The sequence below is a fragment of the Canis lupus genome, chromosome 31, assembly GCF_011100685.1.
Source record: "Canis lupus familiaris isolate Mischka breed German Shepherd chromosome 31, alternate assembly UU_Cfam_GSD_1.0, whole genome shotgun sequence".
In the NCBI taxonomy this organism is placed as follows: domain Eukaryota; kingdom Metazoa; phylum Chordata; class Mammalia; order Carnivora; family Canidae; genus Canis; species Canis lupus.
Window position 1 is genome coordinate 28266018 of NC_049252.1, and position 71037 is coordinate 28337054.

The 71037-nt window shown below is 48.9% G+C and overlaps 1 protein-coding gene and 2 long non-coding RNA genes across 5 annotated transcripts; 2 read left to right on the forward strand and 1 right to left on the reverse strand.

Annotated features, from left to right (window-relative positions):
* Nucleotides 1-23649: 23649 nt before the first annotated feature.
* Nucleotides 23650-27276, reverse strand: LOC102156636. 3 transcript variants are annotated; one of them, XR_005382294.1, is made up of 4 exons: nt 27114-27276; nt 26144-26405; nt 24668-24788; nt 23650-24015 (listed from the first exon to the last, which is right to left on the reverse strand). It is a non-coding gene; the product is annotated as an uncharacterized LOC102156636 (long non-coding RNA). The 3 variants fall into 3 exon arrangements; XR_005382295.1 differs by lacking the exon at nt 23650-24015 and adding an exon at nt 24022-24509; XR_005382293.1 differs by lacking the exon at nt 24668-24788 and having other exon boundaries at nt 27114-27262.
* Nucleotides 27143-32822, forward strand: LOC111093515. The gene is made up of 4 exons (XR_005382292.1): nt 27143-27539; nt 28523-28752; nt 31555-31729; nt 32475-32822. It is a non-coding gene; the product is annotated as an uncharacterized LOC111093515 (long non-coding RNA).
* A 4962-nt stretch (nt 32823-37784) lies between these two features.
* Nucleotides 37785-40166, forward strand: OLIG1 (oligodendrocyte transcription factor 1). Its single transcript, XM_038581147.1, has 2 exons — nt 37785-39021; nt 39295-40166. The coding sequence occupies exon 1, from the start codon at nt 37891-37893 to the stop codon at nt 38725-38727; it is 837 nt and encodes a 278-aa protein (XP_038437075.1). The 5' UTR covers nt 37785-37890; the 3' UTR covers nt 38728-39021; nt 39295-40166.
* The last annotated feature ends 30871 nt before the right edge of the window (nt 40167-71037 follow it).

Genomic DNA, 71037 nt, shown 5'->3' on the forward strand with positions numbered 1-71037 from the left:
CCCCCCCCCAAGATCCTCCGAGCTCCCGCCCCCTCCAGCCCCCTTAGGTGACGCTCCTGGTGCTCCCTCTTCATGTCTGGACCCTTCTGCCCCCCCCCCCCGCCCCGTGTCCCCCATCTGGGCGGCAGGCGGTGCCGAAAGGCTTTATGATTAGGGCGCGCGAGGTGGCGCGGGCGAGGAAGGGCCGCAGCAGGTGAGCCGAGGCGGCCCCCGTGCGTCGCGCCCAGACAGCTGCTGCTGCACCCCTGGCTCCGTTGTGCAGTCCACACCGCGTGTGGTTATTCGGAAAGGAGTCGCAACCTGAAATGCCCGCGGGGGGCCAGGCCCACACCTGCGCGGCGGCCGGGCTGCGGGACGACCCGAGGAAGCGCCTGGGCGAGCTGGGGGCGCGCGCCCTCCTCCCGGGGGGCTCCGGACCCCACTTTAGAGCTGGCCGAGGACCCCAGAGACAAGCAAGTGGGCCGAAATCGCCCACGGGCTCCGTGTGTAACCCCCGGACGTGGCGCGGTTAACCAGGACCTCCCAGCCGGGCGCTGGCTTTGCAGGCTGCGTCTTGACCTGGGGTCCCCCCCGCCGCGCCCCGTGCGCCCGCGGCCCCTCCGCCCCTTCTCGGATCTCCCGGATCTGGCGGATGTGGCGCAAACCACACGGGTAGGCGCGCACCCCGCCTCCGCAGGCCCGCCCCGCCCGCCCGCTGCCCCAGCGCCGTCCACACCCGCGGGGTTGAAGTCACTGCTTTGGATCGCGCGCGGCTTTCGTTTGGGAGCTTTTCTTCCCAGGCGGCCGCACGCCTCTGAGTGCCTGGTTGTGGGAGGAGTTGGGGTCCCCCCCCCCAGAGGGAGCCAAGCAGATCCCACGTGGGGGCCAGACAGCGTGGCGGGGGAGTCCCCGGGCGCACGAACACGGCCACCGGCGGGGCGCACACACCCGCGGCCGTGCACCCGAGTCCGAGCGCGCAGGCTCCTGCACGCGAGTTCGCTGTCTCCCGGGCGTCCTAGAGCCGCGAGCCCGGAGCTCTGAAGCAGCGGCCTCAGAGGCTGGAAGCCCGCGGCCCCCTGAGCTCCGGATGCTGGGTGAACGAGGTCCTGGGCCAGGGCAGCTCTGTTTACCTCTTCCCTCCTTGACTGGCCCGAGAACTGAAATCTGTCCCAGTCGGGGTTCTAGGTCTCCCAGGCCCGGCCCACCGACCTTCCCTCCAACACCACCCGGGCCCTCTGAGTCCTGGGGCCTCAAGGCTCAACTCCTGGAGCCCAGCGCAAGAGCCACGCAGAAATGCGCCCAGGGGCCACAGTCAGGACCTCGAGCCATTCACTCATCCTCAAATCTTCTTGGCGGTGGAAGCTGTCTTGCAGGGCAGGGCTGGAGTGGCCTCTCAGAAGCTGTGTGCATGCTCTCCTGGCGGGTTTCCTCCCTGGAGAATCGAGTCAGGTTGAATGATCACCAAAGCTCTGTGGCAGGTCAGGGTCCGACTCAGATGCCAGAGCCCTCTGGGTCACCTGGTCCACCTTCACCTGCTGGCAGAGGCCCTGGGAAGCTCTGGCCCACAGGGACAGCGTCAGGGGTGACAACAACTATTTTTGGTGCTCTGCGTGTGCCCATGGAATCTGTAGCCTCTGCTTCAGCAGAGTGTAGACAATTCTGGAAATGTCTACCGTCCTTGATTGTGAGGCTCCTCCGAGGTAGAAACTAGTTTGGAGGCCTTGTCTCTAGATGTGCCTGCTAGATGGGAGCCTCTGAATAATGCGAGTCAACAGAGGATGCAGGGAAGGAAGAGATTTCTAGAGTGTAGATCTGAGACCGGAGTGCAAACCACTTGAGAATCAAGCACTGCTAGAGGACTTTGAGACCTAGAGACTGATGGGCATCTTCGTTTTGACCCAGGGCATTTGTGTTCAGACTTAGGCCCCAACACCCCAGGGAGCCACGTTACAAGACCTCCTAAAGCCTCTGTCTCTTCTTACAGAAATTGAATAATGCCTACTAGTCTGGGGACAACTGTGTCACCTCCTCCCTGGCCCCAGACAAGAATGGATGTTGAAAAGGAGAACCTGGGCCTAGGCCTGGCATACAGGGCATGACCAATGAGGCGGAAGTGTGCAGGGCTGCTGGGGTGTCACCTCATGGAAGCTTCTGGGAGATCTTCAGAGGTAAAATTCCTGTTAGTCTTGGTCATATGACCTGTCCTGAAGCATAGTGGGTAAGAGGGTGGCGCTGTAAGCCTCAGGACCCCAGCGAAGGCCTAGAGTTTCTTTGAGCTCTATAGACAGAATCCGATTCTAAATCCCCCCAGTGCAGGGCAAGGCCCCCACAGGTCCCAACAGGGCCTGGCACTCAGTTGGTCCTCACTGAATAGTCTTAGCGTTGCACAGTGGAGAAGGACCTACACTCCCTGGAGAAACCAGAATCGGGTTCTTTTAAGGGCAGAAGCCAGGATCAGAGAGGAATTCACTGAAGGGAAGGTTGCCTGTGAAGCAGAGGCACCAGCCTCACTGTCTGTCCCTTCCCTTCCTCTTCCTCAGAGCCTGGTCCCTCCCTGTGCCCTGCAGGGGTCAGCTGGAAGGCTCAGGATTCTCGCTGTTCCAGAGTCACAGCCAGGAGCCACAGGGAGAACAGTGCTGGGGCCTCTTGGGAGTTGGGCCAGGGGCTCCCCATCACTCAGCTCTTCAGACCAATGCTGCTATGAGGACACAAGGGTAACAGTGGCTCGGTCAGGATGCCCACATTTTTGGTTTCACCCACCAGCTTCTCCTACTCATTCGCCTCTTTCTGTTTGCCTTCATCGAGGTGGAATTTCTATAAAATTAACCATAAAATTAACCATTTTATTATTTTTTTTAAGATTTTGTTTATTTATTTGCGAGAGAGTGTGTGCATGAGCTGGGGGAGGAGGAGAGGGCAAGAGACCAGCAGACTGACCCCTGAGCAGGGAGCCTGATGCGGGCCTTGATCCCAGAACCCCAAGATCATGACCTGAGCTGAAGTCAGACACTAAACAACCAACAGAGCCAGCCAGGCGCCTCAAAAATAACCATTTTTAAAGTGAACAACTCAGTGGCATTCACAGTGTGGCACAACCCCCACCCCCATCTAGCTCCAGAAATTTTTGTCACTCTGACGTAAAATGCTTGACTCCATCAAGGAGTCACTGGCCTCTCTGCCCCATCCTACCCCAAGCAACCACAGGTCTGCCTTTTGTCTCTATAGATTGACCTATTCTGGATATTTCGTATAAATGGAATCACACACTTTGTGACCTTTTTTATCTGGTTTCTTCCACTTAGCACGTTTCGGGGTTCATCCATGCTATGGCACACGTCAGTATTTCATCCCGTCTTCAGGCTGAGTGATACCCCTCTGTGTGTATGGACCACATTTTGTGTATCTATTCCTCTGTTCACAGTTTCACTTAGTTCTGAGTAACACCTCAGGTCCTTGCTGCAAGGTCTCATGGTGCAAAGAGGTGTGGGCTAGGAGTTTCGTAAGCTCGGTCTCTGAGCAGGCTGGGTGTTCTAAGGCAAGTGGATTGACCTTTCTGGGCCCCAGTCTACTCATCTATAAAGTGAAAAGTTTGGCAAGGACCATTTCACGTTACAATCCTCTGTGACTTTTTGCAACTGTGAAGTGCTCCCTGGCACTCATAGAAAGGATCCCAATGCCTTTTCTGCCAGCCACAATCCTGTGTCAAGGACCCCATTACAACAGGCCCTGAGGTTTGCACTGTGCCCCCCCGTGGATTGGGCCCCCTTTCCATCTGTACCTTTGGATCTTAAAGAGGCCAAATCTTTTTTTTTTTTTAGAACACTATTCTTTTTTTTTTTAAGATTTTATTTATATATTCATAAGAGACACAGAGAGAGAGGCAGAGATCACAGGATCACACCCTGAGCCAAAGGCAGATGCTCAACCACTGAGCCACCCAAGCGTCCCAAGAGGCCAAATCTTCGTGAGAAGCATAGCTGCGGTGGGTTGTGTCTTGTGAGTTATTCCCTTCTTGACTGAGTATCCAGCCAGACTCTCAGCAATTGTGATTTAGAGATGAAATGGCCAACTTGGAGCACACGGAGGTTTTCATCATACCTGCTTAGGAAGTGGACACCAAGCTAAGTGAAAAGGATTCAACATCAGGGAAGTATACGATTTGATATCCCAACTGACTTTTATTCCATGTACATTCACGGTCCTGTTACCCCATCTCCTGCTTTGGGCAGGTTGGAAACATACAGAGAAACAGATTTAAGAAATATGCCCTTTCTTAGCATCTAAGAGCTTTGAGACCTACCCCGATTGTTGGGGAGTAGTCAGCTGCTCCTCTCCCAGTGAATTGAGCTTGGAGGTGGAGGCACTTTAATGTGGGGAAGGTATCATTATCTCAAGGATGTTTTACATTTATTTTCGGAATATGGAAGCTCACTGGGGCCCCTGGGTGGCTCAGTGGTTGAGTGTCTGCCTTCGGCTCAGGTCATGATCCTGGGGTCTGGGGATCGAGTCCCGCATCGGGCTCCCCACAGGGAGCCTGCTTCTCCCTCTGCCTGTGTCTCTGCCTCTCTCTGTCTCTCATGAATAAATAAATGGAATATGGAAGCTCAGTAAATTGAAATAATGGTTTTACCTTCTTCCTTTTTAATACTCGAACCGTACCCTGGCATTTCCAATCCCCTTACTCTGCTCACTTGCCTTTCCCCCATACGATAATTTTTATTTACTAAATTCATTGTTTATTGTCTGTCTTTGTCTGTGGAATAGAAGCTCCACGAGGCAGAGATCTTTGCTCATGCTGATGCCTGATGTAGAACTCTGCCCAGCACAAAGTAAGTACTCAGTAAATATTTGTTGGAATGGAATGGATGCACACAGATGATGTTTTGCCGCCAAACCATTTCCTAACTAGAAGGGAAGAGACATGAAGCGTCACTGGGATTCCCACAGAAGAAAACACCAGCAGAATCTGATCCTGTCAAGGTGCATTGTTGGACTCTATTTGCCTTCCCCAAAATGCTGTTCTAAAAACAGCCAAGTCTTGGAGGTTGGTCTTCTATTGGTCCTCGGGTGGGCATCAAAAAAGGGATTTTCTGAAATAATTCATCAGTTAGGATTAACAAACGTACTAAAACTGTAACATTCTCTACTGCTTCCTTGAGTTCTTTGGGCTAGTTCTGAGCAGAGCTAGGGTCCAGATCTTGAGGCTTAAGGCCAACTCTTAAATTAAATAGATACAGGGACACCTGGGTGGCTCAGTGGTTGAGCATCTGCCTTCGGCTCAGGGCCTGATCCAGTCCCGCATTGGGATCCCCACAGGGAGCCTGCCTCTCCCTCTGCTTATGTCTCTGCCTCTCTCTGTGTCTCTCATGAATAAATAAAATTTTTTAAAAAACTTTAAAAATTGTTTAAAAAATTAAACAGATTCATAGTTGGACAATTTGTTCTAATCCTTTGGGAAGCAAACCCCTTGGGTTAAAAAAAAAAAAAAAAGGCCAATACTCCAATTGCTGAGTCATTCCAATGGGAGCATATCTAGAAGAGGAAAAGTATTTCCTGGCAAATTTGCAGCTCCCACAAACCATCCCCATCACTGTCACAAGAAAATGTTGGAGCTGGGGGGAGGGTGGCTGCAACTTTTCAAATCAGACAGCCAGCATAAACCTTAACATTAAATATCCTAAGGAAAAAAAAAAAAACCCTCAGTGGTTGTATTTATCCCGAATGCAAAAGTGTCCCCTTTGTTGAGGTCTGAGCCAAGAGAACAATGTCGAGTCTGCTGGCGGGCCATGTGCTAATGTGCTCATGCATTACAGGCCGCAACAGATGGCTGTGAGAACACTCAGCCGCGCCTGCCTGGGTCAGGACGCAGAGCCCAGTGCTTCCCAGTTCGGCCCAGTTATCAAAACACTGCTTCTCTATGGAGAGATGATGGCTGTCCAGGGGGGAGGTGGGCCCTGCCCCTTGGGCACATACGGGGTGTGATATGAGAGCAGAGGTGTGAAGGAATAATTATTGGGGCTTTTGGTTGTTTGTACCGTGCCACAGAATTGAGAAGTGATTTTCATGCCTTGGAAAGTCAGAAACGGGGAGACACCCGCTGGATTGTTCCCGGGAGTTAGCTCAAGTGCGTGGCTCACAATTTTAATCTTTGCATTTTAAGTTTCCCAGACCCTCCCCTCTGAGGGTCTGTCTTCTGGCTCTTCCCCGAATCTCAGTGAATCACTGCGGAGAGAAAGTAGCTCCGTGCCCCACCCCCCCAAAGCAAAACAAAACACAAAGAAAACAAAACCCAGCTTTTGGCAACTATAAAGTAAGGCTCTGGAGAAATTCCTCTGGAAGCCTGTAGCTAAGTGGAATGCACCTGGTCTCCTTGAACATCCATCCCTGCTTCTCTACAAATGAGAAGAAACACCCCCCCACACCCCAGAGAGCCACCCCTTTGCTCTTCCCACCCCCTCTTTGAAACAGAGGTGTGGCCAGGTGGGGCTGGGCCAGCAGCTTGGGTCCTGGGAGAGGGGACGGGGTGTCAGCTACTGTCTGTATCTTTCCCCACCCACAGAGCTCCCCAGGCAAACCCGTGGACTCCCCTTGCTCCTGTCCCCAGAGCTGGGTGCTGGGACTCACTTGGAGCAAGACTCCTGGGATGACAGTAGTACACGGAGGGCAGCGCCTCAGGGATGTCACCCCAGATCCACACCCCAGAGAGGCCTGCAAACCCCTCTAATCTGACTCTGCAACAGACAAGGAGGCGTCCCCCCCAGCACCTTGGTCTTCAGAATCCATCTAAGCTTCGTGGTATTCAAGGGGAGCCCTGGGAAGCTGGTGTGGATCCCACTGTCTCCCCACCAGCTGTATGTGCTGCTCAGCATCCCTCCTGTTAATGCCGCTGTTTGGGGTCAGTGTGATGTCTCCACTGCCTGGGAGGGGATACTCTGAGCTGTTCACTCAGGTCAGTCTATACCAGATTGTTGATACCACCAAGGAGGATCCTGAGAGTCCTGAACAAGGAAATTCTATGTTGGGAGAATTTGAGGGGAGGCCTGGAAGTGAGGGAACATGAGGCTCACAGGGCCAGTGCCATGAGGGTCAGAAGTAGGCTTTGGGGAGGGGCACTGAAGTCTGTAATATTTAGGATACAGGTTAGGTATGGTAGGCTGAAATCCATTTTCTAAAGGAAAGGGAATGAATTTCCACATGAGTGGTGAGGAAAACTTTTAAAAATGTAGATATTGGGGTGCCTGGTGGCTTAGTTGGTTAAGCATCTGCCTTTGGCTCGGGTCTTGATCGCAATGTCCCGGGATTGAGCCCCTCATCATCGAGCTCTGTGCTCGGCAAGGAGTCTACTTCTCTCTCTCCCCCACTAATGCTCTCTCTCTCTCTTAAATAAATAAATAAATAAATAAATAAATAAAAATAAAAAATGTAGATTTTGATAGCCCTTTCAGGTTGGTAGGACCTTTTGCATTTTACATTCATTACCTCATTTAAAATGCACGTTATCCACTTCACAGGTGAGCCCTCGGGCTTCCTGTGCTCACACAATATTAAGGAGCAGAGCCCAGAGGTCTGTAAGTGACTCTCTTCACCCCACTAGGGGGACTGGACAAGCTCCCATCCCTACAGAGCAACTCATCTGCAAACTAACATGTTATAAGGACCCTGTTCATGCCCAGCCTTTGAGAAGCTACCCCCTCGGCCTTGGTGCCTCTGGTCCCTGCACTAGAGGAGCCGTGCAGACTCAACCAGACAGCCTATTTGGAGCTCATTATGGAACACGTGTTTTTCTTTCAGCTTACCCACATGGCCTGTCACCCACTGAAAGTCCACATGGCCCTTTGCTTCTGGTATGTTAGAAAGAAAAAAAAAGAAAGAAGCCCATAACCCACATCAGGCACACTGAATCCAGTGGAATCCAATCTCCCTAAACCCATGACAGTGGAAGCTAGGCGCAGAGCTTGAATTATGATGACTAGATGTGCCAAGCACCCCAAAATTTCTATTTGCCTGAATCACTGATGACCTAGAACTCTTCTAGTTCCGCCTAATAATTTTTTCTCAAGTGATCTCTATGTCCAACATGGGGGCAATGAAGTCATGATCCCAAGACCAAGAGTGACACGGTCTACCAACTGAGCCAGCCAGGTGCCCCTGCCTAATAAAAATTTAAAATGTGCTCCCTCTTTCCTGATTCACACTCTTTGTCTCTCTGCCCTCGCTCATTCCTCTTTTTAGATTTACCTTTATAAGTTTTGTTTTGCCTAAAAATTAATTTCCCATCAGTCATTTCTCAATGCTTCTTGAATTTCCAGATCAGGGCTTTCCTGGTGTATTAAAATACATTCTGTTGATGGCCCGCTGCTCCATTGTGCCCTGTTCCTGTCCCGATGGAACATCCAGACAAGCAGTAGGAAGGTGCTAGATTCCAGCAGCTCTGTCTAGAACTTTCTGAAACTATGGAAATGTTCTATAGCTATGTTGTCCAGTACAGTAGCTGCCAGCCACATGTGGCCATTGAGCACTCAAAATGGATTTTAAATTGTACTTAATTTTATTTAATTTTAATTCACTTTAACTTAAATAGCCACACTGTGGCTCGTGGCTACTGTCCTGGAAAGTATAGCTCTAGAAAGTAGCCACAGAATGTTCTAGTAGTTAGGCTTCACTCAGTACATCATCTCACATATTTCCACTACTAGACTCACATAATCTGGCCGGGCCCAAACTGCAGAGAGTTTCCTCAAAGTCAGAAGTATGCCTTTTACCTAAAACATTATTTTCATTGATTCTGTTAGCAAAGAAAACCACCATTCAGTGCCACTCAAGATGATCAGACTCTGGAAAGATTGCAGAGCTGGCAACGTTGGCCAATCTGTTATAGACATTCAAGACCTCCATCTGGTATTGCCATGCTTCATCCTTTACTTCCTCCCAAGCCCACCTACCACACCCACGATTCTATTGGTTTTCTCCATCCTCTTCATAAAACTCACTTCTCTCTTCATTTTTAGCCTTCCACCTAAATCTCTAGAGAACTATCTTATGAATAGTCAAGAAAAGCTCATATAATGTTTCCTTTGCCGATGACCCATCGAGTTGCCCATATTTCTTCCCTCACTCAAACGTGAGAAGACCTGAATTCCAAAGTCTTTCTTTAGAAGGAATACCTACCATCAACAAAAACTTGTCCATGGTCTTTGATGACCATCTGGAAGGTTCTTTAATTTTCCCAAGATCTATTGCAGATAAACACATTCTTTGTATAGGGAAGACACACTTCATACAATCTCAACTGGAAAAGCGCAATTGGGTAACAAAATGGTTGGCTACTCTATTCAGGGTCTCTCCATGGACTGCTATTACACTTTGGGCTGGATAATTATTTGTCATGGGTAGCTGTCTTGTCCATTGTAGAATGTTCATTAGTATTGGTGGCCTCTACTCACTAGATGCCAATAGTACTCTACACTGAGTTGGACAACTAAAAATGCCTCCAGACATTGCCAAATGTCCCCTGGGGCACAAAACTGTGCCCTCAGTTGGGAACTCATGCTCTTTTTCCATTTAGTACTCTCACTGAGAGCTCAGCAAATCAGAGGAGGAAAAAGCTACCCAAGGCTTTTGATCTGAATCTTTCATTATGCTAAACTTCTTTCTTCTTTAGAAGTTCCATTAGTGACAGACTTTGCCCTTGAACTATGAGAAATGAGAAGATTGAAAGATTGACTTTGCTTAGATACTCTGGAACACTTTTTGGAGCCAAGAAAGGTAGATCCGAAAATGTAAGGAGCTTGATTTGTTTGGTTTCCTACATGGAACCGTTTAAAATTAAGAGACTGCCCACAATGATGTGACTCACCAAGGAGAGACTGAATTTAGTGAAACATCAGTAAGAAAAGTTCACGGAAAAAAAAAAGTTCACGGGACACCTGGGTGGCTCAGCGGTTGAGCGTCTGCCTTTGGCTCAGGTCATGATCCCAGAGTCCCTGGATCGAGTCCTGCATGGGGCTCCCCATAGGGAGCCTGCTTCTCCCTCTGCCTATGTCTCTGCCTCTCTCTCTCTCTCTCTCTCTCTCTCTCTCTCTCTGTCTCACATGAATAAATAAATAAAATTAAATTGAAAAAAAGAAAAGTTCACATTGATTAGGTTCTAACCATGCGCTAGGCATCATTCAGGTGCACTGATTCAAGGACTATTTGTACACCTATTTTACTCATGAGGAAACAGAAGCCCAGAGATCATATAGTCAGTGAGATGCAGAGGTGGAATTTCAGATCCCAGGCTTATAGAAATGATGCTCTATTGGCATGTTAAGAAGTCCACATATTCCTGCTAAATTTTCTGTTCTGCAGAAAATACTGATTAAGTTGACTTTTCACTTTGGCATAATTTTATTTTTTTAAAGATTATTTATTTATTTATTTGAGAGAGAAAGAGAGAACAGAGGGAGAGGGAGAAGCAGACTCCCCAATGAGCAGAAAGACCAATGCAGGTCTCCATTCCAGGACTCTGAGATCATGACCTGAGCCAAAGGCAGATGCTTAACCGACTGAGCCACCAAGTCGCCCCTGGAATAATTTTAGATGCACAGAAAAGCTGCCATGATGGTGCAGAGAGTTCCTATCTGCCCTTCACTCCACTTCCTTGGACATTAATGTCTTACATTCCCTTGGAGCATTCGGCATAACTAAGAAATTAACGCTGTTACACTGATTTTAACTGAGCCACAGATTCTGTTGGAGTTTCATCTGTTTTTCCACTAATGCCCTTTGTCTCTTCCAAAGAGTAGAGGGCATCCAACTGAGGATACCACATCGCACTTAGTTGATGATTATTTTTAATAGTATCGACCACAGACTTGCTCAAAGCAGTTATAGGCACTGCTCCCATGGAACACATTATACAAAAATTCCACTGTTGTGAAAGGTGGACGCTGAGAAAGCTAATCACCACTGGATTAATATTTGGTGGAAGGAGATTCATGAGATTAGGGGGGAAATCAGATGAGCACGGTACACTGGGAGGAAGTATTAAAATCCCTGAGAGTGGAAAAGGCCTGACACATCCTAAGGGACACATAATTAAAGCACAGCAGATGACAGCTCCCCTGAAAAAGGATACAAAGAGAAAGCAGTGCCACAAAGGCTGCTCGGAGCAGGGATGGATCCATTTTACCAAGTGACAAGAGACCCACCTTAAAATCTCCTTAGGAGGATGTACTCTATTTTGCACTGTGACCTATGCTATGGAGTTACTGAGAGTTCAAGGGAGAAGTGAGAATGAAAACAGTGAAGGAGTCTCTGCAGAGGCGCATCTGTGCAGATTGAAGAGTCGTGCCTCATGCTATTTCAGAGCTGCCAACAAACTGAAAAAGCCTCACTTCTGAATTGGAGAGAGCTCAGTTGCTTTTAATCCGCACCATAAACATCCAGAATGCACCTTATCAGAGTCAATGGATAGAAAACTTTTACTTAAACCTAACTCAATCACTTGAAAATTCAGCACAGTTCTTTACAAAGCAAGGGTCAGAGGCACGTAGAGTCCGAAACATGCGAGGTGACATACAGCATATTTCTCTCTCTAAAATTTCTCAGGCAGGCATTTCTCCTGCCCCATAATATCAACGTAATAACTGGTGCTTACTGTGATTTTTTTTAAAAGGACAATAAAACAATAACAAGGGAGAAGACAGAGATGAGGAGACTGGAAAACAAGGAAACATGATACAGTAGGAGCAGGCGTTCTCCATCTGGCATATGGCACTACTCCCCCCCCCCCCCACACCCCCCCAACTCCATCCCCGCCTTTCTCCATATGTATGTTCCTAATTTAGAGTGTTAATTCCTTTCCTTTTTTTTTTTTTCCCTGGGATGGGTGTATATAATTAACAATGGGTAAGAAAAGCATGACTGTTACCCAGGAGAGTGGATCTTGCAGAGTCTTTTCCAAATCAAAGCCAAAAGGTCCCCAAAACACCTACAATTTGAGAAATCTAGTGAGTCACGGAATGAACCTCACCCTGACCTTCAGGCTAATGAAATCACAAGGAAGAGGGGCACAGGAGATTTGCATGAAGGTGACTAAAATTAATAAAGTCTCCCATGACCCCTGGAATGGGTGGAAGCGCAGATGCTAACTTAGCTGCACTGACACAAACCAAGTGATGATTAGCTGTCCTACAACGGCTGGCTGACCCGGCCACCACCAGCTCCGAGCAGCCCAACTTAAGTCAGCAATCACAGTGTTGGGGCAGGAGGCAGACAAGGGTCCCCCTCAAAGGTTCGTGCCCTTCTGGGAAGGTCAGCTCAAGAGACAGCAGGGTGCATGATGACACCAAATAATGCTGTTCTACACACATGAGCCAACTGATGTGTTACGGATGTTCTGGGAGACGGAAAGAGAAAGAACAGGCCAGGAGTCCAGAAGGTGAGGGAGATGTCGGGAAGGGTGGGAATGTGAACTAGCCTGCAAGTTAGATTTGAGCATGGAATTGGGGGATGGTATGAGTGCACTCTTGGGTTTGCTCTGCTCACAGATCTCTGGCATCTTTGTGACTATAAAAAGAGCAAAGTCAACTCATGGTACAGAGTAGGACCTGCACCCTACTGTCATCCCTTGCAAACCTGGCTGTGCATCAAAACTATCTTGGTGGTTGGTTGGTTGGCTCTTGACATCCATACTAGGGCCTGACCCCCACCTAACAAGTTGGCATGTCCAGGGGCTGGTTTCCAGGAATGTGTATGTTTGTGATCGCCAGGTGATTCTGATCTAGTGGGTTACTCCAGTGACCCCATCCCAAAGACGAAGAAACTGAGGCCCAGGACAGGACACGTTTTGCCCTTGGGCACATATTGTGGATTCATTTAGCAGGTGCATTTCCAGTGGTTCTTCCAACCCTTTTTCACCGGTGGTGCACTCTGAAACCCCACTGCAGTGGCAAGCAGGTGTGACCCTAATACCTCTCCTTGGCTGGGTCCTGTCTCCTTCACTGTATCCTGGGGGATGTAAGGATGCAATGAGGCTTCCTTGCCTTGTGAGTCACTTCATTGATAACAACCTATTCATCTAAAGGGGAAAGCAACAGCTTCTGTTCTACCACTGGAACTGGACCATTTGTCCTTAGTGAAGCAGAGAATGGTAAAACAAAACATCAATTTTTTTTGATACAATATGACAGTTTCTGCTTTTAGAGTATTTCATCCATTTGTATGTAATATAATGTCTTTGTTTTTTATTTTTATTTTAAGTGAGATACATGATTAATTAATTTTATTTATTTTTTTTAATTGAGTTCAATTTGCCAACATATAGCCTAACACCCAGTGCTCATCCCGCCAAGTGCCCCCCTCAGTGCCCACCACCCATTTGCTGATGTTAGAGTTTTGCCTTTTCCTGTATCGCGTTTGGCCTCAGCCTCAGAGGACACTGCAGACACACTGTCTCTGAGTAAGTGAGGGGTGCTTTCTTGCTACTTAGCCCAAACCTCATTCCTTCTAGGCTGCCATCCTAGGGGTCCCTTGCAAATGCTTTTAGGCTCTATTCCTATTTTTGGAAAGGACACATATAAACATGCAAATCCTGCTCTATTTCAGTCCAAACAGCCAAACAGTCTCATGTTCCAGATGTTCTAGTGCCTCTCCCTGCTTTTCTCATAATGCCCAATCTCCAGAGTTCTTTCCAGATGCTTTTGGATCCCCAAGCCAGGCCACTGTTGATTTCTGCTCTCCCTGCAACACTTCCTCCCAAGAGGTTTTGCAGCTCCTGCTAGCCCCGCCCGAACCTGTTACCCAACCTCCTTCCTCATCAGGCACCCCTACAGGCAGCCTTCAGATCGACCTTCGGCTGCTTTTAAACAGTGCTGGCCTTCTCACCAGCCGGCTCACCCTCATCTCGGTTCCTCTCCAGGCCGTCCCACCTGATCCATTTCCAAAGAGTTGCTTGCCTTTCATTCCAAAGGTGAATCCTCCCAGATGAGGGTCCTCTGGTCACCTGGCCCTGTGTTCTCCCCTCTGTCCCTGCCCATTGCCCTGACACCCCATAAGATTTGCTTGGACAAAGATCTCTGGTGAGAGACTGAGGCCACTGGCGTAGGTGAGGTTTAGAAATCACACACATTTATCTCCTTTATCCTTCCTCCTCCTCGTTCATATGGAAAATCCATTCCATCACTCATTCACTCATCAAATATTTATGACTCATTTTTTTAAAAAGACTTCTTGCTTTATTTGAAAGAAAGCCTGCATGTGCAGGAGCAGCGGGAGGAGCAGACGGGGAGAATCTCAAGCAGACTGCCCACTCAGTGCTGAGCTAGTGGGGGGCTCGATCTCACCACCCTGAGATCATGACCTGAGCCGAAATCGAGTCAGACACTTAACCCACTGAACCACCCAGGCATCCCTGAAGCATCTCTCATACGCACCGAACTAAGCCCTGGGCTAGCTGCAAGTTCGTGAATTTTAAGGTTCAGTATGACATGATTAGGAGATGATTTGGAAATCAAGTTCAGAGTTGCCTGAAAAAACAAATCAAAGAATCCAAGTGACCAACAGATCCTTTTTTTTTTTTTTTTTAATAGCCAATGATTAGGAGACAATAAAATCATGTCACAAACTTTGGGGCCCAGGGAATTGGCTTAGTCATAAACAAGGTCCCACTCTTTTAAGGATATTAATTAGTGCTGGGTTTTTCCTCTCCTTTGGGTGTCTGCAGTGCGAGGCCTGCAGGGTCACGGGGACAAGCATAAAAACCCAACAGATGTGGAAAAGTTCTAGCGATCTGTTGTACAATATGAATAGAGTTAACACACCTGAACTCTATACTGAAACGTGGTTAAGAGAGTAAAATTTGTGTTTTTTACCACAATTTTAAAAAAACATGTGACAGGTTTCTTCCAACAGCCCTCCCCTGCAATTTTCCCATGGACATTGGCTCGTGGGTGGAGCCAAGAAGGGGTCATTTCCCAGCATAAAGGAACCCACAAAGAGTGGGGGTGGGCAGGGGTCCAAGGCAGGGGAGCAGGGACCTTGAGGCAGCCTCATCTGTGTGCGTGTCATAGGGACACAGCCAACAAGAGCCAGACAAGCCACAAGCCACCCCACCCGCTCAGCCCAGCAAGAGTCGGTTGCAGCCAGGGCTCTCAACATCTGGATGAATACTAATCAAGACTTTGATTTAAAAAAAAAGAAAAAGACTTTGATTTTGTGCATCGTAGTGCAGAAGGCAGGACTTCTCCGTCTTTGCTTCTCTTCCCCCAAATTCTGATTGGTCCGTCAAAGGTGTAGTTCTTATGAGGATCAAGTTCTCTGAACTGATAGAATCTGGAGTGGAAAGAAAAAGCCTGTCACACCTGGAGAAAGAAAAGTACACAGACATCTCCGTGGGCAGTTTTGCAGTACTCTTCACATTCAACTGATGAGGATGAGCAAAATTAATTGGGGCTTCATTTTCCATTTCTTCTCAGCAGACGACCTTCTGTGGGCTCATGGGCTGTATAAAAAATTAGGACTTAATATCTCCTCTTGTCTCCTACTTCTCTTTTCCTTTCTTCTTCTTTTTTTAAAGATTTTATTTATTCATTCATTCATTCATTCATTCATTCATGAGAGATACAGAGAGAGGCAGAGACATAGGCAGAGGGAGAAGCAGGCTCCCTGTGGGGAGCCCGATGCAGGACTCGATTCCGGGACCCTGGGATCATGACCTGAGCCAAAGGGAGATGCTCAACCACTAAGCCACCCGGACATCCTTCTTTTCCCCTTCGTCTTATTGGAGACCAAAAAATGGCTCTTGCCAGAACCAGTTTCATGGGTGTGCCACGCATGTCATCAGTCCCACGGGGCCTGGGCTCAGAAGAGTCCCCCACTTGGTTTAAGGCTCTGCTGTCACTGTCTGGAAATCCTTAATGATTTTTTTTCTAGGGATCCCTGGGTGGCGCAGCGGTTTGGCGCCTGACTTTGGCCCAGGGCGCGATCCTGGAGACCCGGGATCGAATCCCACGTCAGGCTCCCGGTGCATGGAGCCTGCTTCTCCCTCTGCCTGTGTCTCTGCCTCTCTCTCTCTCTCTGTGACTATCATAAATAAATAAAAATTTTAAAAAATGATTTTTTTTCTATTTGACAGAGAGCAAGGGAGCATAAGCAGGAGTAGGGACAGAGGGACAGGGAGAAGCAGGCTCCCCACTAAGCAGGGAGCCTGATGTGGAGCTCCATCCCAGGACCCCGGGATCATGACCTGAGCCGAAGGCAGATGCTTAACTGACTGAGCCACCCAGGTGCCCTGAAATCCTTAATGATTTTTAAACAAATGGTCCCCCTGTTTTCATTTTGCACCAGGACTGGCAAATTAGGTAGCCAGTCCTGCTCTTGGTAACAAAAGACACTTTGAGGTGGGTTTCAAGTTTTCCATATTCTAGCCATGTGACCTTTCAAACTGTTCCCACTTCCCCAGCCTGATTCCTTCCTGGTCCTGACAGTGGAAGGCCTATGTCTCTGCCTCTCTCTGTGTGTCTCACGTGAATAAAAAAATAAAATCTTTAAAAAGAGAGAGAGAAAGAAATAAAGTAGTGGCGTGAGTCTTAAATAGGATACAGTACTTCTGTTTGATGTGCTAAAATGATTCAGCTTTGAAGGAAACGAATTTCCCCCACGAGTCCCATCTATAGCAAAGGAAGAGAAGGGAGGACTCACCTAAGAAAAACATAATTCAACCCTTAAAACTCTGAAAGATTGTGGCTTCCAGGTAGTCTATGCAACCATTTCTTTTAATGTTGCGCAAAGAATAGCTACTGCACCCCTAAGACCCTAACTCATTCATGCAATGCGACCGGAGAGCCAATGCTGAACACCGTCCTCAACCAGCCAACGTTTAACAGGAGGCTTCTCTCACCCCCACACCCCAAGCCCCATGCCCCTTGTGGGCTTCAAAATACTTTTGTGAAAATAGCATTTGCTCTTGATTTTTTTTTCAAGGGTAGGAGTGTGGCATCTAAATCAATTTTAATATATTTCGAATATATTCATTATCATGCACTAAAAGTGAATTCCCATTTTGTGGATCTCTGGAGGAGAGTGACAGGGCCTCGTTTGTGACAGCCCCGGGCATAAGCAATCATTGTGTCGCTTAATTAGCTATTCCCCATGCTAGTGTGAGGGACATATGTCTATTCACTGTAACAAACACCAAGAGCGGCCGGGCGCTTTCATGCTCCTGCTCCATGCAGATAAAAGCAGCACAAGTGCAAGCTCTCCCAAGGACCTGCGGCCCCAGCCGGCCCCAGCACGATCAGCTTGCATTCACCGATTGGTTCCAGTTTATTAACAGCCTATGAACTTCTCATCAGCTCCTGGACCGGTCAGGACCGTCACCTGCAACCGCCAGCCTAGAGCTGGCTTTCTCTTCGGGGAACAGGGAGGAGCCTGGGTCTGGGTCCGCTGGGCCGGATGCACCCTCATTGGGAGCACAAAGAACAATGTATCTGGGGAGTCACAAACTTCAGCAGTGGAAAAGCAGATGATCTTCTGGGCAGATCTAGACAGTTCCCCACCGGGTTCAAGCAATTTTCGGCTGCATGAGACTTGGGCAATTTTAAAGTCAACTTAAATTCTTATCATTTCCATTTTTAAATATAACTTTGAATTCATGAAAGAGGGAGGCAGGACCAAATGGGGGGGAGACCTTCCCTTTGGAAACAGCAAGAAATGAAAACTGGGTCCCCAGTGCTCTGTACCCCCTATACTCCGCCTTCGCCTCAGGAGTCTGGGCCTCTACCGCCGTCTTAGAACCAAGTCTGATACCTTTTAGCTGACCATTTCACCCTGTGTATTAGTGTGCTAGGGCTGCCATAACAAAGCACCACAAAGTGGGGAGCTTCACAGTCCTGGAGGCCAGAAGTCTGAGATGATGGTGTCGGCAGGGTTGGTGCCCTCTGAGGGCTGCGGGGGAGAGTCTGTCTGTTCCAGATCTCTCCCTTAGCCTGGTGGATGGTTGGCTTCCTCCTGTGTCTTCACTTTGTCTGCCCTTCATGTGTGTCTCTGAGTCCAACTCCCCATTTTGGTAAGGACACAGTCACAGTGCATTAGAGCCCGTCACAATGACCCCCTTTTCATTTGCCTACATCTGTAAAGACACAATCTCCAAATAAGGTCATAGTCTGAGGGAGTGGGGGTTAGGACTTCAACATATCATTTTTGGTGGGACACAGTTCAATTCATAACACATTGTTTAAGGGATAATAAGAAGCACCATTTACTCTAACCTTTCCACCCCCACCCCGGGACTGACATGATATTGGAGTTCGTGGACAGGGTGAAAATATGAAACTCTCTGATTTCCCATCAGCTGCCAAAGAGCAGAGCCATCTTGTAGGTGCCCCCCCCCCCCCGCAAGTATCACAATGACCTCTAAGATACTGTGAAATAATTCAATTTCACTTGGAGAGGGGCATGCTCTGTTTTTCATCTCCTACTATTTTACACAGGGTCTAATCTGGTGGAACCCAGAGTCTTCAAACATATGCCAATTCTATTCCAAAGAGTCAGAACTTGACCCTCCTAAGGGGAGAGCTGAACCCCTTTGAGCATGGACCCAACAAGTGTGATGGCCTGGGGCACCCACCTAGCAACTGGCAGACCAAAGTCTGGAATCCAGGGCCCCAGGGGCCAACCCAGTACTCTAACAAGGTGGTGTTGGAGAGGCGGCACGCAACTTCTAGGATGGCTCTCTGAGCAGTAAGACAGCTCCAGGCTGGCTTGTGAGGGTCACTCCTCAGTTCAGCCCCATGGAGGCTGGAGAGCTCCTACACATCCCTGGCAGGTTTCCTTCCCTCTTTTAGAAGAGGTTGTAGGAAATCCAGGAATCTCCAGTCTGGAGCTCTGAAGAAACGCATATTATCAGCCAGCATCTGGACAATGCTTCTAGTAACTGGACAGCTTTGGAATGAAGGCACCCAGGAGAGGTCCACTGTCAGCCAAGGGTTGATACTCTGATTCCAACTTAGCAGTAAGAATAAGCGCTTGGATCCTAGAATCAGGCAGATGGCAGTCCGAATCCCAGCACCACCACCTGCCAGTTGTATACCTGGCACCCGCTACTTATATCCTGACTTCTAGAAAATTCCTACCTCTCTCCTAGGTGCCATATGGATGAGCACCCATAATGCATATGCATTCCTTCATAAATAGCCAACACAGAATTGACCTTAAGAAGGGTCATTTTTATTAAGTATTCTTCCTAGGTGAATCCATGGATGGGAAGTCTGTTGCATGGTGAACGCATGAAGAAGTGGTTTTTAAACACATGAAAACAAACCAAAACTTGATTTTCATTTCATCTAAAGTTATTTCAGAGAATGAATAAACCATAAAGTAGCCATCAAGAGAGGCGTGTGGAGGATATGTTTTCTTTCTCCCAGACACCACCTTACTCTACTCCCACAGGTCATAAACTGTCAGAATCTACCAACGACAACAATTCGAGAATGTTGGTGACTCCAATGAGCTTCCTGTCTTGGATACGTCAGCCTTGGAAAGCCACTCTCCTAGGACAAAAGAAAATAGATGGACTGCCAATACATGTACTAATTTCTATTGAGAAGTTTCTGGTGAATTAAATAATTATCCTAGAAGAAACCCCCAGTGGGTAATGAGGATTCAGTTTCCATTTTTGAGAACATGAATCTTTCTGAATGCTCTGTCACCGTTCCTCATCATTGTTACATTTGTCTCCATGAAGTCAGCAGGTCAGGTCACCATCGCTCCAGTATGCAGTGGAAAAAAATCAAGGCTCATGGGGTCAAGAGATTCCCAGAGTCACATGGCAGAGCCAAGAGCAGGACAGGAGCCTCAGCCACTGCATTGGACCCATCCTCTCTACTGTTCCAGACTGTTCCAGAGTGTTCTACACTGTTCTACTCTGTTCTCTACTCTTCCACACAGTTAGTTCTACACTATTCTACACTGCCTTATCTGCGCCTTGGGGCCCAAAGCAGGGATACTGGAAAAATTGTGCCATTCAGTTTCAGGTATATTCCAAATGTCTAAGAAATTTGTAAAGCCATTTTGCCTTTACTCTTAATAAGAGTGATCGTCTTCTGGCCATGTTTAGCCTTAGTAATGGCTACAAGTCTCTCAGACACAAGAAAGGAAGCCAAGCAGCTCCCCATGTATCCTTACTTCAGGGTTATCTGAAGGGCCTCCATCCATCTACTTCCCAACTGATAGCTTCCCAAATCTTTATTTCTTTATTTGTCTCAAATATCCATAGAACTGAAATGCAAATATTTGTAGGAAAAAGAAATACAAGGAGCCTCCTTAGTCATCACCTCTGTGTGAATGAATTTATTAGAGATCCATCAAAGAGAAAGATCCGTAAGGGATCACAGGGCAGGGATCACTTCATACATAGGGAAACTGAGGCCCAGAGGGGTCCCTGGCAAGACATTGCTGGAGACAGTCTCATCACTTTGAGTTTGATGCTGTTTCCAGAAAACAAGGTCCCTCCCTGGGCATCTTTCTAGGAAAGGGGTGGGGGACCTCATGGCAGTGGGCCCCAGCTATGGCCTGGGATGTGGAAGATACTGTTAAAAAAAAAAATCAAGTCCTGCTGGTGAGTCAGGCTGGCTGGGGACAAATCTCTTCTCTGAGACTCAGTTTCCCCACTTGAGGAAGGAAGAATAAAAATACCGCCACCAACCTCATGGGGTTATTAAATGAAATGGGGCCACTTGGGTAAAAGGCTTAGAACAGGGCCTGGTTGGGTCTAACTGCTCAGCTAACATGTTCACTCGTGCCCCCCACCCACCCACATGCCCCATGACTTCTATCTTTCTAGCAACCGAAGTTGGCATTTAGGTTAAATCACCACTCGCAGATACACTGGTTTCCCTGAAATATTCCGTAGCAAAGTGAGGGAGATTTTGTTCTCTCGATGGGTCACTCTCTATCTATTCATGTCTGGGCAGAGGCTGCCATGACCCTTGGTGGTCCTGGCCATCCCACAGGTCTGGCCCTGTGCCTCTAGGGGAATCAGTGGTGCTGCTGGCTCTGAGAAGGTGGACTGTCCCATAGGCAATCAGCAGCCAGAGATGTCCCTGAAAATGGGGCAGTCCTTGGCCTCGTGATGGTCACAAAGAGCAGCCCGCAGCTGCCTCCAGCCCTCTGCACGCAAACACACCCCCAGAACAGCATGAGGTGCAGCCTCCACCCCTTCCCTTTTCTGGATTTTGGTAGAGGCCCCTGGGCTTGATGAGCCTTCTGGCAATTCCCTTCCTGCATGTGTGGAGTTAGCCCATGGAAAGAATCTGTCTTCTTGGAATGGCCACCTCTCCCTTCATTTTCTTCCTCCCTTTCAGGTGACCAACTGCCACATGACTCAAGTCTGTGAGTCCCAGCTCTGCCCCTGACTTGGTCAGATTCTAGCGGAGTGAGTGAGAAAGGCAGATGCAAAAAGTGTTAATTCATATGACCTTAATTTTGTGGAATGAGCAATGGCCCCACAGATCCCCCGCAAGTAAGGTTCCATGGCATTGATGTAAGATCATGCACGGAAGCACATCTAGAGCCTAGACTGTTGGGTACAAGACAGAGCAGACTAAACAGCGATACACATGGGGTGACAGACAAAATCAAGTTAGAGCTGTGTGTGCCGTGTTGCAAGGGGGACCGAGAAATGGCCACGTGAAACATGCAAGGTGTAGGCCAAGCTGATTGTTCCAGGTACAGCATGATCCTAGCTCCCTTAAAACAGAGACACAGACTAGAACTCCGAGCCCCAGAGCCATCTTCTCTGAGGACCCTCGCTGCCCCTCCCCCCAGGCTGAACTGGTACCCCCAGCCCCCCAGCTAGCCATCTGTCCCGAGAGCATGTCTGCTTCCCCTCCCCTGCCACCTCGTCCCTCTATGTACACTTAGAGCCATGGGCTGGCCCATGAGGGGCAGGCCCTCCACACATGCTTGGTGAGGGAGGGACTGGCCTTGGGGTCAAGCCGTGGGTGGCAAAGACCTGGGGAACAGGTGGTCCTCACAGGGATAGGCAGCTGGGCAGCAAGAGCAAAGCCTCGCCCTCCCTCGGCTCATGACCCAGAGAGGCTGGGAGCAAGAGTGGAGACCACATCATCCTCTGCTCACACGTTTGCCTGGCTGAGGGCTCCTCGGTCTTCTGTCCATCCTCACCCAGTGGCAGAGACCAGTTTGGAGCATTTAAACCAGACTTTACTGGAAGCCTGAGGATGCCAGAAGGAAAAAAGAAAATAAACGGAATATAGTTTATCATATTCTACGTGGGTTCCTGCAGAAGGTGTCTTCCTGGCTGCCCCGAGGCCACCTCTGGGGGTGAAAGTAGAAACCTCTTCCTTCGTCCAGGAGCCTCTTCCTGCCCATAGAGGTCCCTCAACATCTAAGGGAACAAGGTCCAGAGAGCAAGTGAGAGAGACCCTCTCCTGCCCAAAGCCACGTCTTGGCTCCTAGGGTCCTGTCTAAGAAGTAACACCCCCAGAAGATTAAGAATGGGAGAGTAACCCCCTCAGGGGGATCTCTTCAGGGCTGTGGCCTTATCTCATGGTTTCTTTAGACAACACAACAGAATATAACACAAGGATCCCAACACACACACACACACACACACGCACGCACACACACACGCATCAAAGCCATTCAGTAGAGGGCCTATTACAAGGGTGGGGCCCCTTTCCTTTTTGTAGGGTGCAGCCGAGAGGCTGACCTGTACCCAAGACAAAGAGGCAGCATGGCCTATAGGAGCAAGAGCCCCAGAGAGCAACAACTTCTTCCCTGAGTGTAGGTAGGGTGGCAGAAAGTTCCTGGGGGACATGGTTGAGAAGGAAGCAAGCAGACCGGGGGGGGGGGGGGGGGGGGGGGGGGCGGGGAAGCTTGGCAGAGGGAGCCCACAGAGCGGGAGAGAGCAGAGAGCTATCACCTCAAGGTTCTAGCTTATTTCTGCAGCTGGCTGCGACAAGACCCCCTCTTCGCTGCCATTCTTTTTCTTCTTCAGCTGTATCAGAACTTCACCCTCACTTGGTCACCTATTAGCACCCCTTCTCCTTTGGCATCAGAACCTTGGTTTTATTTAGGATTATAATGGGCTGAGATGTATGATTGCATTCCCCCAGCATCCCTTGCACCTATGTGATCAATATGTTCCGGTTAATAAGACCAAAGACTATGTAAAGGATGCTGATTTGGCTGGGTGGTGTGCTTCTTTGCCCTCTGTCATTTTGTTCCCCTACCACTTGGAAGCAGGTCTCATGGCTGGAGCTGCAGCACCCATCCTGGACTGTGAGGTGATCTTAAGGGTAGAAGCCAAACACTAAGATGGTAGGGCAAAAAAGCTAGAGGGATGCACAGAGCAGCCCTGGCACTGGCTATCCCCAGATTTCTTTTACAAGGGGTGGGGAATATATCTTATTTCAGCTACTATTATTTTGTGTTTTCCATTTTGTTCAGGGGAAGCTAATACTGATAAAAATCCTCTGCCCAAAGGGGGAACAAAGTTCTTCTTGTTTTATGTGGTCAGGGGTGGGTCAGGCCCAGGGAAACATTTTTCCTAAGTAGAAAATGCCGACAAGAGTTACGTGCCAACAAGGGTTGGGGTTGTTTCAATTACATATTGTGATAGAATAAACTACCTCCACACAGGGCAGCTTGAAACTACCATTTCATTATTTCTCAAAATTCTGAAGGTTAGTAATTTGTTCTCCAGCACCCAGGAGCACTGGCAGTGGACGCACATTGACAGCACCATCCAGCCACGAATGGAAAATTCTCCCTGGTACAAAAGTGAACAATAGCAGTTTGCAGCATGAAAGCAATTGCTCAAGCCTGATAACAGGCCTAGGGGGAAGTCTGAAATGAGAAATGGGAGGCTGTTTTGTGTGCTCTCAGTGGGGCCTCACACATGCCCAACAGAGGAAAGTGAAGGCTTTGACTCCCCTCACAGCAGCCTGGAATCCAATCCCACAGGATTTGCATCCAGTGATACAGGGAAGCTGGCTGCAGGCAAGGTCTGTCCGTCTGAAGCTGTGCCGTAATCTAGGAAAGACAGATGGCCGTCAATGGGAGCTTCCTCTCTCCCAAATGGGAAAACAAGAAGCAGAGAATGGGAACAGGGGCCGGTTACCATATCCACCATGGACGCTTAGTTTCTCCAAATTTGAGAAGGTATCTGTAAAAAGATGCGTGGCAGAGATGTTTGTTTTTGCAGCAAAACAGTGTGAAGGTGATGAAGGAACAAGAGGGCTGGGATTCATTCATCCGTCCATCCATCCATCCATCCATCCATCCATCTATCCATCCATCCATCCAGTCTAAAAGTATTTACTTGGAACATTGTATGTCCCAGGCACAGTTCTAGGCTCTGAGAACAAAATTTTTGTGATATAATTTTATATAGGGAAGAAAACAAAGCTCACAGGTAAAGGGGTGTGGTCATTATAAGGTTAGAGGTCAGGAGAGGCAGCTGGGCTAAGAGGACCTGCAGAAGTGTGAATCGCCTGCCGCTCAGTGGGTGCGCCAGGGAGAGGAAACTGCGAGAGCAATGGTGTGAGGCAGGGATGAGGCTGGGTGTTGCTGAAAGGTCCCCGGGGGCCTGTGTGGTCAGCACAGTAGCTGAGGGGCAGCAGCACAGGGCATGGAGGGAGGCAGGAGGGGAGTCTGAGGGGCCCACAGAGCCACAGGTACTCACACGGCCTCTCTCTCCACATGGCTCTCTAACAAAGATGTTGGGTTTCAAAAATGGCAGCCAGGTTCCAAGCACAAAAGCTCAGAGGCAGGATTGGGTGGAGCCTTTGGGTCCCTGGATTCAGCTGAGTATGTCAGAAAAAGCTTTGAGTGAGGATGGACCTGACCCCACTGACCTACTCTTTATTAAGAACTGGGGTAGTTGGGACGCCTGGGTGGCTCAGCGGTTGAGCATCTGCCTTTGGCTCAGGACATGATCCTGGAGCCCCGGGATCGAGTCCCACGTTGGCCTCCTGCATGGAGCCTGCTTCTCCTCCCTCTGCCTATGTCTCTGCCTCTCTCTCTCCTCTGAGTCTCTCATGAATAAATAAATAAAATCTTAAAAAAAAAAAAAAAAGAACTGGGGTAGTCTCCAGATGTTCACTGGAGGAAGCTTGGGTGTTGGTCATTTATCCACAAGAAAGTAAAGACTGAAGACTCAGACGGGGGGCATCCAGGTGGCTCAGTCAGTGAAGTGTCTGCCTTCAGCTCAGGTCATGATCTCAGGATCCCGAGATCAAGCCCTACATCGGGCTCCCTGCTCAGTGTGGGGTCTGCTTCTCCCTCTTCCTCTGCTTCTTCCCACCCCTCTCATGCTTGCACGCTCTCTCCCTCACTCTCTCAAATAAATGAATAAAATTTAAAACAATAAAAAATAAAAATAAAAAATAAAGGCTCAGATGGAGCCACTCCTAACATGGGGGCAGCCAAGAGGAAGAGGAGAAAAAAGCCCCCATGGCCTTCTTGGCCCCATTCCTTTCTCTCCCCTCCCCCGGCTACAGGCCTCAAGCACATGCATGGGATGGGGCGAGCTCTGGGAGGACACATCCCCTTGGCCCCAGGCACTCCTCTCCCCATGGCGAGGGACACAGCCAGAGCAGGACTGGAGTGGGGCCCCTCAAGCCTGGGCTCAGAGCAAGCTGCCTGAGTCTGAGCATTCAGAGGCAATTCAGGTTCAGACCATGACCGCAGGGAACCAGAAGCATCAAGATTTGATCATCAGGCCACAATATGGATGATGAATTAATCCCCCAAAAGATAGCACCTTGTCCTCAGCACAGAGCCTCCCACAGATGTCCAGCCATGGTGTAGCCTCGGCGTGGGGGGATGTTTCCAACATCCACACGGCATCGCAGCAGAAGGAACAGGGGAGTGACGCCAGGGGGACAAACACGGAATCCCACCCAGGGCTCCTGGTCAGGGCCAAGAATCTGTTTGCAGACAGTCCTCTTGCACTGATTTTAGAAGAGGCTGTGTTTTGAGGCCACATAGCTTGAGACCCAAAGCGGGACCCCTCATGCCTTCGCTGCCTCCACCTGTCCAAGTTCCAGTGACAGACAAGAGACAAGTGAGAATAGCCAAGGTGACAGCGGGAAGGTAGATAGACATCAAAAAAAAAAAAAAAAAAAAACGGACGGGGACACACTTTGGGCTATCTCACCCGGCTCACGATGCCTCTCTTTCTTGGCACTACAGTCGGCATCTATTATTGGGGTAGTAGGACAAAGAGAATTTCATTCACCAAAATCCAGAGAAAGTGCTGCCTTTGACCTGGTGACACACGGTGATGGGTTGCCAGGGTACACGCAGAGGAGAAAATCTTCTGAAGAGGGTGAGTCCTGCTAGCCAGAGGGCAGAGGGACGGCTTTGGGACGCAAGTTTAGGACCTGGGCTGGAACCAGGTGCAGTAATGGGCAGAGAAGCTGGAGAGATTGGAAAGGAAAGGGTAGGAGGAGAGCAAAGAATTAAAGTTGCTAGCAGATGTCGGCGAAGAGAAGTGGCTGATGGGGTCTGGACTGTTTGCTGCTGGTGCGCATGGGGCAACCCTTTGGAGCTCCGTGAGCATATCCTAAAGCCACACTACTGCGGCAGCCCAGGAATACTATAAAGGCGGAAAGGCAGCAGAGTGGAAGGGTGCCCCGGGGGGCGTCCCAGGGGGACGCTGCAACAGCAGTGAGCAGGCCCCTCTGCCTCGAATTTGTTACACCAGCTCCGAGCAAGCGTGCAACGGAGGCGTGGAGAAGCAGCCCGGCTAGCTGGAGCCACGGCCAGCGCGGGGAGCTAACGGCATCTGAGATGTGAAGGGTGAGAGGCGCTGCCTCGATTGTCCCCTTTGATAAAAAGCCCTCAGCCCTGTCTTATTGCCGAGCATGCAAAAATCCAGAAATGCAGGCAAGTCCCTGTTCTATCAAAGCCATTGAAACCTTGCCCCAAATGCCCGACAGCACTTTCAGCGGCCCCACTGTTAAAGTTGGGGAGAATCAAGTCAGTGGAGAGGGTGTCATCGCTCTTCTCGAGCCCTATTAACAATATAATACTTCCGATCTCCCCATTTGGACACAAGCAGCTGCCATGTGCCGGGAAAATAAAGGTCATAATAGGGGACAAAGGAGCATGAAATTGGCCCTGACCTTAGTCTCCAGGCAATGTGGGAAGCAGTGCCAGTTTCCACAGCTGTACCCCTTTCTCTCCTGTGGGGGTGTGTGTGGAGGGAGCTGATGGAGGCCACACACACACACACACCCGGAAATTCTAGAATATTCTCGAATATTCCGGCATTCCAGCAACCATTTGGTAAGAGTAGGTCTCATCACAGCAAGAGAACTCTGCTGACCAAGACACCATCACTCCACAGCTTCCAGGGAGGGCTTTCCCTGGTGGAAGAGACATGTTCACATCCATGAGCATGGAGGCAAGAGAAAGAAAGGACAATTTTTCCCTGATTGTCTTAGTCTGGGCTCAGCTTCCATGACACTGAGCTGGCCCTGACTCTCTCTGGGCCTTCGTGGCCCAAACCGCAACATGGGCCCTTGCTCTCTCGACTTCATGGGGCTACGGTAAGGCTAAAATGAGTTAACAGATGTGGTTTGTAAAGAAATAAGTGCAAGGGTATTCCTGGGACGCTAACATACCCTTCCCAGCTGGTTAGAACTGGCCAGGGGACGCCTGGGTGGCTCAGCGGTTGAGCATCTGCGTTCGGCTCAGGGCGTGATCCTGGAGTCCTGGGGTCAAGTCCCGCATTGGGCTCCCTCCGGGGAGCCTGCTTCTCCCCCTGCCTATGTCTCTGCTTCTCTCTGTGTGTCTCATGAATAAATAAATACAATCTTAAAAAAGAAAAAGAAAAAGAAAAAAAAGAACTGCCACCGCCGCACAGCACCTGCCTGCAAACCCGGGCCTTGGCAACATCGGCCACAGAGCTTGTCCTGCCACCTCCACAAGACCGTGTTGGGCAATCTCAGGTTGTAACATTTCTGAAAACATGTTTTCACTGATTGACAGACCAGAGGAAGGCAGGGCACCATATCTCAACTCTTCTAGGAACTGCTTCGAAAAACAAGATTGCAGAAGGAGGGTGTGTGCCATGGTGTGGCAGGGGCTGGGGGGCTTTCGCTTGTCATACCCCCCATTCCCCCAACCTTCCTGGTTTATCTCTCCATCCTGGTTCCATTCACCATTCCAGCCATCAGGGCACATTCCTTGTCCCCTTCTGCTTCCCAGACCCTCCTCCAAGAGGCTTCCGCTGTAAGCAACCTCTCCATCTTCTCAGAAGCTAAAGCAAAGCCTTGGAGTCCTAAAAACCATGGCCCTAAGACCAGCTGCGGCAGCATCAACTGGGCGCTAGATCACAATAAAGCTCCACCCAGGGTCCCAAAGAAGCACCCCGGGTGCTACCCAGGCTCACTGACCCGGGCTCTCCACTTTAACAAGACCCTGGGTGCTTCCCAGGCTCTGATTACCTGGCCCCAAGAGGCAGGCCTCCCCATATTTTGTCACCTGATACTGCCAGGCAGGTGTTCACACATGAACTTCATATCCTCAGGTGGATTACAAATCACTAGAAGGCACGGTGCCCACACTTTTGAGAGGACCAGACACAGGGCTCTGCACGCAGACATCCAGTGAACTTGGCCAGTCTGTCTAGATGTGGCCTGTGTCCTCATTCGTTCACATGTTTGCTGGGGGCCCACCCCCATTCAAGGCCCCAGGATACAGAGGAGACCACTGCTCCTGCAGAGCCTCCCCTCAAGCGTGGAAGAAATAAATAAACAGGTAAGACATGCATGTAAGTAGGTAAGTAATTGATGAGGCCATTTGAGTTGCTGGCAAGTGCCATGAAGAAAATAAAGCTGGCAGGAGTGACAGTGGCCAGTGGGGAGGTGGCCCCATTAGGATGGATGGTCTGAGAAGGTCTCCTTAGGAGTTCACATATCTACACCAAGAGCCCAGTGACAGGAAGGCATGGGCTGAGGCTTCTAGATGGAGGGAAGTGGGGAGGGCTAGGGTCCCACAGAGGGGAGGGCCTGACTCATGTTTCCCCATGGGTCCTGTCTACCCTGCCCGATCCCAGGTGACCACAGCCTCCCCCCACCACGTCTCATCTGTCCACCACCAGCTTCTCGGAGAAGGACAAATCCCAGGCCTGTGTCCACCCGTCTGTGCCTGTGTGCCTGGCCAATGTGCAGGCCTTCCTCACTGTCGGGTAGCCACAGGCATGCCCATTTGCCCATCCCTTTCTCCAGAGCCAACTTTGCTCTCGCTTTAAACATGGTTGAGACCTCATCAAATATCCATGTGCCCAAGTGACAGGGATAAGGAAACAGGGCTTCTTTTAATAACTCTCTTCTGGAATAGTCAGTCTCCTCTTCCTGGTTGGGACGAGGTGAAGCCATCCTGGCCCTCACTACACGCTGCTCAAAGTGTGGTCTTCCAACGGGCATCACCCCCATCTGGGAGCTTATTGGAAACACAGAATCTCAGGCTCTACCCAAACCTACCCAACCAGAATCTGTAGTTTTAACAAGACCCCGAGGTAATCCGGTCCAGAGCAGAGTTTCGCCTCCAAACTCCAGTGATCTCTGGAAACTACCAAACAAGCCACGTAGAACAGCTCACATTACGTGAGGCAGGCAACCATCTAACTCACGGTCTAAAGCACGCCTGTGAACAGAAGCATAATTGTGAGCTTCACAGGGCACAGGGAGGTTAAGCAGCCTGCCCAGAGGCCTGGAAGTGGGAGGCTGAGTGTGAGCACCCATGGGTCTGACTATAGGGCCTGGCCTCTGACCACCCACCACGGCATACGAGGAGTCCTCTCGGAGATTGTGCGGTTAGCTCTGGTGCTGGAACAGAGTACTACACGCTGGGGTGTATGACATGTGCTGCCTCCCAGTTCTGGAGGCCAGAAGTCCAGCTGTCGGTAGGGTTGGATCCTTCCGAGGCTGTGAGGGAGAGGCTGTCCCATCCCTCACCCCATCTTCTGGTGATCTGCTGGCAGTCTCTAGCATTTCTTGGCTTCTAGAAGCATCGCCGGGATCTCTGCCTTCATCTTCACATGTGTCTGTGTCCAAATCTCTCCGCCTTTCCTAAGGACACCAGTCATATTGCATCAGGGACCACCTGCATGACCTTGTTTTAACTCATTGTATCTGCAATGACCCTATTTCCACATGAAGTCACATTCGAGGTACAGGGATGAGGACTGAGATGTGACGTTAGGAGGACACAGTCAACCCATCACGGAGGTTGACAAAAAGACAGTACCAGCTGACTCTGTGCCTGTACTGGTTGGTGTCAGCTCACTCAGTCCTCATCATGACCCTGGAAGTTCTAGTCTCCTCGTTTTACAGATGGAAGAAACTGGGCCACTGCCAGGTAATGTGTCTTGTCCTAAGTCACGCAAGTCAGGCCCAGGTTGTATGGCCTCAAAATGTGTCCTACAGCCCTCTCAGATGGTTCATGTCACATGCCCCATGTGCAGTACTTTGTTATAGCACCAGAGTTAAAAGCACCATCTCTGGTGTGACTCCTCCATCTGATGTGGTGGGTGGTCTGGGAGGATACTGATATCACGTTTATATCATCTCTTTCTTTTAAAACAAAGATTTTATTTATTTATTCATGAGAGACAGAGACACAGGCAGAGGGAGACACAGGCTCCCCGAGGGGAGCCCGATGCGAGACTCGATCCCAGGACCCCGGGATCATGACCTGAGCTGAAGGCAGACGCTCAACCACTAAGCCACCCAGGCGCCCCTCAATTATATCACTTCGTTAGTAAATTGTTGCTGGGTTTTGGCTTGGTGTGTCCAGGACAGTGTCTCTGAAACCGAGCTATATGGTCTAGTAGAAGATCCATGGTGTTCGGCAAGCGCGAGGACCCTTCATGCAGAGAAAACATGCACTTAAAGCAAACAAAACAGGAATGCCACCTTAGTCTGAAGGAAAACCATAAACTAAGTGTCTCTGGTGGTGCCTAGCAGGCAGCAGGTGCCCAGGAAATGTTAGCCACTGTTGCTATTTCATTAAGCAGCTACTATGTGCCGGGCTCTGGGCAAGGCACCTGACTTATATTTCCTTCTAAGGCTTATAACCACCCTAGGAGATAAATACTATTATTCCCAGGGGCATCTGTGTGGCTCAGTCGGTTAAGCATCCGACGCTTGGTTTTGGCTCAGGCGGTGATCTCAGGGTCGTGAGATCGAGCCCGGCATCAGCATCGGCTCCATGCTCAGGAGTCTGCTTGAGATTCTCTCCCTCTGAACCCCTCCTGCGCTCACTCTCTCATGCACGTGTGCTCTCTCTCTCTCAAATAAAAATGGATAAATCTTTTTTAAAAATACGATTAGTCCCATTTTATTATAGACGAGGAAACAGAGGCCCCAGTGAGTAAAACTTAGCTCGAAGAGCAAAGGCAACAGGCCAGCTCTTATCCCCAGCCCAGGGCCCAGGACTCTTCTTTGTAAGACATAAAACAGGCCGAGACTCTGAGCAGAGAAGCCTCCGAATATTACAGCAGAGGAGATTTGCATGTACCACGTGGCCAGGCCTCCGCATCCAAGTTCATATTTCCAGGTCAGAGCGCCTTCTGGGGAGGAAGGCGGCGGCCTCCCAGCTCCGGTCTCCTTAAGTGCACCCTGGGAAGTCTTCACACTGCCTTTCTTTTCCCCCGGTGGTCTAATCTGGAGTCAGATCCAGCCGCTGGCTCCTACAGCCGGGGAAGGACTGCGAGCCAACAGGAAAACAACAGGTGAGCTTCTGAACAGTCCCCTTCTGTGCCCCAGGCAGGGTGTCTGCCCGGGCGACCGCAGGGCCGCAGTGACTTCCAGAACCTTCTGTCTCTGCAGGTGTTTTAGGAACTTGGCCTCAGCGCTTCAGTGACCCATATTTTATTACCTTTCAGGTTTCTATAATTCATCATTCACTCCTTTCTGAAACCCTAGAATGAAAGTATAGCAGCTCAGCGCCCCGGCCTCTCCCCCATTCTCTCCCCAAACACATCGGCCTATTTGTTCTCTTTATCCCTGCTCTTCCTGTTGCATTCTGCACATTCAATGGGGAAAGAGTGAAACCGGATGGCTGGACCCAGTGCGGGGAAATGACTTCAGAGCCACCTTTGTTTCCCCTCATTCCTTTGAGCACACTTGGCCCTGCGTCTCTATGAAAGGGCTTGTTTGAACCATTTGGAACATCTAGCGAGCGAGGGATGGCTGTAGCCAGAATCGCTCGCATCTTTTCAGGCTGCCTGAGACTCTAGATTAAACTGCCAAATTTTTGCAACAAAACTAACCATGACATTGGACATTGTGTTATAAATTAGCCACAGCCTTCCAAGCAAATTGTCTCTTTTCATTGTATCAATGGAAGCCTTTGGAACATTTGGCTTCAGCTACTGACTTTAGGGAGACGCAGAGAATATTTTTGTTCTGCCCCAAACCAACCCCTTCAGGCATCGAGTCACATGTACTAATAACGTATGTATCTTTAATTCGCAGTTACCCTTATCACGCTGACCCGGAGGACCTCTGTGCGTGACATTCCATGTCCCTGCCTCAAATTCTGCAAACGTGCTTTTAGGTGTTGATGGGACAGGCTCTCCGGTTGTTCTTAAAAAAAGATGTTACTTCTCTCCTTTACACCGCTTTCCACAAGGATGACTTGAAATTTCTTTTAAAGAAGAGTTCTTTCAGGATATGCGGGGAGAGGTATTAAAATGTGTTCTTCTAGAGCTCCAGGGACATGTAGAATTTCAGCATTTGGTCCTCACGGAAGCAGTGAGAATGTATTTCTGTTAGATCACCCTGAGTTTGAAAAAAAAAAAAACAAAAACCCAAACACCCAGTCTGTTTGAGCTCTGTCGCCAATAGCCTAATCAACCTTTTATTAGTAAAAAGGAATCTGAAAAATACTCAGATGCCCTCTGATTTTTGTTTCCTTTTTTTTTCTTTCTACATTTCTCCACGCACACAAAAAGAGTCAGAAGACAAATGTGGACTTGGAAATACTCTTAAGTAGTCAAGTTTATTAAAATCAGATCCAAATGACATTTATTAAAAAATACAATAGGGACGCCTGGGTGGCTCAGCCGTTGAGTGTCTGCCTTCGGCTCAGGTTGGGACCCTGAGGTCCGGGATCGAGTCCCGCCTCCAGCTCCTTGCAGGGAGCCTGCTTCTCCCTCTGCCAGCGTCCCTGACTCTCTCTCTGTGTCTCTCATGAATAAATAAATAAAATCTTTAAAAAAATAAGAAATAAAAATAAAATAAACCTCCCTATAATAATTATGAAACACACCCACTATTTTGATCATCGGTAGCGTTTGAACCAGAACGGAGTACACTGCATCACTGCCCGTGCGCTTCCACACCAGACGTAAAGGACAACTGTGACAATGACATAGCTTTGAAATAACATCGTAAGTCCCTGTGAACATCCTGGCAGCTCTTAACAACTCAATTACCTTGAGCTGTTCCCTTCTGAAAGTGAACAAAAATCATATTCTTTCCAATTTGCCCAGCAGGAATTTTTTCTTAACCTGAACCATGTCTAAGTGTGACTTAGATTGTGCCAAGGTGGTCCCCAGGGGAGAGGGACAGCAATGTCTCTAAGGAGCTCTGCTCCATCCAAGAACACTTACCAAAGGGCGACCCGCCTTCTCCTGCCCGTGCTCTCTATCTCCCTGCTACTCACTACTGCTCGCCTGCACCCAGAAAGATGCTGAGCACCCCTCTCCCTGCGACGCCTTCCCTGTGTTCTGTGTTCCAGGCAGGGTTGTCCTGGGATGGAACCTCATTAAAGGGCAAACCTTAGGTGCGGCTGTCACTTCTCAGAGTGAATTATAAGTTTCAACACCTCACACATCCCTTAAACTTTCCGAAGAATTTTGCCCATCTTAGAAGAAAGTAGCACTTTAAAAAGCAACCTCTATTATTTGATTATCGGTCAGGCTCTGGCCAGTTTGAACAGCACGTTTTGACAAAGACAACTTTTTCCCCATTTAGCTGACCTTCCTCAAGAGGCAGTCTCTCAAGTGCCAACAGAGGGCTCTGAGTGGTGGGCAGGCTTCACAGAGGCATGGTCTGTCTGTGATTATGGGGAGGTGGATGGGGCTACATCCCAAGCACACATTTCCCCTCACACACTGGCTGGGGCTTTGGGTCCCCACTGTCTGCCATTTCAAAGATTTGAGCTTCTTGACCCAAAGCAAGGGTGGCCAGCAGGGTTGGAGGAACGGGTGGGAGAAGCTCTAGGTTTCTATACAGGGGAAAGGAAGCCTGACACATCTCCTGGGGGTGAAAGGAGTCACTAGCACACTCACACAAGACCCTTTAGGCAAAGACAAGAGTGGTTGTTATGGGGGACACAAGTAGCTCTCCAAGTATGTCCTGAATGTGGGAGGCCACAGCAGCTGCCTCCCCTTGAGACAGCCCACGGGGCCCCTGCCAGGAGCTATAATGACTCGCTGGCCCTTGCCAGCTGTCACACTTTGCATGCCACTGGAGCTCCGGTCCAGCAGAAGGGGCCATCCAAGTCACCAGTTTCAACAAGCGCCAAATCCTGTGCCCATGCTGGGCCCGTACGGCCACCCAGAACCCTCTTGGAGGGCTCCAAGGAGAACACTTCAATGCACACTGACCAGCATGTCCTCCTGACTGTGTCCAGGGCCAGGGGAATGGAGTTCTCCTTCCCAAGACAGAAATGTGGTGAGATCAAGAGCTAAAGGGAACCCTTAGGGACATCCCTGGTAAAGAGGGGCCCTTCAAGGGGGGAGAGCAGTGTGTGTCTTTCCATCTCATGGATTCCTGGGGCGCCTCCCCCGCCTCGTGGGTGGGAAACATATGGGGGTGCCCTTTGGCCACTCTATCCTAGGCATTAGCTTCTGTCTTTCTCACTCACTTCCTCTTCCTGCTGGCAGGGTAAGGCCCCAGGGCCCCTGCCTAGCATGGGGACACAAGAGGAATGCCCCAATATGGTACCCCAGCTGTAGGACAGAGGGGGCCTCAGGGTGAAGGTGGGCACTACCAGCGTGGGCTGGTGCAGGGTTTGCCGAGGTGGGACCCCGAGAGCCCTCTCTTCTGGACTTGGCTGGAACCCATCAACTCATTGCTACTGGCTTGGCCTCGGCTGGTCCCTCCATTCCTTCCCCCAGCCGCCAACCCTCCTCATCATGGCCTCCTCTTGGCTTGCTGGAAGCCTGGTCCAGCTGGAGGGACTTCTAGAAGCCAGCCACTGATGGTACAGCTCTGCCTCTCCTGTCTGACGGCACCCCGTCAACTCCAGAAACCCACTACTCTCCAGGAGCCTCAGTTACATCATCTACAGCAGGGATTTTTAAAAATACCCAGCTCACAGGGTTCTAGTAAAAACCAGATGTCTGTAAAAATATTTTGAAAAGAAGAACTGTTTTCAAATGAGCAGCGAGCCGCTTACCTGCTTGGAACTTCTGAGGTCAATTTGCTTGGTCTCTTTCCTTCCTGTCCAGTACATTTCTGCTTGGAGACTTAGCTCCTGCCCACCTAGGCTTCCTTCCCATCTCTCTTCCTAAGCGACCTCTCCAACACTTTGTCAAGTCAAGGCCTCCTGGGGCCCAGAGGGTCCTACCTGGTTCCTCCCCTCTCTGTGCGACCGACAGGAAACTCCTGGATTACAGCAAATTGGGAGTTTGAACATCTCAAGGGGTGAGCCTGTGAGCTAGAGATTTCAGACCAATTCCTAGACATCCCCCGGACACACAGTAGGGGCAAAGCTCCATTCTGAACTTTGGAAGGATACAGGAGTGAATGGGTGGTCCCCGTCCTCAAAACAATCACGTCCAAATGCGGAGATGATCTCCACATAACACAATTGAGGCCACAGGGGCAAGCTCTCAGTGGTTTGTCAAACATGATGGGGGTGGGAGAGAGAGATGAGATTTCATCGAGGCTTCAAGAAGAAAGTAGTATTGAACAGAGGGACGGGCAGGATGTCACAGGTCAGAAGCAGAGATCAGAATGAGCCTATGGAGCCAATGTTGGTGGGAGAAAACGAGAACCAAGCAGCCTTGAAATCTGCAAGCCCAGGTTTCTAGAGCTGAGATCAGTTTCCATGGCGGACAAACGTCTCTCTTCTTATCCCAAGGAGGACCAAGATGGAAAAGCTCATTTTCTTTCTGTGACCCTTGACATCACGCTGTCCAACAGGACTTTCTGTGACAAAGGTTATGTTCTCTGTGCTGTCCAATAGATGGCTTCTAGCCACCTGGAACTCCTAAATGCTCAAACAATGCTAGTGCAACTTGGGAACTAAATTCCAACTTAATTTTATTTTAATTATTAGATTTTATTAGCCACAGGTGGACTAGTGGATGGTAGAAGTTTAGATGCCAGTGCCCTCTTCCGCATGCCCCTTTGCCATGCTATGATGACAGGCTGCAGTACTAGGCCCAGGCCCTGGGGTAGAAAACTTCTATAGCCTCCACATGATGTCATTTGGGGAAGAGGAAATACAGTCCCACCCTCAACAGATATGAGCCAGTGGGTGGATTTTTGTTTGTTTGCTTGTTTCTAATAAACGGCCAGTTTCTATGTGGTTTTTGCTTAAACCAGAGTAGAGTCACTGATAGAATGGATACATGTCCCTTTTGGGGAGGAAAGGTACCTAGGACCCCCAAAGCTCCTAAGTCCCTTAAAGACCTTTCAACCAGTGGGAGGGGAGACAGTGGCCAGGTGTAACCATTCTTTTTTTTTTTTTAAGATTTTATTTATTCCTGAGAGACACAAAGAGAGAGAGGCAGAGACACAGGCAGAGGGAGAAGCAAGCTCTATGCAGCAGGGAGCCCGACGTCGGACTCGATCCCAGGACTCCAGAATCAAGCCCTGGGTCAAAGGCAGGCGCTAAACCCCTGAGCCACCCCAGGGATCTCCCTGGTGTAACCATTCTAATACGACTAGCCCTTGAGCCTAGAAATTCAGTCCTGAAAACCTGGCAAGAAATCACATATTTAAAACAAACACAAACACAAAAACAAACAAACAAACAAAGACAAAACCCGTTACACCCATTGCAGCACTGCCATATTCATTGCAGCATTATTCACAAAAGAAGTCAAAAGGTGGAATCAACCCAGGTGTCCGACTCTGGAGAAATGGGCAAACAAAATACGGTGAACACGCACCACGGGGTGCCACTCAGCCTGTGACAAGGGCCACAACATGGATGAACCTTGAGGCCACTGTACTAAGTCAGCCAGTCACTAAAAGACGAATCAATGCCCTATGATCCCACTGGAAGGAGGTGGGTAGAGCAGTCAAACGCATGGACAGAAGAAGGGCGGTGGCCCAGCGCTGCTCAGGGGCGGGCTGGGAATCACTGGTGCGCACGGGGTTCGCATCCTGCGCGGTGAGGGGATCTGTCATTGGCTGTACGAGCGAGCGCGGGCTGTCACTTAGCACTACCTGCGTGCATTAAGACGGTTAAGACGGCAGTGCCCGGTTCCTTGCACTGGGCTACAATTTACAATACGCACACGTGTACAAAAGGTAGAGGCGGAGAGGAGCAGGCAGCCGCAGCCGAGCCAGCAGGCCTCCAGGAACAACCCCGTCTCACCCCGAGAGGCGCCGTCGCCCCCCCTCCGGGCCGGGCCGGTCCTGTGACCCTCACAATAACCTTCTTGAGCGCTGCCAGCGGCACCTCCGCGCCGGCCCGAGGCGGGGCGGCCAATGAGCGCGCGCCTGGCCCCGGCCTCGCGCCCCCATTGGCTGCGCCCGGCGGCCCGCGGCCCCGCAGGTTCCCAAGCCGGGTTTAAAGGGGTCGGCGGCGCGCCGCTGCCGGGCCATCGGCTCCCCGCGCGCAGGTCCGCGGGGAGGGGCGGCCGCCGAAGGGCCCACCCCGGGGCGTTCCTGAAGGGCGCCCTCGGCCGCCCCCGCCGCCCCCCAGATGTACTATGCGCTTTCCCAGGCGCGCGTGAACGCGGCCCCCGCGACCATGCTGCGGCCACAGCGGCCCGGAGACTTGCAGCTCGGGGCCTCCCTGTACGAGCTGGTGGGCTACCGGCAGCCGCCCTCCTCCGCCTCCGCCTCCGCCTCCGCCTCCGCCTCCTCCTCCACCTCCTCCTCCTCCTCCACGGCGGCCCCCCTCCTCCCCAAGGCGGCGCGCGAGAAGCCGGAGTTGCCCGGCGAGCCCCCGGGCACGGGAGCGGGGCCCGGCGCGCACGCGGGCGGCGGCTCCCGGGCGGACCCCAAAGAGGAGCAGCAACAGCAGCTGCGGCGCAAGATCAACAGCCGCGAGCGGAAGCGCATGCAGGACCTGAACCTGGCCATGGACGCGCTGCGCGAGGTCATCCTGCCCTACTCGGCGGCGCACTGCCAGGGCGCGCCCGGCCGCAAGCTCTCCAAGATCGCCACGCTGCTGCTCGCCCGCAACTACATCCTGCTGCTGGGCAGCTCGCTGCAGGAGCTGCGCCGCGCGCTGGGCGAGGGCGCCGGGCCCGCCGCGCCGCGCCTGCTGCTGGCCGGCCTGCCCCTGCTGGCCGCCGCGCCCGGCTCCGTGCTGCTGGCGCCTGGCGCCGTGGGGCCCCCCGACGCGCTGCGCCCCGCCAAGTACCTGTCGCTGGCGCTCGACGAGCCGCCCTGCGGCCAGTTCGCGCTCCCCGGCGGCGGCGCGGGCGGCGGCGCGGGCGGCCCGGGCCTGTGCACCTGCGCGGTCTGCAAGTTCCCGCACCTGGTCCCCGCCGGCCTGGGCCTGGCCGCCGTGCAGGCGCAGTTTTCCAAGTGAGGGGCCCCGCGCGGGCCCGGGGCGCGACCTAGGCCCGGCCTCCCGCCGCCCCGCTGCTCCGCGCCCTCCCCACCCCACTCCCGCGCCTTGCCTTCGCGGACGAGCACGGGGGCGGGGGCGGGGAGGGGGGGCCGGGATGCACTTCCAACCTTCTCGCCCAGAGGAAGGGACCGCGGGGCGCCCCCTTTCCCGCCCCCACCCCGGGGAGATCAGAGTGATGCGAGCGGATGTTCGACGGAGCGTCGAGGAGGCCGATGCGGGTTCTGAGTCGATTCCGGCTGCTTCGGGCGGCAAGTGCGCGCTGCCAACCCCGCTCTTGCCGGGCTGCGGTCTCTCCCGGGTCCCTGGAGTCGTGCGCTTCGCGGGGGTGGCGTGCACTGCAGGGCACCGCGCGGTGGCTTTGGCTTGCTTGCTCTGGGTGCGGCGGGAGGCCGGTCCCAGCGCCACGGCTCAAAGAGGCGACACCTGCCAAAGCAGGGGACCAAGCGGCTGCTCTCCTAGGGATGGGGAAGGGTGCTTTTCCTTCTCCCCAGCCGGGGAGGTCACAGGCACCCTTGTTCCCACCAGCCAAGCCCTGTCAAAGGAGGCTGCGCGACCTCAGGAAGCAGAGAAAGACCAATTAGTCGGTGCAGATGGTCCGAGGCTTAGCAGACGGACGGACCCTCCGCGGCGGCGGCGGCGGGACGGTGCGCATCGCGGTGCCGCGGGAGGAGGCGCGGGCGTGGATAACTCCAGGGTCCCCGGGTGGCCGGGCTGGGCTGTTGGGCCGCTCTTCCACCCTGGCTGCGAGAGTGCAATTTTTGAGAGTCGCGTAACCAGTAGATTATCTTTGTTTTGTGGCGGAGATTATTCGCTTTTAAATCCTGAGGTCTTAAGAAGACAGTTTAGGACTTGAGATTCACCGTTTTGTTTGCCCTTCCCCGGAGGTAGCGTAGCCAACCTTGGAGCTCGCTTAAAAACAGAAACCCACCCCCATCCCCCCCTTTGACGCAGCTGGTGTTCTTGGTTTACTAAGATAGGTAACAGCGGCACTTCGCAGTCGCCTCCAGTCTGGTCGGAAAAGCACGGTCGCTAATTAACTTTCTCATTAAAAGGCGCAGAGGAGGACCCGAGCCCCAAAACTCCCTCCGGCGGCTCGCGGGTCCCCGCTGCGGTGGCGCTTTCTGCGCTGTCCCTTTGCGCGAGGGGTCTTGGACCTGCGCTCTCCGCAGCTTGACGTTTGGAGAACTGCATAGATGACCGGTCTTGATTCGTTACAGACGTTAACAAATTACTTCACCCAAGATTATTTTATGATCTTTCAGCAGCTTGCTTTGAAGTCTCTGTTTAAGGTTTTTGGTTGTTGGTAGTAGCCGAATTTAACTGGCTTTTTATTTTATCTCTAACTTCGTTTCGTTGCTCGGTGAAGAATCAACAAAATAAAACATTTAAAGACCTAACGTTTTCCTCTGATTTGTTTGTTAATAAAAATACCCTGGTTGGGGCTCCTGGGTGGCTCAGCCCGTCAAGCCTCCGGCTCTTGATCTCTGCTGAGGTCTTGATCTCAGGGTCCTGAGTTCAAGCCTCAGGCCGGGGCTCCTGACTGAGCACGGAGCCTACATAAAATTAAAATTTTTAAAAATGTCCTGGTGCGCTGGTGGATTCAGATGCTCGGGATGTTTGGTAGTTAAATACGACCAGGGTTCAAAGTTTTTAAACCTGGTTTCGTGATTTGTAAAATGATCTAATGAATTTGTAAAATGATCTGATCAACTGCACGTCAAGTTCAGGCACCAGGTAGAAATATAAGGACCGCAGGTGAGTGAGTGGATGGCAACTTCAGGAATTAGCTCTTAGCCAAGATGGATCTCTTGATTACTTTCTTCTCTAAAAAATGAGTTTAAAAATACATTGATCATAAAATTATTTGGTATGTCAACGTCCTTCTCGAAAATCTACTCTTTCCCTCTTAGTGGACAGAAGGTGAAATAGTGTCATACCGCCATGAGCTTTCTCCCGTTCTTTACATAAGGTTGGAGCCGTCTCCGAGGAACTTATGACCTTGGACATCATTCTGAGAGGCGAAGAAAGCTCCTCTGTGTGACTGGCAATATTATAAAGAATTTGAAATGTTTAACTCACATGCAATATGTAAATATTTTGTAGTTATTAATGAAATCCAACCACTGTTTAAGGGCAGGGGTTAAAGGAGGAGAAAGTGTCCCCTTTAGCCTGCAGAAAATGAAAGAAAACCTGAGATGACTTCATTCTATCCACATTGGTTTATCTGAGGTATGTATGCACTTAGGGATGGTGAGCATTCATGTTGGGAACATGTTGCGGGAGGTGGGGGGTGGGGGGTGGGGGACAGAATGCTAGAAGGAGGGAATTGCCTCCCCCACCACGCTGGTTAAGTGTCAATTTCCTCAAGAGGAGGAGGGAGAGGGTGTGAGGGAAAGAAGCTCTATGCACCAACCCATCTCAGGAAGGAGCTTCTCATTCTTCCCAGACTCCACCATCAGAAAAGTCACAGGCTTTTGTAATAAGTAAATTTGAGTCGGGATTTCCTGTTTCTTTAATGCCCATTCTTGCTTCCCTTGCATCTTGACAAGGAACCCAAAGTAAAAATCAACAACTAATCAAAATCAAATCAGGTCCTCCCTGAAAAATAATTATTTCCAAGAGACTAGAAATAAATAGTGCTTCCCTCAGCCACAACTCCATCATCTGAGTGCCACCATCATCCCAAAAGACAAAAGGAACGTACAGGGCAGAGAAGGGGTGGGTGGTCTCCCTCCCTCCTGTCTCTACTTATAAATTGGAGCAGATACCCCTGGCTTACAGAAAAGGTAATAGTGTATGTGATTTTTTCTTTCACTCAACTAGAAAGTCATGCTTTCCAGAACTGCTAGAGATTATGAATGAATTTTTTTAAAGATTTTATTTATTTATGACAGAGAGAGAGAGAAGCAGGCTCCATGCAGGGAGCCCGATGTGGGGACTCGATCCCGGGTCACCAGAATCACACCCCGGGCTGAAGAGGGCGCTAAACCACTGGGCTACCGGGGCTGCCCAATTATGAATGAATTTAACAAGAATCTGTAGGGCTGTGTTGAGTCTCATCGAAATATTTAAGCTATCTGTTTGCATGTAGCCTCTGTTGGCCATTGGACTAAACAAGGCTAGCAGACTGGCTCCTTATAAGATAAAAAAAAATAGCATCAGTGGGTACTCAAGAGTCCTGTAGGATGCGACCACGAAAAGGTAATTCTATCTGGTGTCGATGACAAAAGTTAGACCTCCCGACACAGGCCTCTGGGCAGAGCCGTGCACGTGGCAGGTGCAGTGTTTAAGCCCAGACACGTACGTGGTAGAGCGTGGAGCTTTTCTTTCCAATCTGCAGTGCTGTGTCACATGTACAGAGGAGCTAGCTGATGGGCCCACCTCATTTGATTTTAGCTAGAGCTAGCTTTTTGCAGAAAAAAAATTTACCCTGGTCTTTGAAGGGATTGGGGAAGAAGAGAAGGAATAAGTCGGACCCCTTGAGAAAAGCACGTCAAGCCTCAGGAGCAAGATGAGAAGGAACATGTGACTCGCTGCCCAAAACAAACGATCCCTGCACCCAGCCACCCACTGATGCGTAATCCCGGTGATTAGAGCGAATGGAACCTAAGGGGTAAATACAGGAGCCCCTGAGAAAGTTGCTAGACGTACGGGAGGCCAGGTGAGCAATCAGTAAACAGCAGATTAAAGGCACCATGGGATTTGCCTAGCTCGTAGCGATGGTCTATTTACAGCTATTCTCCTCTAAGGGAAACTGATCACACCAGGTATGAAAATATAACCTTGTGAAATATGTAACTTCGAAGGTAAGTGTCCCCATCAAGGAAGAGGCCCGCTCCAAGCTTGGAAAGTATTTTGATTCCCAAAGGTCAGATTATTAACAATAGCGCTTGCATGCACCCCTCTGGTTCAGGGTCACTGGGCTAGTCTATGTGGACTAGTATGCAGGAGAGGCTGGAACCCGGTTAATGGCCAATCCTAGAGCCTCAGCCTGCTAGCCAGACCTCCTGGAGCCTGAGGAAGGCAGGCCACAAAGAAAACCAGCAAGAGCAAAGGCTCTTCTCTTGGCCAGGTGATCACTAGGACGTGCCCTTAAATCGATGCCTTTTCTCACCACCATAGAGGCTTAGAGCACCTCTATGGGGAAAGTGCATCTCCTCCAGAAGGCGTTGTCCTGCTCATGGCTACCCCTTCCATTTCTGCACACTCAATAAATATTCCATAAAAAGATGACCACCTCGACTGCATAAAGCAAAAGTTTGGGAAGCGTCATGCTTTTCTAAAACACACATTCACTTTTTTCACGCAGCTTTTAGTGGTAAGGAAAAAAAGGTTTTTTTCAAGCAAGTCCAGCTTATCCTACCACATTTAAGATGAGAACAGGAAATAGTAAGATATTCCCCAATCCACACACAGACTAGCCTCATTCTTTATGGAGATGCCGCAAATGACTTCTTCAAACACTTCAAACACTTCCCCAAACCATTCTGTCCTTTTTTTTTTTTTTTTTAAGATTTTATGCATTTATTCATGAGAGACACAGAGAGAGGCAGAGACACAGGCAGAGGGAGAAGCAGGCTCTCTGCAGGGACCCTGAATCAGGACTTTATCCTGAGACCCTGGGATCATGCCCTGAGCCAAAGGCAGATGCTTAACCCCTGAGCCACCCAGGTGCCCCTCCATTCTCTCCTTTTTTAGTAAACCTAGCATAAAAGCTGAAATGCCTGATCAGAAATTAAGCCAAATTCTTACTGCTCACAGGGATTAGCTGCTCCATCAGAGAACTTCCCCCTTCGCATCTGGCTAATAGAGACCGCCCAGAGGTCAGGCTGTGAGCCCAGGACTGTCAGGTCAATAGTCCCCGTCCTTAAACACTACAGGCTGCTTGATGCTCAGGGAGGGACATTACCTGGATTGAAAGCAAAGGGAGTTCGTTTCTCCTTCACTCAGCCTTTGTCCATGACCACAGAGGACAGAACACGGAGGTGGGCCACCACCCAGGACAAAGGTCACAGGTGCCAGATCCTATCTCTAAATCCCACAGAGTGCTCATGGGGCAAGAGAATTTAGGGATTACCTGTCTACCCTCATCCCTACTGAATAAGACACCAAAGTCCGGGACGTTTGGGAGACATGCGCAAGGCCACACAGGTAGTCAGAGGCAGCAAGGCCAGGGACCAGTACCTGTTTGGGGAGGCAAATCAGCTTCCTTGCTTTACCTTGGTGGAACTAGAATGTCCTGGAAATAGGAATCGTGGCGAGAGATGAACCCATTCTTCCTGCCTCCTGGAAAATCTCTGACCTTTGCCTTTTCCAGGCTTTCTAGAGCCCAGCCCTTGGGCTGCCCCTATGAGTGGCATCGAGAAAAGGCAGACTGAGGGCCAGTCCCCCCCACCAGGTGACCAGCTGCGGTTCAGCCACTTGAACTTTTTCCGGCAGCCTTGCCCCCTAGCCCCGAGGGAGGCCCAGGTTGGTGACAGGGAGCAGCAGACGTGAAGCAAACCCTTTGAGAGAACCTCTGATGGCTGCATGTTTTTCATCAGGGTTTCAGAAAGCAACCGGCAGAAGGTGAGGGAGCAGACACCTGCCGGGCAAGGGCGCTGGGCAGGAGAGGAAAGCAGTGTCGTCATAGGGCCTCTCCCTTCTGCGGTACCTTTCACCCTTTCCACCTTGATGCTCGATGTTCTGATGCTGATGGACTCTGATTTTCTCAACAATGTGAGCGTCTTTTTGCCAAGTGTTCTTCATGGCTGTGGGTGATTTTCCAAAAGCTTGCTCAGCAGGAGTAAGCCCTGGCTATCGCCAAGCCTGGGGGACAGAGCACAGGCACCCCTGACAGTGGGCCCTACACGTGGAGCACCAGCCAGAGGTAGGTGACAGGGCCTGGGGAGAACGCTCATTGTAGGTGGGGAGTCAAGCAGGGCTATTGTGTTCCAGAAGCTTCTAAGTAATCCAGGTACCTCCTTAGAGCATGGTACAGTGGTACAACCAGGAGATAACAAGATCAACTTAGAGCACTCATCTGTGTGTGTGGGAGAGAGGGGGGCGGAGAGAGGGACAGAGAGAGACAGGGTGAGAAAGAGAGAAAGAAAGAGATGGAGAGAGAGACAGAGAGAGAGAGAGAGAGAGAGAAAAGGAGAAGTCAAGTCACCGGGGCCAGGCAGGTGGAATTTAGAACAGCTCGAAGTAGAGGTGATGGAGTACGACAACTAGAGGTGACAATAGCGGTGTTGACCAAAGGTAACACCAGGTGCCAAGCCGTGCTCTAAGCATTTCAGATGCATCACTTCATTTGGGGGCACTCTGATTCCACCATTTTATAGACAACAACACAGAAGCACCAAGAGGCAAAAACTAAGGAAGCTGAGGCTGGTTAAGGAAAGTGGTAGAAGCCAGGCGCTGAAAGAAAGCGAGCTTTGTCCGGAAGAGGGAAGACCCTACGTTTCCTTCCTCCTCCTCTGCAGACGAGGTTGTGGTACCCCCACCTGCCTCCTCTTCTTCCGGCCTCGGGTCTGGTTGATGCTCCTCAGAATGTGTCCTACTCAAGGTGACAGGTCCCCACGTGTCCCAGCACGCAGGGATTTCCAACGTTTCCAGCTCCTGTGGCAACTGCTCCGAGGCGGGACAGCGATGAGATATAGGGACGTGCTTGGGGCGGGAGGCAGATGTCACATCACCTGCACCCTTCGAGCAAGATAGTACGTGTCCCTGGTCCTTCTGTCACTGCGAGCATCCAGGCAAAAAATTAAAAAACCAAACCCCCAAAAAAGCTTTTCGGGATAGTGATCATCAAGTATCTTCCAGTTCGGATCTTAAAAAAATACAGTCAAGCAGATGAAGAATCAGGAAAGGAAACTTCTGAGGATCATTTGCTATCGTTTTATCTACCTCACTTGCCAGCCCGACGGAATATTCTGTTGTCATTCTGTTCATTTGCTTGCTTCTGGCAGTTCTGGTGATTATCATTTCCCCCCTGGAATGACAATCACCCCCCCCCCATGGCTTTTTGCTCTCTCAGAGATAGTCCTGGGCAGGAAGTAAAGCCAACAACTCTCACTGCACTCAATCCCAGTGGAGAAAAAAAACCATAAGTGCAGGACACCACAGCATCCCATTTAATAGACAACTTTTGATACCACTCATGACCAGGGACTCCATGGTTCTAGGGGCTGTGAGAGCCCCAGAGGACGCCCTTTGCTATTTCATATTCACACAGACCCACAGTAACTCAGATGGATAGTTGGCAGCTCTGATCACAGAACCATCCAGTTGGGGGGCATGGGGTGCTGGTGCTGTTGGGAATCAGCCCACGGTGGCCTCCACTCCTGGGGACCTGAGATTGTTGTGTTCCAATGCAATCGCACTCCCATCTCCTCTCCCATCCTCCTTCCTGCCCTCCTTTCCTCTCTGCCCAGTGAATGAAGCCTTAGAAGCCCACTGCCCTTCAGTTGTACATCACAAGCGGTCACTCCACTCACTGGCCTCCTGACCTTGGATGGTCATCTCTAAGATCTGGTCATCTTAGGACCCACCTCACACGGTGTATACGGGGCAGCATGTGGAAACTGTCAGCACTGCTCCTATTGCAATGGGGGTTGCTTTTCCTTCTCATATGTTTTTTTTTCCACTGCCTGGAAATGCATTATTTACATGATTATATAAACTGTTGATGGTTGTTCAGAAAGCAATGGCATGTTCTCAGTCTTCTCTTGCAAGGCCAGCATCGGATGGTGCTGTGTAGAAATCCATTTGGAAATAAGCAAAGCTGCCTTCTCATACCCCCTTCCCAAACTTCTGTCTCTAACTTGCACCCAACGGTGTCTTTTTTTTTTTTAAGATTTTATTTATTTATTTATTTGAGATAGAGAGTGAATGAGAGGGAGAGAGAGAGAGCATGAGTAGGGGGCAGAGACAGAAGGAGAGGGAGAAACAGGGTCCCCACTGAGTGGGGAGCCCGATGCAGGGCTCGATCCCAGGACCCTGAGATCAGGACCTGAGCCAGAGGCAGATGCTTAACCAACTGAGCCACCTAGGTGCCCCCAACTCTGTCTTTCATGTGGTTTCCCCTACAGAGTCCTACACTAACTCCATCCTTCCAAGCTGCCTCACAGAGCTCACCCAGACCCACCACGATAGTATGGAGCCTCCAAGGAGGCCAAAATACTTCTCTAAGGTCCAGTGGGAGGGAGGGCACCAGGATTTTCCTTCTCCTCTCCGACTGACTAGCAGACAATGAGTTCCTCAGAAGCCACAACATTTCATCTGTTTTGGACACAGAGGCCACAAGCTGACTGGATGACATTCTCTACCCCACCCCACCCCACCCCCACGCGGCATCAGCTCAGGACGGCTCCAAACAGTATCAACTGGTTTGTGGTCAGTGGCATAAACACCAGGCTGGGTGAATGAAATCACTGACTGAGTCATCCTCTGCACATGGAGGCTGGAGAGAACTCAGTTGGGCCTGGGAGGGGCTCCCGGCAAGGTGCTGGGCTTCTCCCTGCCAGTGAGACAGGGATGGGGCTCAGCCATCTGTCCCTCTTCTCTGGGCAAGACCACTTACTGGGTGGCTGGCTGCTGGGGGCCAGCAGGATGACCTGATCAGTTCTCAGGATGGGGCGTATGTTTGTAGGCATCTGAACTCGGGGGGCTGGTGCCTGGAGCAAATATCAGCCTGCTTCAGGAATGTCCCTCAACAGAAACACTTGTTAAAATGAGAAAGGAATGATGGATGGAAGGAAGGAAGGAAGGAAGGAAGGAAGGAAGGAAGGAAGGAAGGAAGTTCTTAGTAATATCAAAGATCTAAATAGTAATTATGTTTGCTTCAAACTCATTTATTATAATTATTTATATTTTATATATTTAGATATTACATTAATCCACTTTAAACCTGTCAATAATGCACAGATAGAAAATAATATTCTGATTAACTAGACTTGGGTCTCAAAGTACAATATAATAGATCAGATCTGCTCTGGGCTACTCGGGCCTCAGGAGGAACTACCCAGGGCAGCAAGAAGCAAGTGGAGCCAGGCCAGGATGAGGCCAGTGACATGCTTTCTTTGAAAGAACGCTTTGGGGGGGGGGGGGGGGCACCAAAAAACTCAGCATGATAAATAATATTTGTTTTCTGTTTTTTGTTTTTTGATAAATAACATTTGAATGCAATAGCTTCTAAAATCAGAATGGATGCAAAAATATGCAATGAACAAAATACTAGAAGTTTAAATCCAGACAGGAGCAGCGTCGCTGATTTCATTGTCCCCAGACCCCAGCCCGGCAATGCAGGCAAGGCCTCTGACCGCCCTCCCGGCTGGCAAAGGCCATTCCCATGTTACACATGAGGTCACAGGGTTGTCCCTGGCCTGGATTCCAGGGCGGCGCAGGGTAACAGGGGCATAAGGGGCCCCACAACCCCCCACACCAACCCCAACTCCATCCTCTGCTGCTGTTTCCTTATGCAGGTTTACACATAAGTTCTTTAAGGCTTTCTATCCCCATCTGCAAAATGGGAGCAAGCAATAATGATGCCTCCCTTCTAGGAGTCAGTGATGCTCATGAGCACTCAGGAAAGCTCCCGGCACCCTTATTACCATTGATATGCCCACATACGCTTCTCGTCTTCCTCCCCTTTGGAGCACAGGCCGATGGACTTACTTTGGAAGAACCCACGATAGAGAACATGCTGGTGCCAGATGGAGTGGTTTGTGTTTCTTTAAGTAAACTCTAAAAATAGAGGTGGTGGGTAGCAGCAGTGGTGGCTGTGACAACAGCACCCTTACTGAGCATTTTATTGGACCTGTTTGATGCCAGGTCTGTACTAAGGGCTTGGGGTCAACAGTGGAGCACAGCAGAGGGAATCACACCAACGAGAAGGAAGGCAGGGGTGCGGCTGGACCCGGCAGGGCCCTGCAGTCAGCCCTGCTGAGCCCAACTTCCAGCCTCAATGTCTGAAGCCCTACGGGGGCCTTTGCCAGGCCCAGGTCGTCAGTCCTGGCTTTCTCCCCCCGCCCCTCACCCGGTGGAGGGCTGTCACTTGGTCCTGGAAGCCTGGTGACTCTGGGCAAGGAGACTGGGGTGGCCATATGAAAGCACATTTGAAAATTAAACATAAGGAATCTTGGAGCATGATCCCACATCACCCCAGTGCTTAATTGGATAAAATAAAGAAGTTGTGTCTTCCAGGCAAGGCTTGATGTTCACACATGGCTGCTCCTCACACCAAAATCTTAACCCTGGGAGATGGTTCCCCAAGACAAGGGACGGGCAACCGATCTCTCATGTGCTGGTTGTCTGCGAGTCTTTGTGTCAGGTTCTTAAAAATCAATATATTCATTTGAAAAGCATTTGCTGTGGCTTTCAGAAGAGCATGCTTGGTTCTAGTGTGTGCAGGAATAACTGATAACCCTCAGTAGCCCCTTCAGCCAGGACAATCCTCCCCAGCCAAGAAAACTAGGATAAGTTCATTTTTAAGTTAAAATGCACATGCACACAGAAATGGGTAAGAACCCTCTTTTGAGAATTTGTCAGTTCTACTTGGCCATTCGAGGTCAATGACCCGCCCTGATCCACAGCAACTGAAACCGTGTTAAAAGGGGTGCCTGGGTGGCTCAGTGGGTTAACGCCCACCTTTGGCTCAGGTCATGATTCTCAGGGTCCTGGAAACAAGCCCCCGTGTCACTGTCGAGCACTGAATTGAGATGTGCTGCAGGTGTAAAATGCACACTGGATCTTGACGACTTAGTATAAAGAAAAACATGTAAACTATTCCATTAAGGATTTTATATTGATTATACACTCAAACAGAAATCTTCTGGACACATTGGTTAAATAAAATATATTAGTAAAATTAATTTTACCTATTTCTTTTCATTTTTAGTGTGACTTGTAGAGAATTTAGCATTACATTATCTACACACGTAGAGAAGAAAGTGAAAAACATAAAGATTCAGTTGGGGATTTGAATATATAAAAAGTATAAGGGTAGGCCTAGGTTAAAAGATAGGGTTTAGGCTGAATGCACAGGACACATTTGGAAAATCAAATGAATGAGGACAAGTGATGTGCCTTTGAGCTTTTAATCGCCCCCACTGGCCAGTCCTGCATCTCTTTCTTTAAAATAAATAAATAAAAATAAATGAAAGAAAAAAATCTTTTTTTTCCAAAGATTTTATTTATTTCTTTATTTAAGGGGGGGGGGGGGACACGACATGAGGAGGGAGGGACAGAGGTAGAGGGAGAAGCAGGATCTCCGTCGAGCAGAGAGCCCAATGCAGGCTTCATCCCAGCACTCTGGGATCATGACCTGAGCCGAAGGCAGACACTTAACCCATTGAGCCACCCAGGTGCCCAGAAAGAAAGATTCCATACCCATATGTAGCTTGAATTATATTTCTATTGAATGGCACTGTTCTCAGCTGTCTTTACACCTGCAAATACACATCCAGACTTGTGTGCACTTGCACACTTGTTCACGCTCTCTGTCTTTCTTCCATTCAGTTCAGGGATCGAATTTGTGGAAATCATTACTTCCTTTCCCTGGATAGCTGACATGTGTCACTTTGGCTATCTGGTATACAAACCATTGGTATGCTCTTAAACTGGCCCTCTGAGGAAAAAAGAAAAAAAGAAAACAAAGCCCTGATTTGTTGTGTTTGTTCCGTTCTGTAGTGTAAATACTCCCACCGTGGCTCATTCCAAGCTGCCCTTGAGATGTCCCTGAACCTGAGCGTGTTCTGATAAGCTCAACCTTAGCACCGATTATGAATCCTCTTCCTATTTGGGCTCAGTTTCCAGCCACGGGGAGGGTAGGGCTCCCAATGCCACTCAGGACAGCCCAGGTCCCATATATTCCTTCTACCTGGCTCCTGGGTACCCAGAACTTGGGTTTATGGTGTAAGCAAGGTCAATCAGCTGCCCCTGCCCTGGATGTCTCATCTGGGGGCTGCAATAGACCCGCCGGGGGCTTGTTAGGGAGTATTTGCTGTGGCCACAGCCAACTCAAGCATTCAGTGGTGTGGAGGCTGGGATCTTCTGGGGGAGAGTCCAGTGGGGGCATCCAGTTGGGACAGCAGCAAGTGTCCAGTGGCAGTGGTGACAGTGGTAGCATCCAAAGTAGACTGCTCGTGTGGCAGGCTCTTGCTTGTCTCAGTTATCCCTGAATCCAGTTTCTCAGCCTCCCCATTGATTTGATGAGCTAGCCAATCTCCCTTAGCTAATTCCTTATCTGCCAGGTGATTTTATTTTATTTTATTTTATTTTATTTTATTTTATTTTTTTTTTTTTTTATTTTATTTATTTTGCTTGCTTGTCTGTTTTAAATGAATTCGTAATTGCCAGCATTTGAAAAGCTGGAGACTTTACATACAAATCCAGATCTTCATCCTTCTGCATGGCCCCGCGAGTTAGAGCTGAGGCCAGGGTCTCCACAACCCCTTCCAGCTACCCCGGCCTCTCACCTGGTCTTGGAGGTCATTGGGCTCGCCACCCACACTCCAAATGAGCAAGCTAATTGGAGCTGAGAAGAGCAATCCCTGTGCCTCTGTCTTCAGTTTATGACATCATGTTCATAGATAAGCAGGTGCTACAAAAGCCCAAGTGATCAGTCCTCACTTTAACCTTCTTACTGATGCTCCGGACTATTTTGCTAAACCATAAACTTTGAACTGTTTCTGCAACATTTAAATTCAGTTTCTCTCGCCCTCTCTCTCTCCCTCTCCCTCTGTGACAAATAAATAAAATCTTTTTTGTGGTTGTTTTTTGTTTGTTTGTTTTTGTTTTAAGGGACACCTGGGTGGCTCAGACAGTTTAGCATCTGCCTTCTGCTCAGGTCATGATCCCAGGGTCCCGGGATCGAGTCCTGCATCAGGCTCCTTGCTCAGTAGGGAGCAAGGAGCCTGTTTCTCTCTTTGCCTGCACTCCCCCTGCTTGTGCACACCCTCTCTCTCTGACAAATCAATCAGTAAAATGTTTTTAAAAAATAAACTCAGTCTGTCTTTCTTTCTTTCTTTTTCTTTTTCTTCTTCTTCTTTTTCTTCTTCTTCTTCTTCTTTTTCTTTTTTCTTTACTCTTCTTCTTTCTTTCCTGACTTAACACCCTTCAGTATTGAATCAAAGTCATAAAGCCAGTCTTGGGTCTCAGTAAATGAGGCATCCATTTCAAAGTAATCTGGGATGCCTAGCTATCCTGTGGCTTGCAGAAGGTGAGGCAGGTTGAGGGAGATTTGGTTAAGAGAATGCATATAAAAATCATGGATCCTTCTTTTTCACAAAGCACAACTGGGGGCTCCCCCAAACCCCTAGGCAATGACCTCAGCTCAATGCAGAAGGGTGAGGATGGATGCTGCTTTCTGAGAGGGGAGCCTGTAGGCAAGGAATTGCCCTGGGAATATCTATAACGGGTTCAGCCAACAATAGTTAAAATGCTCCCAGGTGGGGTAGGGAGCCACAGAGCCTCGCCGCAGGGTTTAGAGACTAAAAAAGAAGGAGAAATTAAGTGCCAAGTTTCTAATTTTTAGTTTCCAGCCAGCTCCCTTTAAATCAGAGAGCCCAGTGCTTCTTTCCCATCTGGCCTGGAGATTCATGGGGATTCCGGAGACAACAATAAATCGCTTTGGTTTGTGGGTACAAAGGTTAATTTGTGGAGGTAGCACTTGTGGGAAAGATGGGCTTCCAAACCCAGCCTGCCTCACACCCTTCATTTTGCTTCCTGAGGTCTGCACACTGCGCAACAGTGCTCACTGTTGGCCTGTTGGTACTGATCTCATGGCTCAGACCAGGTGTGGGAGGGGCTCGTGCAGGGGCCCTTCACATCCGGCCCCCAGCTACCATTTGGGGTCTGGTCACACCACTTCTCAGAGATTCCCAGCCCCCCACGGGGTCCCTTCTCCAAGGCTGCTTTAGGGAAGCAGATATGATTTACATCACAAAAGCAGACCAGATCATGCAGTGTCATTTTGATGATATAAACAGGCTGGTGATGGAGAAAGTTTATCTTATCAAAAAAAAAAAAAAAAAAATCTTCCAGCTGGGTAAAAGTGAGGTGTTTTATCCCGAAGTCTGCAAGACTGTGTTTGGGTGACACATGCGACTAAAGCATACACCTGGTTGGCAGCTTCTCCATCTGCCATAGAAAGCTTGGGAGAGCCTCAGAAATGCAAACATATTGGCCAATACACGCTTCACTTCTGCTGAGAGCTTTTCATTAACATTTGTCAGGCGGATGATCCACATCCCTGCAGGCTAGAGTGCCAAAAGCACAGGATTCCCAGCTCCTCGGAGTGCTCTTCCCACCCCCCACTCATCTTTAGGTACCAGCCTCGCCAATCACTCTTCCCTCCCCACCACCCACATCCTGGCCACTTCCTCCCACCAGCCTGTCACCCTCTGTGTCGCTGCCCTCATCCGTCTGCCACAACCCTACAAACCCTTCAGGACTTGGCTCAAGTGCACGGGCTTCCTCCCTACCACCTCTCTCGTTTGCTCAGACACATTCCTTTGCCATTCCTCCCACCCAGATCTGTCTGCCCTCCTCCTCCGTGCCTTTTGCAGGACAAACCCTGGAAGAACACGAGAAGGGGACAAGGAGAGGAAAGCGGGACAGAGGTGGGCAGAGAAAGAGAGGCCGGGAAGCTTGGAGGGTGGAGGAACAAAATGCAATCCCCACCTAACACTCTGATCGCGTGTACAAATAAAGACAAAATCATGCCAGAAATTAAATAATTTCCCAGTTTGCAAAGGAATCTCTCTGCTGGAATTTAATTGTTGAGCCCAATACCCATAGCTCCTCTGGCTACTGATTTGATGCTCTGAAATAAAGAAATGAGGTTAGGATATTGCTTAGGAACACCCCTGGGCTACAGAACGCAGAAGAAACGAGAAGCACTCATGCTTCAAACACAGAAGGGCCAGTTAGTTCCACAGGGCCACGTGGGGCCCCCAGAGAGTTCTCGTCTTCACATTGCATGAGCTTGTCATTAGCTGTTCTGTTTTCCTGGCACCTATTTCCATTTACCCCCAAGACCTTTGCTGTTTGGCTTCTTCCTTCCAGAAATGAGAGGTGATAGCTAAAAAGATCACGGAGCTTGCACCACTCAATCGGCTTAAAATCAACTCCAAGTACAGGCGGCTGTTGTTTTATAGAGCTGGTAAATTTTATTTTTAATTGACCCAGTGTTAGAATAAGTCCATTGGAAGCTGAGATATTTTTAGCTTCTTTTTTCTATTTTCCAGCTTAACTTTTTAAAAAGTCTTTTTAAAAAAAATACCTGATACATGCTTTAGGAATCTCTCTCTCTCTTTTTTTTTTTTTAAATCACATATCTAATCCCCCATCTTACTTAGTGTAAAGTAAACTAAAACAGAAACACCAACTCCCACTCAATGAGAGACCATTGTCATTGTCACTTATGGGCAACGTAGATAAAACCAATCATAATAAGCTCACACAGGCATCCAGCTCAAAACCCTACTGAAATTACGAGCTAGCAACACAGCAGTATTATCTGCAGTGCCGAATCCCACTTCTGCATGAGGAGGTGAACCGTTTAATGCTACTTATAACCGCTCTATCTTGCACTCATGCTTCCTGTACACGATAGCGATATGACTGTTGACCCACCAAATGACAATTTGCCATTAATCCTTCTTACCTCCTTGCATTTATTTTAATCTCCCTTTGGCCAGGTCCTGGGCAGTTGCTCGGGTGTCAGCGTTCATGTTCAGCGCCTCATTTGTATACACACCTATCTCCTTGTGTGGGAGCCCTTGGGTAGCTACACAATTGACTAAACAGTAACTTCTAATCAGTGAATCACCAAAACCATGGTGAGGGTTTCCCCTTTTCTTCTGAGAATCGTACTTCCACAGTGGGTTCCCCACCAAAAGCAGTGAAATTCAGTGTGTTCTTTTTTTTTTCTCTGTGGCTCTTGCAAAATACCACTTGGAAAAGGTGCAACTGGGCAACCTTGATCTCACTCATTAATTCTGCTTTTGATGATTTTTCCTGAGGAAAGAAAATGACGTGTTACTTAGTTACACTCCATCCTTATATTATGTTACACTGATATTTGAGGGAAAAAAATACAATAGGAAAATGTAAATAGGAAAGAATAGGAAACATCGTGTCATAGAAAAAAAGATCCCGGTGCCCTTTATGATAAGAAAAAGCTGGAAACACCTTAAAATGCCCTAAAATATGAGATGGGGTTAAATAATTGCAACAAAGTTCTGGAATAGAATTCCATGAAGCCAATGGGGAATTTTTTTTAGAAGAATATTGAATAATAAGGGAAAATGGTCATGACAGAAGTAAAAAAGCAGATTGCAAAGCAGTGTAATCCCAAATACGCGTCCACTTGGTGGTGGTCATCTCTGTGAGGCTATGTTAGAGCTTTTATTTGCTTTTTAAAATGTATCTTTTCTAAAATTTCTCTTGTGAGAATGTATTCCCATGTCATTGGAAAAGCAAAAGCTAGAAATGATGACACTTGGACTCCTTGTGCTTGCACAAACAATCTCCTTTGCAGAGGCCGGCCCCAGGACCCACTGCTGATGCTTCTTCAAGCATCAAGCAGAATCTGCCGAGAGTACCAGGGTCCATTAGAGGTTGGAGGGTACGGTGCTCCTGGGTAAAGCTCCTCACCACAGGATGCTCCCCAACCCACCCCTCACCTCCATCACAGGAGCTGTTCTGGAAGCAGCTTTCTGATCACACACTATCAAAATTTTAGCTAGAATCTAACTCATTGAATAATCACACTTACTACCTTAGTTTCCTCTTTTAAAAAAAGGATGATCCTAAACTGACATTTTCTAAGAATGGTGATGCCGAAGAATATTTATATGGTAAACGAATAATAACATAGGAGAATATTTATTCATATGGTAAATGGATAATAACAAAAGAGGATTATTTATTTACATGATAAACGGAGCAGATTAAGAAACTGTAAGCTTCTCACTGTATTTTTAAAAGTTATGTGTGTTTCTTGGTTGTGCCAAATGTACCATAGTTATATATAATGCTAACAAGCAAGAAACCGGGCCAGGATTATTAGAGAGCTCTCCACTATCTTTGCAACTTCTCTATAAATCTAAAATTATTCTACATGACAGCAGGACTCATTGCAGTGACCATATATAATGTATATGCACATAAATAAGATATGTATGTAAATATCAAATACATTGTATACCATGATACTGCATTATCAGTGATTCTTCAATGAAAATTAATTAATTAAAATAATTTCAAAATGAAATGTTTATTTAACAAATAAGATAACTTCTTCACTTTGTGGCACACATTCCTCCATGCTTCAATTATGTAACATTTGCTATGACAAAATCCTTTGGAAATTTAAAAAAATTATGTGTTTGTATTTTTAGAAACTTTGAGTCTATTCACACAAGTAAGTCACAGATGAAAAATGTATTTAGCAAAGAAGCCAAACTGAGAACAGTCTGTGTCTGCGGGATTTGGAATGGTTTTTACTTTTTCTTTAGTTTTTCTAAACTTTTAAGATTTATCTGTGATGAATATATAAATAATTTTATGTAATTATGACTCATATAAGTATATGCTATATAATGCTATGCATATATAGAGAGAGTTATATGTTACACAAAAATAAAATTACTTTTATGGGGTCGCTCATAATCAGAAAACAAAGTTTTCAACAGGGATATATGGAGTTTCTAAGACTCCCAAGAGCAGCAATGAAGCTGAAATTGTATAAAGCCCAGCAAAACTATTCGCAGAACCAGAAGGTTATATAGATGCCGTAGCCACTGTTCAAACTTTAGGAAACCGTATGCACTTAATATGAATTAAACACAAGTAGCTAATACTAATTTCGGAACCACAAAGTCAACTTGATAATGATAGTATTCCTAAATTAGCACAATGAAAAGCTTAGCCACTATTGCCCAGCTAATGAATGGGTGACAGAAAAGAAAGCCTCTCTGCTTTGCAAAGCTTAACATTAAAATTAGCCCTATCTGTTACCTTTCATGCAAAAAGGAAAGACAGAAGGCTGTTCCACCGACTGGTATTTTGCTCTATGCCTGAGCAGTTCATGGGATATATGACAAGTGGAAAGAGCCTTAATTCTCATCACCTAAAACAACATTTGTGGGGGTGGGGAATGAAATCAAGGTGAAAAGAATTTCGAACCCTGAAGCCATGAATGGTACTCCTGTGAGGTCTGATCATTTTTCCCAGAGAAATCACAAGACAGACAAGTGGCAGATCAATGAAGCAGCATCGTGGCAATAATGCAATTGCTCTTGCGGTGGTCAGAAAATGTACATAGCAAGACAGCAGTAAGAAAACCCCTGTCTTTGCCTAAAAACAAAATAGCCCGCCTCTGGTGGTGGTGGTGGTTGTTTAATCGCAGGATTTTGAGTGGAAAAATAGTCCCACTTGTCAATCAGCTAAGTTGCAGGAGCTAATAGATTCTGGTGTGTAGGGGGGTCAACACGGAATTTAATTTAACATCTCACAATACGCCCACATGCCCAGAAAATGTGGACAGCTTGATGGGGTTCACTGAGCCAAAGAAGCAAGACCCAAACAGTGCATTAATGTATAGGGGAAGAATAGTTGCAATCAGCCCCTTGTGAATTGGACAGAGGGCCTGGAGATGAAGCAATTATCAGCCATCGGGGATTAATAGCAAAGTGTGAATGCCAAGCTGTATATGTTAGGGGCGGAATATGTTGCCTATAGAAAACAACAAAGGACGTTTCTTACTATTAAGTGAGATTAAACGTAATGGCCTGATTTAATCACAAAGGCAGAATTAAATTCAGATGGCAATTTCAAAGTGGACGCATGAACACAGACCACTGCTTACATTTACATATAGCTGGCATAGCTTGGCCCGCCGCACAATAGGATAAAGTTTCTTTGGCCACTTAAACAATTTTCTATTCTTCACTGTTTTTGTGAACACTCACTGTATTTATTCCCCCATTGCATTTAGTCAGCAAGAAGGAGCTAAGAGTTGGATTTATTCATGGACGCTAGAATTTTTGATTCTTTCGAATTATGAAACAAAAGGTGCAAAAGGTCATAAGAACAGCGTAGTTATAATCCGATTGGTATCAAAATAAGAAGGAGGAGGAGGGGGAGGCGGAGAAAAAGAAGGAGAAGAAGAAACAAAACAATCTCAGAGAGAATAATCCAGTGTCATGTGAAAGGCAGCTTCCTCCCTGCTCAGGTATAGATTTGTGTTACCATCGTGGAGTCCAAACAAGTTATTTTTCAATATAAGCTAGTCCCTCCTTCCTTCTTTGTTATGGAAGTCTCGCTTGCTTACTTGCTCCCCATCTGAAAGGAGGTTCTTGTAAGAGGTTTGGGGGGATAGAAACCTGTTGCAGGATGTAGAGTCATTTTTCATTAGCGGGTCCCTGGAGAATTTCAAGTGAAATTTGAGTGAAAAAATTAAGTATAGTGTCTAAAAGACATGATTACCTGTCTTCACTGCTCAGGGATTGAGCACATCTAACCCTTCTGGGTTCCTAAAGTCCCTAGCAAATTACATATATTATATAAATATAAATATATATATTTATATTTTATTATACTTACTATATTGCATTATTATATGTAATTATTTGTATTGTGTTACATATAATTGTATACATGTTTGTAAAATAATTTCATATAAATTTTATGTGAAAAATAATCCTGTACAATTTATATATACAATTATACTGTAATATATTATATATTATATAATGTACATTTATATATTTAACTTTTATGTTATATAAATCATTAATGACCTCACCCCTTGAGCAAGGAAGTTTTCTTCAAAGAATTTTACTCTAAATAGACATAGCATAAAGGGCTTAATGATTTATGTCTCAAGATATTCACCACAGAGTTGCATTGAATATTAAAACCAAATAGGAATTGACCAAAATGGTCCTCCTTATGAGATGAGTTTCACAAATTTTGTTATGGACTTACAATAAAATACTACACAGCCATTTTAATGACCTAAGTCTGAAATAATCTGAATGATCTGAAATGACAATCTGGAGCTTTAGTTCATTAGAGAGAGAGAGTCAGAGAAAGATGCCATAATATATTGCTGAACAGTTTATAGAATTCTTGTATAACATGAGTTTAAGTATATCTAATTGTGTTTATGGAGTAAGGGTAATACCTGGAGAAAATATTAACTGTGTTTATCTCTGGGTGGTGGGATTTGGGTTGTTTTATTTTTTTCTTGGCACTTATCGGTCGCTTTCTTATTTTTGTCATCTCTACACCCAGTGTGGGGCTCGAACCCATGTCCCCCAAGATCAAAAGCCACAAGCTCTACCAACTGAGCTGGCCAGGCGCTCCAGGACTTACTGATTTTTTTTTTAAACAATTAACAAGAATTACTTTTACAATCAGGAAAAAAACTTATTTTTGAGAAAGAATTATGTTTTTGAGAGGATGCAAACATTTTGGAAGTGATTTTAAGGGACAGATCATGCAGTTTCCTGGGGCCAAAATGAAGGCAAGGCTAAGGTAGACGTGGCCTCCCCTGTGCGGATGAGCCCAATGCCTGCAACTTTGCCCACTTATACCCTTCAAAGTCCAACTTCTGCTTTTGGAGACTTGTCTCCTTTTCCTCAGAGTTTGGTTTGCCCTCCTGGAGATAGGTTAATCATCTGTGAATGTGTTGCAATCTGACTTCAACCCAACAAGCTTTAGGACACAGGCTGGCAGGGAGTGAGCCTCTGAGCAAGCAGCCTAACCAAGTCCTGGGCCTTTAGATAAAGTGGGGTGGAATTGTGCGGGGCTCACTTTGGAGCAATCTGCAATCACTATGAATGAATGCCTCCAAGTGGGACAAAGTGACCTGTCAAAGGCCATTTCATTCTGATCCTTCAAGTCAGACTCTGGTTCCGGTTCATTGCAAGATGCCCCTCCGCTTGGAAAGAGAGGGAGAATGTGCAAGAGGACACAAACAAAACACACACCAGGTTTCTTTTTTCTTTTTTTTTTAATATTTTTATTTCTTTATTCACGAGAGACACAGAGAGAGGCAGAGACATAGGCAGACAGAGAGGCAGAAACCCTGCAGGGAGCCCGATGCAGGACTCAATCCCAGGACCTCAGGATCACGACCTGAGCTGAAGGTAGATGCTCAAACACTGAGCCACCCAGGTGTCCCACATATCAGGTTTCTAAGGGCTGTTTGCTACAGCAGCCAGGGAATGTGGCTTCTTCACCAGACATGGAAGTGACCTAACCTGATGCCCCCCACAGGCCTTTCCTGTGTGCTTTTGAGCAAAAGTGCAATTCTGGCCGTGGCACAATTGGACCAACCGGACTTGGGGGCAAGAGAATGACAACGAAAGGTGTCACAAACCTGCAGCGTCTACACTAGCCTGGGGACCTCATCTGCCCATTTTCTAGCACAGAGCACCAAGCTAAAATTTGCCAGGTGGGTGGCAAACCAAAACAAATTTGCTAGATTATTGAGAGGCAGAATGAGGCAAACGGAGCATGAGCTCCCTCCCTTTGATCACCTTGGGTGGTGGGACAGCCAACTCCAGGTCCTTTCTCAGGCCTTTCTGAAGTCACCTGAAGCCAGAGGGGATGTCAGGTAGGAAACACCCTCTCCAAAAATCCATTCCTGGGGTTCCAGAAAAGCGGCAATTGTTCCATTTTCAAACAGAATAGGAGGAGAGAACATGACTGGGGTCATTAGAACTCACGCAGAATATAGATGAGCATTTTTTTTTAGATGAGCATTTCTTAAAAAAACAATATTTAGTGTTTCTTTCTGATTATAACCTGATTATGTAGGTCCGCATGCGGTACAAATACTGAAATCAAGAGAAAACAAAAATATGGAGCGCGTGCAATCCCACCACTTGTCCAGAGACAACCATCATTTACATTTAGATGTATTTCCTCTGCTTGCTTTGTATGTATATATAATTAGAACATCTACTTTTATTTCTTTTTTTTTTAAGATTTTATTTATCTATTCACAAGAGACACACAGAGAGGCAGAGACACGGGCAGAGGGAGAAGCAGGCTCCATGCAAGGAGCCCGATATGGGACTCAACCCCGGGATCACACCCTGAGCCAAAGGCAGATGCTCAACCACTGAGCCACCCAGGTGTCCCTCTACCTTTATTTCTGACAAAGCTGGGATCATGTGGTCTATATTACTCAGATGCAGTGCTCTGAGAAGTTCTAGAAATAGTAATGGTAGTGAGATAGTGATAATCCTATAGCTTCTATTTTTTTTTGAAGATTTTATCTATTTATTTGACAGAGAGAGAGCACAAGCAGGGGGAGCTGCAGGCAGAGGGAGAGGGAGAAGCAGGCTGCCCACTGAGCAGGGAGCCTGGATGCGGTACTTGATCCCAGGACCCTGGGGCCATGCCCTGCCCAGAACAAAAGGCAGACGCCTAACCGACTGAGCCACCTAGGTGCCCTTCTAATTTCTTACAGGGTGGATGATGCCCAGGACTCTTCTCCAGGCAGCTGAAAGTATTTTTAATTCACTTTCCTAATGGGCCTGGGGATAAGGAGAAAGAGACAGCTGAGGTTGTCTTAAGAGTTGGGGTGACTTCTTGGAGTCACACGGTCAAGTCATACCCAGGAGCAGGACCGAGTCTCCCCTGCATACATGGGGACCAATCACCTCGGGAAACAGGACCTTCCCTGGGTCAGAGTCAGGTAACACTCACCCCACACACACATGCGCACACGCACATGCGCACACACGTACACATAATAGAAGGCTGTGGTCACCCTGGAGATTGGGAAGAAGGGCCCCTCTTGCTGCAGCCTCCTCTTGAGAGCTGTCTGTCCCCGTCGGCTCATCACTCCTGCTGCGCCAGGCGGGCTGACAGTTGTAATGTCCTCATCTGTGTCCTCCCACAGAAGGAGCAGGGGGACCAATTGCTCAGCACAAAGGCTTGAAGTGCTTGTGTGAAAGGTCACTAAGTACCGTCATCTGGGCCAGGGAGGGGGCCCAGAGACAGTGCCCCACAGAGAACAACAGAACAGGGGCGGGTCCTTAACCTCGGCCTGTGGCCTGGTTAGGAGCGGGCGGGCCAGGGAGGCAAAGATGCTCAGGCCTCCATAATTCTGCTGGGAGGCCGACAGCTCTCCTCCTCTTCCCCGGGCCTGGCAGGTGGCAGGGTGGCCTGAAAGGAAGCAGGAGGACCAGCCCAGGGGCGCTCCAGGCCCTGAGATGAGGCCCCCATCCGTGACCCTCCTGCTGGGGGAATAGACACGGGGAGAATAGCCGGGAAGTACCGTGTGGAACCCCATGAAGCACACTTTCAGGAACCCTGAAACATACTATATCTACTATGTGTCATCACATCCGATCCCACTTCATGTCATATTTGAGCATATAAACGTGGCAAAGATTTAAGAAGAAAACCTGGGGGTGGAGATGTAAAACTGAACAAGGAAAAAAGTGCTCTTTGCTTGCCCAATCAGCAGCGAGTCAGGGGCGAGGACCACTGGCGTTCACTCTTCATTAGGACACTCGAGTGTAGCCCACCACTACTACCAGAGTGTAGGACACCAGTGCCCCAAGGGGACATTAATTTGGGAGCTGCTGCAGGCCAAGACCCAAGGTGGTTCTCTGCTACTTCGAGGCATGACAGTGTGGTTCTTTACAATGTGGGCGTGAAAATCAAGCAGCAATTTTGAGGCCAACAGCATTTTCAATACTCACTGCTTCCCTTGCCTCATCTGTAAAGGGGGCTTGTTTGGAAGATTCGATGTGCAAATATATGTAACAAGCTTAGAATAGTGCCAGACATGCAAGCTCTCAATAAAGGCTAATTATCACCATCGCCATCACCAGCATCACTGGGTGGCAGGATTCTTGGTGAATTTAATTTCTTTCTTTCCGTTTCCTTTGTTGTCTGGAAGGTCTGCCATGATGATGGATTGTTATCACAATGGAAAAAGGCAAAACTTTTTTTTTTTTTTTTTTTTTTTTAAGAAAGCTCTTCACAGCTGCCTTCCAGAGCCCTAGAGATGGGCCAGGAGAGGGACAACACCAACGCAAAGGGAAGGGTCTCCCCTCCAACAGAAATGTGCCTTTTTCTTTTCTTTTCTTTCTTTCTTTTTTTTTTTTTTTTTTTGAAATGTGCCTTTTTCAAAATGAAAAGGGGATAGAGGTTAAGGTTAAGGTTGGGTGTTTCCTCCCCATGCCATAGAGCATGTGGAAAATTATAATAATGCCCAGCACCCACACCTGCCGGGTTGCCTGCAGCTGAGAACTAAACCAGGACAGGCCCAGGCACGCCGGGACAAGGTGATCACTGCAGCCAAGAGGAGCTGATTTCTGGGCATACCTGGGCCCCATGCATCACAGGAACTAGGAGTCTCTGAAAATTTTACCTCGGGGCGCAATATTTAAACCACACCGCAAAGCTAAGCATGAAGTATCCCCAGTTCTCTTGGAGGAGAGAGATTTAAGTGTCCTGGAGTTGGAGAGGACAGGGTGATCAATGAGAAGTCAAGTCCATCCTTGGTCCCTTTTGGGGAGAACATTGGCCCTGAAGCAAAATCCTGTCCTTGAGAGACACCGGGCAGCGTCTTGTCCTTTGTGTTGTGTTTTCTAAAAGAACCAGGCTCACTGAGGACGCTTACATTCCCAGGGATGCTGTGCTGAGTCCCCAGAAGAATAAAGTAAGAAGAATGTAGATGTCAGCTTCATCCTAAATGGACTAACCAAGTAAAATTTATACCTTGCTAGGTTATCTCTGACTGAGTCTATTAATCTCAAGGGGCTCTGGTCTGAAGACCTACCACTCCCTCAGCTCCAGAGAAAACTCTCTGTTTGGCCTGGATTCGAGCACTGAGTTCCTAAGCTTACTGAAAAGAGAATTTCAAAGAGAATAAGATCTGGGTGTTTGGTCAAGGGTTCAAATGTCAGGATCACCCTTGGAGATTTTTCCAGAGTCGGTTTATCTCTGCAACCGAGAGGTAGCCAAAATGTAGGTAATCATCTCCAAATGACAAAGAGTCTAGAGCTCCATTAACCCAGGATGGTCATTCTGTTTTTTTTAGAAAGCATGTAGTTTTGAGGTCATAGGTGTGGGATTTTTATTTGCAAAGTTCATCTTCTCCTCCACCTTCCCTAGCTGTGTGACCCTGGGCAAGTTTCTGAACCTCTCTGAATTTTCATTTCTTCATCTGTAGAATGGTAATAATTAGACCTACATCATAGGTGTATTTTTAGGATCAAGTGGCATCAAATACACAAAGTACTTGGCATATTGTCAATATGTTTCCTTCTTAAATTTCTCTTTGAACAGAGTATATAAACTTTAATCATCCCTCTTGTAAATATTTTAATTATAACATCGAAAATGTGCTAAGAAATGTCCATAATGAAGGGGGTCATTAAAACTTCTATTATTTGCAAGAAACTGTGTGTTCACAGCATTTCACCGTGGTAGCATGCCCGTTCTCTGAGATCCTCCGGGTTTTCTCTAATCCCTGCTGGCTTTATAGTTGAGTAAACTGAGGCACAAAGCAATATATAAAGGACTCATCGCCATTAACAACAAAACAGCCACCGCATATGCAGCAGGACGCTCCAGTGAGCCAAACTCATTTGCCAGAACATCTGAACCACCAGCCCCTACATTTAGACAAAAGCCAAGTGAATGCAAGACTGAGCCCAATGATTTTTTTTTAAGTGACAGGGTAGCCCATCTTTATCATTTGATCAATATTTATTGCGGTCTTACCACAGACCTAGAAAGGCAGCAATGTGAAGAAAAGCATACTTCCTGTCTCATGGGGCCTACATCTTAGCAGGGGAGAGAAATATAGAACTAGTTAAACAGTTAATTTTAACTGCATTTTTATATGATAATTGCTGAAGGCAAGCTGCCAGGATGGTGAGCACACATAACAGGGTCTGGGAGGTCTGGGGTGTGCTCTGGGGAGGCGATGTCTGACATAAATGATGAAGAACAGGTAGGCATTAACTAGGTGAAGTGCGTGTGCTCTGCATGTTGGGGTGTGTGGGATGGAGGGTGTGTAAAAGCATTCCACGCACAGGGTGCCTGGGTGCCTCAGTCGGTTCAGCGGCTGACTCTTGGATTTCCACTCAGGTCATGATCTCAGGGTCCTGGGATCAGGCTCTGTGCTCAGTGGGGAGTCTGCTTGGGATTCTCTCTCTCCCTCTTCCTCTGCCCCTCCCCCAACTCACTCTAAAATAAATAAATAAACCTAAAAAAACTAAAGCAGGGCACCTGGGTGGTTCAGTGGTTGAGTGTCTGCCTTTGGCTCAGGTCATGATACTGGGGTCCTGGGATCAAGTCCCCCCAGGGAGCCTGCTACTCCCTCTGCCTATGTCTCTGCCTCTCTCTGTGTGTCTCTCATGAATAAATAAAAAAATTTTTTAAAGGCATTCCATGCAGAGGGTACAGCTGTACCCAGCCCTGAAACAAAAAGGAGCAGAGACTGTAGCTCCGCAGGTGGGAATGGTGAGGGAGTCAGGGTCGCTCATTGCAGGGCAGGATGTGCGTCTTTATCCCAAAATCAGTGGGGCCACGGAGCCAGAACCCAAAGCTGGTTGGTTGGTGCATCTGAGTAAATGCCCATGGGGAACTGCAACTGCCCCCCCACTTCCTCACAAAATAAAAATAAATAAAAACCCCACAAAATAAAAAACATTAGGGTCAGCTCAATTTTATTTTAGTAAATGGTTTGCCCGGCTTTACATGGGTCACTTGTCAAAACACTGTCGTATCTGTTCACTATCCATCCCTCTCCCCACCGCAAGCAACCTTGTCTCCTTCCCATTTCATCTTGAAATCTGCACACAGAAGGCTGGAGGTGAGCCCACTTTCCAAATGCTCCCCGCTGGAGGAGGGGAGACCCTAACTGTCACACGGGGCCCACGGTGAGGAACTGAGCTGGCACCTCTCAAACTCTGCCTCACATTAGAGCACCCGGAGAGCTTCTAAAACCCAGGCGCTGGGCCTGTCCCAGACCAGTTAGATCAGACTCTTGGGGGATGGGATGGGGGAGCTGGCATCAGTATTTTATTTTAACTCCCCAGGTGATTCCAGTGGGCAGCCACATTTGAGAAGCTGCCATCCGTAAGGGGCTCTTCTAGATGATTCTATACTCCCCACTCAGTGGGAGGAAAGAAAGAGTGGCAGTGACAGCCCCCTCAAAGGATTCGCGACTTTCTTGTCCCCAAAGAAGGGGTGAGCTGGGAACACCTGGGTGGCTCAGTGGTTGAGCATCTGCCTTCTACTCAGGGCGAGATCCTGAGGTCCTGGGATTGAGTCCCGCATCGGGCTCCCCACAGTTTCTCCCTCTGCCTGTGTCTCTGCCTCTCTCTGTCTCTCATGAATAAATACATAAAATCTTAAAAAAAAAAAAAAGGGACTAGATGGTGAAAGACTATCCCAACAGAATCTGCAGATGCAGCATCTACAGAACAAACACCCCAAAGGCGGATAACCAGCAAGCCACCCCCCCCCCAGTCTCTGTCACCTTGAGCAATTCTTTCTCTCCCTCCAGGGCATTTTTAGGGGTGTCCTGGGATAAGGCACAGGTGGGAGGAGCTGGGCCGGGGCTGGTCCTCACTTCCCCACCCCCTCCAGACTCAGGGCCCATCTGTGAGGTTCCCTGGGGCCACCGATTGTCACTCAGGTGGAGGGACAGCAGAGTGCTCGCAGCCCCGCCCGCCAGCCGGGTGCCCTAGTGACCCCCGGTCACCGCGCCCCCTGGCCACGCAGGGTGTCACTAGGGCATCTGCGCGTTCCCCCCTCCGGGACATCTGGCCCAGTGGCACCGCCCTCTGCCTACTTCCTCCGCCCTCCAGCCCCTCCCTTCCCCACCCTTGCCTTGTTTGGGGCTGTAAGGTCAGAAATGTTGGACAATTCGACGTGGGAAGTCTCCCCCGAGGAAGTGCCTGGTCATAAATTTCACCCAACAAGAGGCTCCCATCAAGCTCAGGCGTGTCAGGGAACCTCCCAGCCACGAATCCAGGCGTTGGGGGGGGGGGGGTGCTGGGGGGGGCAGAGCTGTTGAGGGTCCTTGTGCTCAGAGCCCTATCTGTGAAAGAGAGAGAGGGCCTGTGTGTCCCTTGCCTCCCAGCATTGGTGACTCTCTTTGGAGGCCCAGGAATACTTTTGGGAGGGACAGAAGTGGAGTTTCTCTTTAGATTGGAGAGACCTGCCTGTTAAACTCCCTCTGGATGGCTTCCAGCCTGAAGGTGAGGCCACGTGCTCCCGAAAGGAAATCTTTGCGTGGCTAGAATGTGTTGACCGCTGCACTACTATCACGTCCCTGTCTGAATGAGATGATAGTGCCCAGCAAAAACATACAGCCGCAGGCTGTCAGGACAGCTTCTCGTCCCAGCCCTGCTGTGGGACCCTGGGCCAGTCACCCTGGGCCTCTGACCTCCATTCCCAGCAGTGAAGTGAGAGAGTTCTTGGCAGGCCAGTGCTGGATGGCTGGGTCCCTTTGGGACCCAAGAGCCTCGGGGAGGTTGCCCACCCTCCTCTGTGCGGTCCCGCTCTGACCACATCCAACCTTCATCTTGCTGCCATTTGCTCAAGGGAAACCGTTCCAGGCACTCGCCCTCTCTCTGGCTCAGCTGCAAAACGTCCAGCCCACGTCAACGCAAGGAGGGTGTTCAAGCCAAATCGCCCCTGTCCAAACAGGGGAAGCAGAACTGGAGATATCCACTCCCGGCATTTTGCCGACTGCCTCCTGGAAGTGTTCCGATAGGTAAGGTGATGCTCGAGCCCAGAAGGAGCTAGAAGACTAACAGTCCCTCTTACACACCAGGCACTGTTCGAACCCTGAACCCTTTACATAGATGAACTCAAGCTTCACACCAGCCCCTTGAGGTGGAGACTATCATTAGCTTATAGTTTTACAGATGGGTAAACTGAGGTAGAGGGACACTAAGTACTCTGCCTAAAGACATCCTGCAGTTGAAACAGACAGGGACTAGAACCTTGTAGCCAGCTCCAGGCTCCATGCTGGTCCATGCAAATAGCGAGAGGCAGGGACAGAGGCCACAGGCCCTCTGTGGAGACAACACGGGACCAGATGCAGTGAGACATTCGAGGCATTCCAGAGAGGGGGCTGCAGGCAGGGCGAGGGGCCGCTGGCTGGCAAGTCTGCCCTCAAGGAGAGGGTGCATCCTTGGGGCACTCTGCCTACTTGAGGCTCTTTGGCTCAGATTTTCCATCAGGCCCCAGAAGAACCATTTGAGGACAGCGCAGAGACCTCTGGGGAGATGAAACATACCAACCAAACTTCACCTTTCAGACCAAAAAGAAAAATCTCCTCTGGGGCCTGAATTATTTGAGAAAAAAAAATGTTAGCAATAGAGGCCAGTCCCAGAAATGAGGGCACCCTGTTGCCACATGTGGACCACTTCCTGTCTGTATAAGGAAACCTTCAAAGCGTAAGCTATTCTTGCCATGGGTGTTGAGTCTTGATGGCCTTTGCCTGAAGCATCCGTGTACTCGGGGCCAAAACCCTTCTTTAGAGATGAACTATCTGGATAATTATTGGATAAAAACTCCCGATCGTGTTTCACCACTGCTGTTCTCTGCTCTCCTCCACCAGCATGTTTTAGGTGTGTCTCAACCGTGTGCATTTCTGCACTGGAAGCCTTGTCAAGCCTCTTCGAGGATCCACTTTACGTGGGGTGTCAAGCTCAAGAGTGAAGCCACCTTAAGATCCCAAGGAAAAAAAAAATCATAGTGGCTTGCGGTGCGCTGCGCCCCAAAGAGCGCGTGCTCCTTGCCACTGTGGCCTTGGCCTTCTGCACAGAGGCCTGTTAGTCTTCCAGGCCATTCTGGTTCCTCTGGTTTCTGTCTGCCCAGCCTTGCTGAACTGGCAAGCTTCTGCCTGCCTTATGTAGCAAAACTTTGATGCATTTCCTCCAAGCGGCAGAGCAAACAAAAGCTGCCTATATGGTCTTCCGTCCATTGAGCGACACTTGAATCTTTAGGAGACATCTCCACGCGGAGGACGCCTGCAGTAGACATCAAGCACAAATACCTCTTCACCAAACGGCTCTTTGCATCACAGGGGGTTCAGAAAGGCAGCACCCACAGGAAAGCATGGGTGCTTCAGCTGATCAGAGAGCCTGTTTGTTTCTGATGTGAGGCTTGGAGGCGGCCACGCTACAAACACTGGTGTATGGGCTTCCCTGCAAGATTAGGAAGTAAAGGTTGACCTGCGCGGTGTCGGTCTCCCCATCCAGAATAAAAACCCCACAATCTCATGGCCTAGGAGCCAAACTGGTGCCCATCCGGTTTCTCCCCAGATGCACGGTGATGTTTCTGAATTCACTCTGTCTGCCCCTCGAAAGCCCCTGCTTTTCCTGAGCACTGCAGGGTTCTCCGATCCGGTGGGTCGAGGGGTGGTGGAGTGGGGGCAGGGAGACAGGGAGAGCACTGGGCTCTAAGCTCCATCCTGGCTTCACATAAAGGAAGCAAAATCAAAACCCAAGCCTTGGGGAAAAAAAAAAAAACCTACATTTAATTGGCTAGGAAACAGGATTCCTGGGGCCTATGCTTTCTGGGCTTCCAGAGAAGGATTTAGGCAGGGGCACTCCCCGCTCCCCCCACCACCCGCCTGCCCCTCCACCCTGGGGATAAAAAAAAAAAAAAAAAAAAGGATTAAATTCGGGGTTTGGTCTGGCTAGTACAAATTGCATGCAGAGTATACAGTTGCTTTGCATATCGCCTGTGCTTTCATGGCCAGGGAACAGAGGGCCGGAGGGAGGGCAGGATACTGACCAGGGGAACAAAACTAAAAACAACTTGCTGTTTTCATATGGTGGGATAAAACAGCTTTGTCTCCCTAACTGGGCAGACCGTCAACCGTGGCACCGTGTCGTGACAAGATTTTTTTTTTTTTTAAATAAACCTCAGCTCACACCCGAGCTGTAGCCCCCGCCCCGCCCGAGGTATTGCTGCTTTAATTGTGTTCAGTATGATCTACCAAACAATATGTCTTGATAAATCTGAATGGCAATCCAGCGCACGGTTCCCCTTGGCATTGCTGCAAAGCCAGGCCTCGCTTTAGTGAACCCGTTCAGGAATGTGGGTTAATTCGGCCGACCCTTTATACCCCCACAGCTCTGTTTTTGTGAGGTTGGCAGAAACTGACACGTTTTCTTTTGCTTAATTAAGTTGTTCAGTAGAAGGCTGGTCAAACAGTTGCATCTACGTGGGGAGTCTGCAGATACAGAGAAAGCCGTGGGCGTTTCCAACATAAAAAGGGAGATTCTGTTATTGTTTGGGTGTAGACGGGTCATTTTTTCAAAGTTACTGCTGCCTGAGTGACCACAACCCAGCGCACAGCCCTGAAAGGAAATTAAAGCTGCTTAAATACAACTACCTTGGGTTCTAACGTTTATTTTTAAAAGAGAGAGAGAGAGAGAGAGAGAAAATGCGTGCAAGAGAGAGAAACGAAACGGTCTCATTTATGTGGCATTTTATTTCTTTCTGGCTTTTTTTTTTTTTTTTCCTTTAAGGCACACAGAGGGCTCATTTCAATAAGAGGTGCCCGTCCATTATGAATTCCAGCTGGTATGATGAAAAAACTCCCTTTCCGAACGGTAAAACTAAAACTGATGCCCTGGCCCTGGCTTTCCGGGCAGAGGAGGAGGACCCAGTCACCTTCATGCCAAGCGTCGGGGCTGGGGGAAAAAAAAAAATCCACCCACTACCTCCCAGCTGATGAGATTCCGGCTTTCGTTCCTGGCTGATGTTATGACAACCACAAACAATATCAGTCTCATGGATATTCAAAGGGACTGAGGACCTGATCGGAGGAGGCTCTCATCATCTAATTAGAATGTAGGAAGCTTCTAATTTAGATCACCTTCATCTTTCCCATGCATATCCCTCTCCATTCTGTGGACATCTGGTCCCACCGCGAGTTTTCCTTCTTGCGTGTACTGGGTGATCCAATTATCAGAAGATATGTGTGTGGGACTTGCACTGGGGCTCTGGGGGTCCTGTTAATGATTTGCGGGTTCTACTATATGACCGAGGGAGTTCTCATCCATGCTTTTGTGCCTCCGTTTATCCATAGCAGCAGATGCCCAATGCCAGGTAGTCAGCAGGCCCCTGCTATGCCTTTTCGGGCTTAACTTTCTCCCTCCAAATAAATCTGTATGCGGAGAACCCACTGGCCCCACAAGCCCTCGGCACCATCGTTGTGCTGATATCAATACCAAGATGTTCACCAGTTGCGAAGGCCTGGCTCTC

What these genes read in the sequence shown, in the direction of transcription:
- OLIG1 (XM_038581147.1), top strand. Translation starts at nt 37,891, where the DNA reads ATGTACTATGCGCTTTCCCAGGCGCGCGTGAACGCGGCCCCCGCGACC.